The 72,089-nt window shown below is 38.8% G+C and overlaps 1 protein-coding gene and 1 long non-coding RNA gene across 3 annotated transcripts; one reads left to right on the top strand and one right to left on the bottom strand.

The window, feature by feature from the left end:
- Positions 1-32,823: 32,823 nt before the first annotated feature.
- Positions 32,824-35,777, bottom strand: LOC118497142. Of its 2 annotated transcripts, XR_004899684.1 has the most exons (4): positions 35,693-35,777; positions 35,555-35,607; positions 33,683-33,779; positions 32,824-33,004 (listed from the first exon to the last, which is right to left on the bottom strand). It is a non-coding gene; the product is annotated as an uncharacterized LOC118497142 (long non-coding RNA). The 2 variants fall into 2 exon arrangements; XR_004899683.1 differs by lacking the exon at positions 32,824-33,004 and having other exon boundaries at positions 33,516-33,779.
- On the top strand, positions 33,431-37,175 carry GPR85 (G protein-coupled receptor 85). The gene is given in 5 exon segments (XM_028525778.2): positions 33,431-33,518; positions 34,624-35,107; positions 35,109-35,556; positions 35,559-35,738; positions 35,741-37,175. Coding segments are annotated over 4 exon segments (1,107 nt in total). The 5' UTR covers positions 33,431-33,518; positions 34,624-34,789; the 3' UTR covers positions 35,902-37,175.
- The last annotated feature ends 34,914 nt before the right edge of the window (positions 37,176-72,089 follow it).

Below are 72,089 nucleotides of genomic sequence, written 5' to 3'. Positions count from 1 at the left end.
TAATTTTTTGTTTTCAGAATACATCACCTTTTGACTACTGAAAAATTAATAGTCAGCCCTGGCCAAGTTGCTCAGTTGGTTAGAGCATCATCATGCTGAGATGCCAAGGATGCAGGTTTGATCACTGGTCAGGATATATACAAGAATCAGCCAATGAATGCATAAATAAGGGGAACAACAAAAAGATGCCTCTCTTTCTCTCTGTCTAACCCTTCATCTCTCTTTTTCTAAAATCAACAAATAAAATTTTAAAAAATTTAAAAATTACCTTTAAAAATTAATAGTCATAAGTCCAAAGCCAGATAAACTCTGCAGATATTTTGTCATATATTTGAGCACCAGAGGTTAGGATCTCAAAGAATAAAATATCAACTCTTGGGAGCTCTGGCCACAGCCTGTGTCTAGGAAGGGAGACCAAGTCACAAGCTCAGGAGAAGGAAACTGCAGTAGTGGTGGTGACAGGAGGGTGTCAGGTGAGGATGAGCAGTAGGAACAAACTATCACCAAAGGCTTGGTCATCACCAAATGTAACATGGGGGCAGCATCACCAACTGGGAACTTCAGTCTTTGGTGGAAGCATCCTGCTTAATGTGTTGGTACTGAGCCTGCGTAAGAAGGTGAAGCCATGGAGAAAACCACAGGCCATTATCCCTGATGAACATAAATGTTAAAAACCTCAACAAATATTGTCAATCCAAATCCAGCAATACATTAAAAAGATCATATGCCATGATCAAGTAAGATGCATCCCAGGGATGCAATGATTATATGATATTCACAAATAAATAAACATAATACATCACATAAACTAAATGAAGGACAAAAATAACATGATCATATCAATAGATGTTGAGAAGCATTTGATAAAATCCAACACCTATTTATGATAAAAATACTCAGCAAAGTGGAAACAGAAGGAACATACCTCAATATAATAAAAGCCATATGCAAGAAACCTATAGCCAACATTATACTCAATGGGCAAAAACTAAAAATTTCCCATTAAGATCAGGAACAAGACAAGGGTATCTGCTTTCACCACTCTTATTCAGCATAATACTGGAAGTTCTAGCCACAGTGATCAGAAAAGAAAACAGAATAAAAGGCATCCAAACTGGAAAGGAGGAAGTAAAACTCATTATTCACAGACAACATGATAGTGTACATAGAAAACCCTATAGACTCCACCAAAAAACTACTTGACCTAATAGGTGAATTTGGCAAAATAGAGAGATATATAGTTAATATTCAGAAATCAATTACATTTTTGTATATCAAAATGAAATATCAGAAAAAGAAACTAGGGGAAAAGTCTTATTTATTATAGCAGCAAGAAAAATAAAGTACCTAGGAATAAGTTTAACCAAGGAGGTCAATAGAACAGAATAGAGAATACAGAAATACAATGTCTCAATGGTCAATTATCATTTGAAAAAGAGGCACTAGCATATAATGGAGTAAAAAGAGCCTCTTTAATAAATGGTGTTGGAAGAACTGGACTGGTACATGCAAAAAGTAAAAATAAACTAGACTACCAACTTACACCATACACCAGAATAAACTCAAAATGGATAAAAGACTTACATATAAGAAATGACACTATAAAAGTCCTAGATGAAAACATAGGTAGGAAAATTTCAGATATCCTATGCAGCAATATTTTCACTGATACATCCCCTAGGGCAAGGGAAAAAGAGGAAATAATAAACAAATGGCACTATATCAAATTTAAAAGTTTCTTCATGGCTAAAGAAACTGTCATCAAAATGCAAAGAAAACAGACCACATGGGACAAAATATTTGCCAATGATACCATATAACTTAATACCAGGAAGACAAACTATCCAATTAAAAAATGGGCAAAGGACCTGAGTAGATATTTCTGTAAGGAGGACATAGAAATGGCCCATAGACATATGAAAAGATGCTCAGCATCACTTATCATCAGAGAGATGTAAATTAAACTCACAATAAGATATCATCTCATACCCATTAAAATGGCCATCATTAATAAATCAGCAAAAAAGTGCTGGGGCAGATACAGAAGAAGGGAACCCTAGTACATATTGGGGGAATGTGGACTGGTACAACCACTATGAAAAACAGTGTGGAATTTCCTAAAAAAACTAAAAAATGGAACTGCCTTTTGACCCAGGGATTCCACTACTGGGATCATTCTCTAAGAATCCTGAAACACAATTCGAAAACGTATGTACTACTATGTTTACAGCAGCGCTATATACAAAAGCCAAGGGCAGTAAATAGCCCAAGTGCTCATCAGTAAAGAGTGGATCAAAAAACTGTGGTACATTTACATAATGGAATAACACAATGTGTGTTACTGTGTACAATGTATGGTACATTTACACAATGTAGTAACATAGCAAAAAGAAGGAGCTCCTACTTGTTGTTACAGCATGATGAAACTGGAGAATATTATGCTAAGTGAAATAAGCCAGGCAGTAGAAGACAAATATCATATGATCTCACCTATAAGTGGAATCTAATGAGGAAAAATAAAGTAACAGACAAAATAGAACCACAGGCATGGAAACATGGAACAGACTGACAGTGTCCAGAGAGGAGGAGGGTGGGGGATCATGATGGAAAGAAGGGAAGGATCTAGTCAAAAACACATATGAATGATCCACAGACACGGACAACAGTGTGGGAATATACTGTGGGAGTGGAGTGGGGAAGGGTGGAGGGCAAAGGAGAAAAAAAATTGAGACAACTGTAATAGAGTAACATTAAAAATTATTTTAAAAAAAGAACTCAAAGTAAAATAAAATATTGGTTCTTGGCTCCTAACCTGCATGAGTTATTAGAAAATGGTTTGAGGGGACTTCTGGCAAGATGGAGGAATAGGTGGACGCACCGTGCCTCCTCGCACAACCAAGATTAGAAAACCAATAATTTACAACAATAATTTACTATCAGAATAACACCCAGATCCGGCAGAGGATTTATCTGAATGGAAGTCAGGCAGCCAAGAAGTTGAAGTAGACGCGTTCATCCGGACTGGTAGGAGAAGACGAGCCGGCGGGCGCGGGGCTGGCTCGGGTCGGCGGCGCGCGGAGGTCGGGGGAAGGTTTGGCGCGAAATCGGCGCAAAAGCCATCCGGCGCGCAAGAAGGCAGCGGTGATCCCTGAGTACGCAAGCTGCGGCTGGCAGACCCAGAGGGGTAGCGATTGTGGATCAGGGCAGAACTCGCGGCCCAGAAGCCCAGACAAGGGTCTGAGTCCAGGGGAACGGAACTACCGCCATTGTTTTCCCCCGCCCACCCCGCCCCCACATATAACATCACAATCTAGCGACTGGGGTGCCCAGCCCCGGTGAGCACCTAAGGCTCTGCCCCCCACAGTAACAAGAGCAACCAGACCGGAAAAAAAAAAAAAAAGGAGAGACAGGGGGAAAAAAACAAAAAACAAAAAACAAAAAACTATGTTTTCAACAGAGCAGATCAGTCCCCCAGGACTCATCCTTTTGAGCGACCAAGAACTAGCCAATCTATCAGATGCGCAGTTCAAAACACTGGTGATCAGAAAGCTCACGGAACTGATTGATTTTGGACGAAATTTAGATGAAAGAATGCAGATTACCATAAAACAGATGCAGGAAGACACGCGGAGGAGAGCCAATAGTGAAAGGAAGGAATATGAGTCTCAAAACAATACAGTGGACCAGAAGGAAGATAGAATCAACCAAGCAGGAAAGCATGATGAAATAAGAATTCAAAAAATTGAGGAAAAGATTAAGAGCATCCAAGACACCTTTAAACGTTCCAATATCCGAATTATAGGGGTACCAGAATCGGAAGGGGAAAAGCAACAGATTGAACATGTATTTGAACAAATAATAAAGGAAAACTTCCCCAATCTGGCAAAGGGAACAGTCTTCCAAGAAATCCAAGAAGCTCAGAGAGCCCCAAAGAAGTTGGACCCAAGAAGAAACACACCAAGGCACATCATAATTACATTAGCCAAGGTAAAAATGAAGGAGAGAATCCTAGAAGCAGCAAGAGGTAAGGGGACAGTAACCTACAAAGGAGTTCCCATCAGACTGTCAGCTGATTTCTCCAAAGAGACCTTACAGGCAAGAAGGGGCTGGAAAGAAATATTCCAAGTCATGAAAGACAAGGACCTACAACCCAGATTGCTCTATCCAGCAAAGCTTTCATTTAGAATGGAAGGGCAGATAAAGTGCTTCTCAGATAAGGTCAAGTTAAAGGAGTTCATCATCACCAAGCCCTTATTTTATGAAATGCTAAAGGGACTTATCTAAGAAAAGAAGATAAAGAAAAAACATGTATAGTAAAAGGACAGCAAACTCACAAATATTAACAACCACACCTAAAGCAAAACCAAAAGAAACTAAGTAAACAATTAGAACAGGAACAGAACCACAGAAATGAAGGGTACATGGAGGGTTAGCAGCAGGGGGGTGGGAGGAGGAGAGGGGGGAAAAGGTATAGAGAATAAGTAGCATAGAATGTAGGTTGAAAATAGATAGGGGGAGGGCAAGAATAGTATGGGAAATGTAGAAACTAAAGAACTCATAAGTATGACACATGGACATGAACTAAAGGGGGAAATGTGGGTGGGAGGGGGGTACAAGGTGGAGGGGAGAGAAGGGGGGAAATGGGACAACTGTAATAGCATAATCAATAAAATATATTAAAAAAAAAGAAAATGGTTTGAAATTACTGAGTGCTAAGGCAAGTAAAGAATCATATAAATGTTAATAAGGCTAAGAAGCTAACAAAGTCCACAAATCCAGAGTAAAGCCTTATCCAAGAAAACTTTTTGCTTATAATACAAATAATTATACTAATCTTATTAAATTAAGAAAAGCATAGAGTTCATTTGGGGATGTGTTACTGCTTCTTTTTTTCTTCCGTCTCTTTTCTCTTTTAAATTTTCTTCACAGTGCCTAGTAAGATACCCTTTTCATAAAAAAATGTGTGGAGCACCCTCTATGTGCCAAGTTCTGTTTTGGCATCAGGGAAGAACAAGGCAAAAGAAGAGTGTCTGAACTCTTACAGGATTCACACTGTAGTGGAGACCACCACATTTCCTGAATGAAAAACATAATGCCATTCCAGGGCTTACTTTTAAATTTTTTAAACAAAATTGGAAAGATATTATCACATTGTTATTTTAATCAAATGTCTATCAAATTAAAGTAGTAATTATATTACGAGGTATGGGAATTTTGTTTTTGTCTTTGTTTTTCAGAGGTATTACTCTGTAAAGAGAAAATTATAACATTTAAAAATTAAAAGAAATATAAGTGGAAGAACTAATCAGACAATCAGAATGTAATACTAGACATTTATGGGAATCTCTTTAATTAGTGTCTAAGGTAAGATTCTTTACTTTCAACCGTGTTTTAATTATGCCCATTTATCAAAAAGCTAAACACCACAAAAGCTTAAATAACCATAATCTGCTCGTATTATCATATAAATAGTGTTTAAAACAATGGCCTTAGTGCATGTAAGATTTAGGTAACCTCTGAATAATCAAAGAAAAATGCTTTATACTTCTTTTTAATCCTTACCTGAAGATATGTTTTCATTGATTTTTAGAGAGAGTAGAAGGGAGCACCCCAACCATGAATTGAACCTACAATTTAGGTATGCTGCCTGATTAGGAATTGAACCCTTTGGTGCACAGAACAATACTCCAACCTACTGAGACACCTTGCCAAAATGCCTTGTAGCTCTTGAGTTTAAAAAATTATACTGCAATTTTATTCTATGAAAATTTATGATTCATTTATCTATGGATCCTTCATGTAGCCTGAATACTAAATTAAACTTCCCACTTCTTAATTACTTTACCAACACTTGCTTTGCCTCCTCACTATCTCCCAATACAAACACACACACATGCACACATACAATTCACTGTCATGTTACACTCACATGGGTCACTTTTTTGTCTTGATTGAGTCTAATTTCATCTGAAAAAAGAACAGGCAAAAAGGGAAATTCAACAACTTGGAATATTTCAATAAATCAAGGACTTTCTATCAAACTCTTAACTTTAGCAGGCATTAGTAGGGAAACTTGCATTTGTTCTCTTCATTCAAAGGATCACATTTAAATAATGTTTAATAGAAGTGTTTCAAAGACTTCCAGAAAAAGATAGCATGCTGTCTTTATTTAAAACTATCACTTTGTTCATGCAACATTTAAGTGCTGTTATTAATAACACAATAGTTTCTTACCATGACCTTATAAGCCTTTAAGCCTGTGTCTCTCATTTGTTAATCCCTTGGGGTCTGACTTGCTCTTCTGTAACTGCTCTCCCAAAGGTTGCTAAGGATTTCCTCAGCACCAGATTCAAGGATATCTTCTCATTCCTCATCCTTTTTACCTCCTAGATACAAACTACATTGATGACTACTCCCTCCTTTAAATTCTCTCTGGCCTCAGGGTGTAGATGGCAGGCCCTGTGGTGGTCCTCCTTCTTTCAGTTTGTTCAAGCTAATCCTTCTATGTTTTGTTGTTGTTGTTAAATGCAAATACTCTCTTAATTTTAAATGCAAATATTCTTGCATCTAAGGGGAAGGATCTAGTCAAAGAACATATATGAATGACCCACAGACATGGACAACAGTGTGGAAATATACTGTGAGAGCGGAGTGAGGAAGGGTAGAGAGCAAAGGAGGAAAAATTAGGACAACTGTAGTAGAATGACATTAAAAATGATAAAGAACTCAGAAAAAGTAAAATAAAATATTGGCTCTTGGTTCTTAATAACCTGCATGAGTTATTAAAAAATGGTTTGAAATTACTGAGTGCTTAGGCAAGTAAAGAATCATATAAATGTTAATATAATAAGGCTAATATTTTTAAATGCAAATATTTTCTTTGTTTTTCAGTTTGTTTTTAGGGGAATGGGCATGTTTATTTACCTTAACCTTCTTCTATCTAAATAATCAGTACCTTAGTAATGTTACCCAATAGTTACCCTAGTTTCATCATCATCAATAGGTAATTCTTGAATTTGGGATTTTCAATTCCAAATCCATATAAGATATCAACATAGGAATGTTCCACCAGCATTTCAAATTCACTATGTCTAAAATTAACCCCCTGGCTGGTGTAGCTCAGTGGATTGACTGTGGGCCTGTGAACCAAAGGGTCACTGGTTCAATTTCCATTCAGGGCACATGCCTGGATTGCAGGCCACGTCCCCAATAGGGGGTACACCAGAGACAACCACACATTGATGTTTCTATCCCTCTCTTTCTCCCTTCCTTCCCACTCTCTAAAAATAAATAAAAGTAAAATCTTTAAAAATAAATTAACTCATTACCTTTCTCACCAAACCAACTCCCTCTTTTTTCAACTTTGGCTATCCCTGGGTAAGGGTCTCCTACCTCCCAGTTACCAGGCTCCAGACCTTAGAGTCAATTCTTATTCCTCAGTCTCCTTTGCTTCTCTTAACTAATCACTTGATTTAAAAAATATGGCTGTTATGTCTTCTTACAAGTTGAATTTATTCCTTTGTTTTGGTTCATTCCGCCCCCTCCACTTCTACCAGTTTAGGCTATTCCTACTTTGTAACAATAGCTTGTACACTGGTCCTATCTTTTGATTTTTCACATTCTGCAAGATATAGGACAGTGATTCCTACTGAATAGGACCTTAACAAATGTTTGTTGAGTGAATTAAATAAAGGAATAAGATTTAAAGTTTTCCAAAAAAGGAAATTGTCAACATAAAGATCAGAGAAGATAATTAGCTAAGTTTTTAAAAGCCTGGATCTTAAACTGAGAAGGAAGGTCTTAGAGATTCTAGCTTTAAAATTAAAAATGACTATACTATACTTTGGAAACTGCTTTAATAGACTAAAGAGAAAATTCTGACAAATGAATATTTTAGCATTTTGTAAAGAAACATGCCAGATTCTTAGATTCTTAAACTTTTAAAACTCATTACAATTCTGAAGAAATGTCACTGTTAGAGGTGTTCACAATTATAGTTATTCTAAACCCCTCAGGCATGATTTTTAAAATCTAGTGGTAGTTTTTTTAGGTCTAGTGTATTCTTTTACCATTCTGTTCCTCAAGCAGATAAAGTACAAGGCCCGGGAAATTTTCAGTTATTTAGATGTTAATGTGAAAAAGGTCACCTTTTGCCACAGAGTAGGAGCTGGAAAACATTATCACCATATAAATGCATAATCTCCTTTTCTGTTGGCTAGTGAATTTTTAAAAATAATCTATCAGGAAATGTTTCTTTGGAGGCTCCAAGATGGTGGTGGCCTAAGTGGATGTTACACTCACCTCTTCCCAAAAATAAGTTGGAATTACAACTAAAATATAAAACAATCAACCTGGATAACCAACTGAAGACTAGCTGAATAGAAGTCTTATAATAAAGGATTTACAGAAGAAACCACAAGACTGATAAGAAGGGCACAGATGCAAAAAAGTGCTGGCCCCACATCCATGGGCAGTGACTGAGATTCCAGAGGGATATCTCAGCAGCAGAGCTTCCCCGGAGAAGCATAGCCTAGAAGAATGATATAGTCCTATACTCTGGACTCTCTGTTGCCCCATCCTGTGGAGATCACACCCTACTGAGGAGTCAGCTTCCAGAGTGTTGAGGTCTGGGAAACCTCAGGGAGTGTCACTGACTGAGTGGTGTGGCTTTGGTGTAGGAGCCATTCCCCCCACTATCCCATGAACCTGACCGGGGCCTTTCCCTCATGGGAGATCCTCTGTCCCCACCCTCTGAACTCCAGGTGTTCCTAGTCTTCTGGGGTCTGGGAAGAATCTGGGACAGAATGAATGGTATGGTTCTGGGCAAGGGCCACTCCTTCCACCTTACCACAAGCCTGGCCAGTACCTCTTCCTCATGGGAGATCCACTAGCCCCACCCTCCCTGGCAGAATCGTGAACAGACTAAGTTGTGTGGCTTTAGAGCAGGGCCCATTTCTCCCTCACATTCATGACCAGTGCAGAGACTTCCCTTTAGTTGGCCAAATCTTGCTTTGTTTGGGTCTGACAAACTACGCTGGCCTTGTTACAGAACAGACCTGGGGGGAGGGAATAAATGATGTACTATTACCAAATGGACCCATCCTTGTGCTCCAGAGGTCCCCTCCCCATCCTGGGTTCCCCTCCCCATCCTGGGTTCACCTTGCCCACCACCAGGGAGGACATCTCTCAAGCCAGAGATTGGTGAAAAGAAAAGGGATTATTTATTTAAAAAGTTATACAGACTTAGAGTAATGGCTTAATGTCTTCATTAAAATACTAAAGTCCTTTAGAATACCCACAAACTCACAGTCCTTCCTTCTCCCCTTTTCCAAGTCTGGGGTACTGCATCTCAGGAAAAGCACTAGAAGTACGTGGTTCAGGCAGCCCCTCAGTTCTGGCACCATCTGCTGTGTCACCGTGGGGATCTCTAGGTAATCCAAAACCATGTGGCACCTCCTCATGGCCCACCAGCAAGAATCCTTTCACCCCTTTTCTTCCAGGCAAAGTCTCTCCTGCTTCCTAAGCCATGTGGCAAAAAGGGCACACCCTAAAGCTATATGGCCCCAAAAAGCCCCAGCAAGGCTGCCACACCTGGGTTTAAATTGCAGTGCCAATCTTCCTCTGCAGCAACATTTCTGACTCCTCCCACAACCAGTTACACCTGCCAGCATTCCCATATCCTTCCAGCTTAACTGGGCTGCCAAAGTGAGTCTGGGCAGGCATGGCCGCATGGCATGGAGCCAATCATCTCCAAGCCCTCATGTGGGTGCTACAACTAAGGAGAGTTGCCTCCCAGTTACAGACTGGGTTGAAGTCACTCCCATCCCCCTGGCTCAAAGCATGGTCACAGCTATTTAACATATCCATGAAACCAGTTAAAGGTTATATACATATGTTAAATGACCATTCTACAGGTTATCTGCAAAACTGTTTCTATTCAAAACAACTCTCAATGGCCCTGCTCCAGGTGTCCCATCCCCCAGCTCAGACTTGTGGGGGTGAAGACATCCTATATAAATATCTTTCTAATATTTCCTGGACACCCTGAGTTCTGGGCCCCATTTGCCCCCCCCCTTGGCTGCACCCTGTTACAGCCTCACACTGATGACTCCCTGTGACCCCACCCCACCACAAAGGTTTGCAAGCACCTGACAGGTGGTAGTTAGACTCGATATACCTGTGTCACAGGTGGGCACAGGTAACCAGGTTCTTAGTGATCAGGACAAAGAATTTAACTGAACACCCAGAGTTTATAGCAGAGAACATGGGAGCAGGCCAACTCCAAGCAGAGATTGACTTCATGGGCTTAAGGGACTCTATTCTTATAGGGCGGATCCTTCCTGGCTAGTTTTGGTGGGCTTTTACTGCACATGTACAAGTAGTTGTATTACTTTAAAGCTACTGCACATGTGGTCTCCCATGATTTTCCCTGAGTGGCCACCAGGGAAGAGGGTCCCACAGTGCTACCGAATTGACCCCCGTTTCTCCTTGGGTCCCCCTGTACTAAGTTCACCTTTCGCTTTGCCAGAGAATTATAGCTTTCCATGTTAAAGACTGGTGAAAAGGAAAGGACCTATTTATTCAAGTTATACAGACTTAAGAGTAATGACTTAATGTCTTCATCAAAATCCCAAAGTCTCTTAAAACACCCACAAACACACACAGTCCTTCCTTCCCCCCTTTGCCCAGTCTGGGGTACCGTATCTCAGGGAAAGAAATAGAAGTCCACAGCTCAGGCAGCTTCCAGTTCCTGCCAGTAATCCGTGCTCAGCTGGTAGGTATTCCTTGGTTCCTAGCACCATCAGCTGTGTTGCCGGGATCTCCAGCTAAAGCCGCATGGTGGTTCTTCTCATGGCTGCTGGGGGTGGGGGGGGGGGGTGCTGGGGCACACTCTGGCCAAAGGCATGTGGTCCTCCTTACATGGCCACAGCCGCATGGCTCCCTTTCCTTACATGGCTGCAGGAGTCTTCACTCAGCCAAAACCACATGGTTCTCTCTCCAGTGGCCACCAAGCCTGGGTTTAAATATCCTTCTAGCTTTACTGGGCTGCCATCCATGAGTCTGCGCAGGGGTGGCCCCATGTTGTGGAGCCAATCATCTCCAAGTTCTCATGCAGGCGCTGTAACTAGGGGGAGTTGCCTCCTAGTTACATCTTGGGGAGAAATTCCCCAAGCTCAGAGCTTCCATTCCCCTGGCTCAGAGCATGGCCACAGCTATTTAACATATCTATGAAACCAGTTAAAGGTTATAGATATGTTAAATGACCATGCCAGAGGTTAGCTGCAAAGGTTAGTTGCTATGCAAAATAGCTCTGAATGGCCCTGCTCCATGTGTCCCTTCCCCCAACTCACACCTGTGGTAGAGGGTGAGGACATCCTATATATATATCTTTCTAATATTTCCTGGACACTTTGAGTTCTGAGTTACACTACAAATCCTTCTTTTGGGGACTCTCTGGTTGCATTCTCCTACACCTGGAGACATTTACTGAGTGGCATCAGACCCAATATGGACATTGCATTTGAACCTGAATCATCTGGTGAACACCTCTGGCCCCTATCTGGTGACTCATTAAGAACCTACCTCTTGCAATTCAAATTCCACCAGAGGCTCTTTCAGAGACTAAGCATATCAGGGAGGCAGTTGGATGTGAATCTTGGGTGCCTTGGGACTTTTGCTGGCATGCTTGTGGGCCCAGTGCCTTAAAACAGCCTTGGTAAAATCCAGCCTTGGTACATATCTTGGTCCATCCTGTGCATAATCAGGACCAGCAGAAGCATCCAAAAACAGTGGATCATTTGGTAGGCCCAAACAGGTTGCCCCAGGCCAGTCACAAACAGCATCCATTATTGGTCTGCTCCCGAGGAAACCCCAGAAACAACACACCCAGTGGCCAGCTTCATACAACATCAGAGCAGAATACAATTAGCTTCACATGTGGCATATACAAAATAAAATCTTGGCAGGCACCAGATCCTGCTGAGGCAAATTCTGCTTTGTATAGTCAGCATCTGCACAGCAGCTTGTACAGTATGGTTGGGGTCAATCTTCACAGTCAGCCAACCATGACCCCACACACCAATGGGTGAATAGTAATTAAGATTCAGTTACAACAGGAGGGCCATATAAAGCACACACAGGACATTCCTGGAGCCCCCATATCTGGTGATCAAGGCAACTGTATCACTGGGTTCCATAGGACACCTACTGCATAAGGCCACCCTACTAAGACTAGAGGTCATAGAAGATCTACATAACACATAGAAACAAATACAAAGAGGCAGCAAAACTGATGAGACTAAGAAACATGCCCCAAATGAGAGAATAGGAGAAATCTCCAGGAAAAAAGCTAAAAGAAATGGAGGTAAGCAATCTATTAGACATAGCATTCAAGACAAAAATTATAGTGAGGACTTCAAAGAGCTGTAAGAAAGAAAGAAACCATAAAGCACTGGCATCCAGCAACATATTTTGGAAATCTTGGGGATCAAAACTGTGTCCTAGAATTTGAGCCCATGATTGCTAACAGTCTTGCCAAGCTGTAAACTCATGGACAGGAAGGAAGAGAGCCTAGACTCTTTACAGGTTCAGGGATCCCTAGCACTTGGCAGAGGCCTTGGGTGGACCTGGTAAGTGTCCCAGGTTCCACACAAGGTGAATGGTAATCTGGACAGCATAGTGACACTTGTGGGTAATCAAATAGTTGGAAACTTGGAGCAGAAATCCATATGAAATTTCTTGCTATATGGCACATGAACGGGAGCACATATCTTTAGATAAGCTTACTTAACTTTAAGCCACTTAGAATAATACTGAACTTATGCCTTTGTCTTAGTTCCTGTCATGTGACAGAACCCACCACTTCTTTTAATGAAAAACCAGACTCAGGAGTCTCCAGAAGAGGTAAGAGGGCAACCTGCCTATGAGCCTGCAGGCAGGCAACTTCATGAGTACATGGAGTCCAGAGCCCAAGCCTGGGTGCCCACCTAGTATGTAACTGCTCAGCTAGTTTCCTAATGGAAGTTCAGCCATGGAGACCTTGCAGTTCTGTTCCCATTAGCATATGCAAGTGAAACTAACATTCTTTCACTCTGGCACAACTACTCAAAAAGTTTTATATTCATGTTCCAGCCCATCAGCACAATGTGCAATAGAGTATGATTCCAGAACTGTGGCAGATCTATGTTTTTGTTCCAGACATGTGTTGTGCATGCCAAATGTGTAGTCTTTTTTATTCTCCAATGTTGTGTAATATACATTTTGACTAAAAACATTTTTTACAACACTCCAATAAACATTTTGATTTTAAAAAAGGAAGCCATAAAAAAGAAACAGTCAGAAAATAAGACTACAATATCTGAAATAAAGAATACATGAGAAGGAATAAAGAACAGGCTGGATAAATCAGAGGATAGAATCAGTGATTGGAAAGACAAGATTAGAATAGCTGAAAACAAACAATCAGAGCAGCAAAATTCAAAAAGAATTTTAAAAGTGAGGATAGTTTAAAAGACCTTTGGAACAACATGAACATAACAACATACATATCATAGGGGTAGAGAAAGAGAAAAAGGAGAGCAAGAGATTGAGAATTTATTTGGATAAACAGTAAATGAAAACTTCGTAAACCTAGTGAAGGAAAAACACACTAGTCCAGGAAACACAGAGTCTCAAATCAGATAAACCCAAAAAGGCCCAAATCAAGACATATCATGATTAAATTATACAATTAAAGACAAGGAGAGAATCTTAAAAGCAACAAGAGAAAGCAGTTAGTTATCTACAAGAGAGTTAACTAACTGACTTCTCAATAGAAACATTTCAGGCCGGGGGGATTGGCATGAAATAGTAAAAGTGATGAGAACCAAGGACATACAACCAAGACTACTTTACCAAGCAAAGTTATCATTTAAAATTGAAATAAAAAGAGTTTTCCAAACAAAAAAAAAGCTGAAGGAGTTTGTGACCACCAAATTGGTTTTACAAGAAATCCTAAAGGATTTTCTTGTAGAAGAAGAAGAAGAAGAAGAAGAGAGGAGGAACATAATTAGAAGAGTAAAATGGCAATAAATATATACTTACTATTAATCATATTAAATGGTTTAAATGCGCCAATCAAATATCCATAGGGTAGCCAAATGGATAAGAAAACAAGACCCATATATGTGTTGTCTACGACAGAACCATTTCTAAATTAAAGATACACACAGACAATAATTAAAGGATAGAAATATATTTATTCAAAAGATCATTTTTTAAAAGTTGGGGTGGCAATAATTATATCTGAAATATAGACTTTAAAACATAGCCTACATAGTAAGACACAAAGGACACTACAACAGAATATAACCATTGTAAACATTTCTGCACCCAACATAGGAGCACCTAAATATATAAAGCAAGTTTGATGAACATACAAGAAAATATCAACAGTAATACAGTCATAGTAGGGGATATTAAAATTCCATTGACATAGTAGATAGATCATTCAGACAGGAAATCTACCAGGCAAGAGTGGCCTTAAATGAAACACTAGATCAGATTAATTTAATTGATATTTTCAGAGCAAATCCGTCCAAATAGGCAGAATATACATTTTTTTCAAGAGCACATGGTACATTTCCATGGATGGATCACATATTAGGACATAAAACCAGTCTCAATAAATTTAAGCAGATTGAAATAATATCAAGCACCTTCTCTATTCATAATGGTATGAAACTAGAAATCAATCATAGAAAAAAAAATGATGAGCCACAAAGACATGAAGATTAAATAACATGTTACTAAACAATGAATGGATTAATAATGAGATCAAGGAAGAAATCAAAACATACCTTGAAACAAAAAAAAAATAGAATACAACAACCCAAAATCTAGGGAAACATTGAAAGCTATCATAAGTAGGAAGTACATAGCATTACAGTCCTACCCAAGGCATAAGAAATATCTCAAATAAACAGTCCAACTTTACATTTAAAGGAACTGGAGAAAAGCAACTAACAAAGCCCTGAGTAGAAGAAATGAAATAAAATATATCAGAAAGAAATTAAACAGAGTCTAAAAATACAAAAGATCGATGTTGTTTCAAACAAAGAATTGTTTTTTTGAAAAGATAAATAAGATTGACAAACCTTTATCCAGACTCATTAAGAAAAAAAGAGAGAGGACCCAAATAAATAAAATTAGAAAAAAGACAGAGACTTGACTTCAGGTGGTAAACACCCAAGACAGTATAGAAAAGATGTGTTTTAGCATTGTGCACCTGAAACCTGTATAATTTAGTTAACCAATGTCACCCCCTCTGAATTCAATAAAAATAAAAATAACTAACTAACTAAGTAACAACCTCCCCACAAAAAAACTAAATGAAATAGAAGTAACAACTTAGTCCACAGAAATAGGTGTAAGAAAATAATATGAACAACTATATGCTAACTAATTCAACAAACTAGACATACTGTATTAATTCCCAGACATATACTATCTTCCAAAACTGTATCAGGAAGAATCAGAAAATCTGAATAGACAGATTACAACTAATGAAACTAAAGCAGTAATAAAAAGCATGCCAACAAACAAAAATCCCGGACTATATGACTTCACAAGTGAATTTTACCAAACATTCAAAGAAGAACTAACACCTATCCTTCTCAAACTATTCCAAAGAATTGAAGAAGTGGAAAGAGTCCAAATGCCATTTTATAAAGCCAGTATTGTCCTAATTCCAAAACCAGATAAAGACACAACAAGTAAAAGAAAATTAAAGGTCATAATCATTGATGAACATAAATGCTAAAATCCTCAACAAAGTACAAGCAAACTAGATATAGCAATGCATTAGAAGTATCATACACCGTGTTCAAATTGACTTTATTCCTGGGATACAAAGTTGGTATAGTATCAGCAAATTAATGTACATAATGGGGTCTGTTTACAAGATGGCAGCCAAGTAGTTGGGAGCCAAGTCCACTTGCTCTTGCACCCAATTCTAACACTTAAGTGATCTTCCAAAAAATAAAGTGAACAGTCAACAGAATCTTTGCTGATATGAAGTTTGGAAACCAAAGAATACAGAAGATGCTTCAAAATGGACAGTGAGGAGCCTTTATAGGTAGATGGGGAAAATCCCTAGGTTGTGGTGCCAGCAGGCAAAGTGCCAGCAGCCTCAGTGCCTGCAGCTCTAACACCTACTTCTGTGGAGAGCCTGGTCAGAGGTAGCAGCTTAGCAGTGCCCTCCCCTCTCAGGGCAGGGAATCCCCATACCTGGGCCAAGAGCAACTTAGATATACAAAGTCATCAGGGAGAACCAGGCACAGCTAGTGGCATACCTTTAGCTATTGGTCCAAATGCCAGCCAGAAAAGTGCCAGAAAATGAGAAGCTATTTGCGCCTGCATCTGGTGGATGAGGGTGGATGCCCCTAGCCATAACTGGGACAGACTCTCATATTTTTGGAGAGGTGGTGTGTAGGTAAAGACAGACAGGGACTCAGCGCTGCAATGGGAATGCCTAGAAAGACCTTTTAAAATGGAAGCTGAGGTATGCTTGACAGAGACCCTGCATGTGCAGCTGTCTTACCAATAAGGAAAAAGGATTGTGGATGTGATATGTTCCCACTCAGTATAGCAGGACAGATTGATCAAAAAGGTGCAAAAAGAGGTGATTTCTCAACCCAGGCCCAGTGCAGCTGCACATAGTAGAGAGTGCAGGTTGCTGTATGCTGTGAGGTCAGTGGCCTGGGAACTATGCACCTGAGATTATTTAAAGCCAGACTGAGCCACTTACCTTGGTGGAACTGCTGAGAAGGAAAGGTTGTACCCAGCCCCCACCTCCTGCAGGAGCAGGGGTAGAGTCGGGGAAGATCTGTAAAACCAGCTGGGTAGGCTTAACAGTCCTGCAGGGGGCATTTCCTCCATAAGAGAAAGACACCAAGGGGAACACCTTAAAGGGACCATTGTGAACTCCTTACAGGGAGACAAAATATGCTGGGTCCTAAGGCCCTATTTCACTGAGGCCATCAAAGCAAGATCAGAAAGTGGTGCAACAAGGGGGATTCAGGGCTCCGCCCAGCCTTGGCTTACACACAGAGCTTCCCTGTATACCAAGCAGGAGACAGCTGATATTCTAACACAAATTACCCCTCTCCCATGTGAAACAGACAGCAATTTAATTAGGAAATTATTGGAAATAAGCTGGGACAGACCAAGACAGGAGGTGTAGGAGCAGGAGGAACACACCAATAATTTTCCCAGAAGACTCAACAGTGACTGCCAGGGGAGACCCAGAGACCCCACCCCCCCAATCACAACAGAAGTTCCCTCTAGAGGCAGGTGAAGGAGATACAAGCAGTGTTGCCAAAAGCTAGACAAATCACCTGGGACCTTGAGCTGATAAAAAATCAAACAGCAGCCCAGGCTGCTATAGCTCAGTGGATTGAGTATGGACTGTGAACCAAAGGGTGGCCAGTTCAGTTCCCAGTCAGAGCACATGCCTGGGTTGTGGCCCAGGTCCCCAGCAGGGGGCACGGGAGAGGCAACCACACATTGATATTTCTCTCCCTCTTTCTCTTTCCCTTCGCCTCTCTCTAAAAATAAATAAATAAAATCTTTTAAAAATACCAGATATAGATCCAGAAAGAAGTCAGAAGGCAAACAGGAATAGATGAGACAAATTTCACATCGCTCTTCCTCGGGACCTGCATTTTTTTTTATTTCTTTCTTCTTTTTTTCCTTTCACATAGCCTTTTAATATTTCTTCCTTTGCTTCAATTGTATTCCAACTAACTCACTACTCTTGGTCTTTTATTTTTATTGCTTTTATTCAGATTATATATATTTTTTCATATCACTGTTATTTCAAATCTCACATAGCACCATTCCATGGTCTTACTCCATTTTGCCTTCTTCCTGACCATTCCTTATGTTGTAGACTTTATTTTCTCCCATGGTATGCCATGTTCTTATTCCTTATTCTTACTATTTCTCCTCCAAGACCGCAGTTATTGTGTAACAGTGTACAGCCAAGAGGAGGGCCCCAAATAGGGATTTGGAATAGGGTCCAGAACTCAAGGTGTCCAGGAAATACTAGAAAGATATATAGGATGTCTCCACCCCTTCCCCACACAGGTATGAGTTGGGGGAAGGGACACATGGAGCAGGAACATGCATAGCTGTTTTGTACAGCAGCAGCTTTGCAGCTAACCTCTGGCATGGTCATTTAACATATCTATAACCTTTAACTGGTTTCATAGAGATGTTAAATAGCTGTGGCCATGCTTTGAGACAGGATGATGGGAGTGACTTCCACCCAAGATGTAACTGGGGGGCAGCTCCCCATGGTTACAGCGCCTGCATGAGAGCTTAGAGAAGACCGGCTCCATGCCATGGGGCCACACCTGCCCAGACTCACTATGGCAGCCAGTAAAGCTGGAAGGATACAGGAATGCTAGCAGGTGTAACTGATTCTAGGAGGAGTTGGAAATGGGGCTGCAGAGCAAGAATGGTGCAGGGATTTAAACCCAGATGCAGCAGCCATTGGGGGGAGAACCACTCAGCTTTGGCAGAGTAGGGACCCCTGCAACTTTGGCAAGTGAGGACTATGTGGCTTTGGGGTGCTCCCTTTTGCCACGAGACTTAGAAAGCAGGAGAGACTTTGTCTGGAAGAAAAGGGGTGAAAGAACTCTTGCTGGAAGGCCATGAGAATGTGCCACATGCCTTTGGATTAGCTGGATATCCTGGCAGTGACACAGCTGATGGTGCTGGGAGCCTGAATCACAGACTTCTGCTTCTTTTCCCGAGGTACAGTACCCCAGCTTAGGGCAGAGGGAGAAGGAAGGACTTTTTGTCTGTGGGTATCCTAAAGGACTTTAATATTTTAATGAAGACATTAGGTCACTACTCTAAGTCTGTATAGCTTTAAATAAATAATTCATTTACTTTACACAAATCTCTGGCATTGAGAGACGTCTTTCCTCTGGTGGCGGGCATAGTGAACCTAGTGGGGGATCCTTTTGGTAATAGTATATCATACCCCCCTTTGGCTCTGTTCTGTAACAATTGCTGTTCATCTCCAACAGTATTCCTATTTAATCACTTTTTGCTTGTACTTCCAATCCCAGAGGATACTCTTCCCTATCATTGTATTTTGCCTTCCTCCTGCCTTTAACCAGTTGAGTTAGGAATTTTATTTTATTTTATTTATTTTTTCCCTTTCTTAGATTGGGTTCTATTCCTTACTCTTATTAGTTTTCCTCCCCCATCTTCTCAAAATCACTTTTCTTTACCATAGACATCTCATATTCACTGTTCTCTTCTGTATAATTTTCTCATTCCCTTTCCAGCTTTATTAATCTTTGTTCTTCTGGTATTGTTATTAACCCTGCAGTGGTTTTTCTGCAATTTTGTTCCCACTGGTTCAATAAAATTTTAATTTTATATTAAATCTCATAATACTCTTCCCTTTTCTTACACCACTTATGCCATTGCTCTTCACTGTTTTATTTACATGTTAAATGTTATTCTCTCCTTTCTTCACCTCACTTCTACTCCCTACTCTTATTTCTCCAACTTCTTTTCAATCAAAAAAAATTGCCTTCTTTTAGTCATCTCACATTGCCTTTTTCCTTTTATAATATTCTTGGTCTTTCTCCACCTTTATTAAACTTAGCTCAATTGCTGTTGATATTGATGATGTGGTAGGGATTTTTTCTGGCATAGGTTTGGTTTTCTAGCAACATTGTTTTGTTAACCAGCACCTGTAAAACAGATACAACATGTGTCAGGAGTTGTAACTACCAGTCAGCCAACTGGACAGGAGAATTCACCAGTGAATGAGCCACCAAAAAGCAAAGCCTGAATACAAGAGAACTCAAATAAACTAAATAAAGAGCAATCCTACAGCATCCAGATCAGGAGATAAAAAGAGACAACACTGCTGAGTCCCATAGAACTCCTACTTACAGAAGTCCTCCCCACAAAGACAGACAAGCAAAAAGCAGAGCATACTGAGATTCGGCGGGAGTGGGGGCAGGGGAAGAGCCACCAAAAATGGAGATACAAAGAAAGAGTCCCCAATTGAAAGAAAGAAAGAAAGGAGTCCCAGAAAAAGAGCTAAATGAAATTTAGGCAAGCAATCTATCAGACATAGAATTCAAAAATAAATGGTTATATGGATGCTCAAGGAACTCCATGATAACTACAAGAAACTGAGTGTGAACTATAGCAGCATGGAAAAGGAAATAGAAACTATGAACAAGAAACAGTAAGAAATGGAGAACATAATATCTGAAATGAAAAAAATACACTTGAAGGAATTAAAAGCAGGTTGGATGAAGCAGAGGCCATATCAGAAAGGTGGAAGACAAGGTAGAAAGAAATACCCAGGGAGAGTAACAAAATGAAAAAGACTCAAAAAGAAAGAGGATAGCTTAAGGGAACTTCAGGATAATAGGAAATGTAACAACATTCACAGAAGAAGAAAAGGAGAAAGGGATAGAAAACCCATTTGAAAAAATAATGACAGAAAACTACCCTAACTTGGAGAGAGGAAAGCCATGCAAGTTCAGGAAGCACAAAGGGTCCCCATCAAGAGGAATCCAAAGAGATCTCCTCCAAGTCATATTATAATTAAAATGTCAAATGTTGTACACAAAAAGATAATCTTAAATGCAGCAAAGAGAAACAGCAAGTAACATACAAGGGAGCTCCAATAATACTATCCGCTGATTTCTAAAAAGGAACACTACAAGCCAGAAAGGATTGGGATGGAATATTCCATATAATGAAAAACAAGGACCTACAATCAAGAGTACTCTGTCCAACAAGGCTCTCAATAAAAGTGGTGAAATAAAGAGCTTCTCTGGCAAATGAAGGCTAAAAGAGTATGTCTGCACCAATGACTACTGCAAGAGATGCTAAAAGGCCTGCTATTAAAAAAGAAGAAAAAGATAGAGGGTCAGAAAGAAAGAGAGAGCAAGAGAAAAAGAGAAACATAGGTACATAAAAATGACAATGAATCAATATCTATCAAAAATAATTTTAAATGTAAAAGGATTAAATGCTGTATCAAAAGACATAGGGTACTTATGAATGGATAAGAAAACATGACCCACACATATGCTCTCTACAAGAGAGGCTCACCTCAGAGAAAAAGAATCTACATAGACTAAAAGTAAAGAGAAGGAAAAATTATTCCAAACAAATGGACAAAAAAAAAAAAGCAAGGGTAGTAATACTTACATCACACAAAATAGATGTCAAAACAAAGGCCATAAAAAGAAGCAGAGAAGGATACTTTAATAATAAAGGGAAGCATCCATGAAGAAGGTATAAACTATTACAAACATATATGCACTCAACATAAGATCACCCAAATATATAAGGAAAATATTGAAGGACCTCAAAAAGGATATAGACAGCAAAAAACTTACACTAGGTGATTTCAACACCCCACTGTCAATGATAGATCTTCCAAACAAAGAATCAGCTAAGATATTGTGGCAAGAAAACACACTCTAGATCAAATGAACTTAATTGAAACATGTTGGGAGCCATCCTGCCTGGTTTCAGGGACAGAAGCCTCAATGATGTACAAAAAGAGTCTCACAGCTAGGGCTGAGTGAAAAGGCCTTAGGGACATAAGCCATTAAGAGACAAAAACCTATCCTCTCTCTCATATCCCCCTGCTAAACTCCAGTGGATGACTGGTTAGCCAATGATGGGTAAGATTCCTCAAGAGAGGAACAACCTAAGACAGGCACAGTCACAAAGGTACCATCAGGGAAGAACTTAAGGGACTATAGAGAAGGGGCAGAATAACCCTCACCCCTCAGGTTTGTCATAGCCTGAGTCCTCATTCTATCTGTAGTCTCCTATTAAGAAGTCTCCTAATATCTTGGCTGCTTTGCTCCCCCAGCCTGACTCAGCCTGAAAACTATGTCAGAGGCAGCTGTGGCCTTGTGCTAGGGCAGACAGCTCCTAGGAGCAAATCTGGCCTGAGAAAGAATGTACATTGTTTTCTTTGAAGCTTGCTCTGCCATGTTGGTAGGAACTAGACATTTGAGCTCAAAGCATAAGGAGTGAAACTTCCTACTTCATGATATATACTCCACCAACCCTGACCAGAAATATTTCCTGTGTTTCTTCAATTATTATCTGTAAATGATGTCAGTTTTTCATGACCATAGCTCTTTGGACATTGATTGATGAGCTTCACATGCATACTATGTATCTCTGTGTGATCTGAAATCAATAAATATGCAAGGGAAAAGGTGATGATCAAGGCCCCTCTCCTCTGAGAAATTGGCCACCTTTCCTCCCAAGCAGATCATGTCTTGGTAGACTTATGCTCATCTGAAACTGCTGGGGGAGCTTTGCTGGATGAAGCTCCCCCATAGATATATACAAATCCTTTCACCCAAAAGAAACAAAATATACATTATTTTCTAATGCACATTGGACATTTTCAAAATAGACCACATGGCAGGACACAAGACAAGCCTCATCAAATACAAGAAAATTGAAACCTTGTCAAGATTTTTTCAGATCACAAATGCTTAAAACTAGAAATCAACCTCAAGGAATAAAACTCAAAAACATTAAATTCATGGAGACTGAATAACATGCAATTAAACAATGAATGGGTGAAGAATGAGATCAAAAAAGAAATAAAAAAGTTTTTGAAAACAAATTAAAAATGAACAAACAGCAGTCCAAAACTTATGGAACACGGTGAAGACAGTCCTAAGGAGGAAGTTCATAGCAATACAGGCATACCTAAAAAAAGAATTAAAAAATTCATATAAACAACCTAACTCTACATGTACAAGAACTAGAGAAACAACAACAAACAAATCCCAGGGCAAGTAGAGGAAGGTAATAAACAAGATCAGTGCAGAATCAAATGACATAAAGACTAAAATAACAATTCTGAGGATCAATAAATCCAGGAGATGGTTATTTGAAAGATAAATGAAATTGATAAGCCTTTAACCTTTAAGCCTTTAAGCCTTTTTCTTGATAAGACTTAATAAGATTCATCAGGGAAAAAAGAGAAAGGACAAAAATAAATAAAATCAGAAATGAAAGAAGAGAAATCACAACCAACAGCAAAGAAATACAGAGGATGAAAGAAAGGCAAGGGTCAAGTCAAGGAGTGTTTATAAAAGACCCATGGACAAAGACAACTGTCAGTCTGTGGTGGGGGGAGACTGAATGTAAGAGATGGGAGGTAGGTAAGACAGAGTAATTTAATGCGGGGGGAATGAAAACAATTGCAATTTAACATCAATATAAAAGACTAAAAAATAAAAAATACAAAGGATTGAAAGAAGTTATTATGAACAAATATGACAACCAGAGTGGAATGGACAAATTTCTGGAAAAATACAATCTTCTAAAACTGAGTCAAGAAGAAGCAGAAGCCTGAATAGATTGATAACAGCTAGTGAAATTGAAGCAGTAATCAAAAAAACTCCTGGCACACAAGAGCCCTGGACTAGATGGCTTCAGAGGCAAATTTTACCACATATCTAGGAAAGAGCTAATTCCTATCCTTCTCAAACTATACCACAAAATTCAGGGGGAGTGAAAACTCCCTAACTCTTTTTATGAGGCCACTGTGATTGTAATTCCAAAACCAGGTAAAGCCACAACACAGAAAGAAAACTACAGGCCAATACTGGTGATGAACACAGATGCTAAAATCCTCAACAATATATTGGCAAACCATATCCAGCAACATTAAAAACATGATATACCAAGATCAAGTGGGATTTATCCCAGAGATGTAAGGATGGTATAATATACACAAATCAATAAACACAACACATAACATAAACAAAATGAAAGATACAAATCACATGATCATATCAAGAGAAAGTGAAAAAGCATTTTATAAAGTACAACACCCATTTATGATAAAAACACTCAGCAAAGTGGGAGTACAGGGAGCATATCTCACCATAATAGAGGCCACATATGAGAAAGAAATCTACAGCTAACATCATACTCAATAGACAAAAATTAAAGCTTTGCTTCTAAGATTAGGCACTAAACAAGGATGTCTGCGTTCACCACTTCTATTCAACATAGTTTTGAAAGTTCTAACCATAGTGATCAGACAAGAAAAAGAAATAAAAGGTGTGTAAATTGGAAAGGAGGAAGTAAAGCTGTCATTGTTTACAGATGACATGACAGTGTGCATAGGAACCCCTATAGACTCCACCAAAAACTACTCAACCTAATAAGTAACTTTGGCAAAAACAGCAGGATACAAAGACAATATTCAGAAATTGATGGCATTTTTATACATCAACAATGAAATATTAGATACAGACTAGGAAAAATTCCATTTACTATAGCAACAGAAAAATAAAGTACCTTGGAATAAACTTAACCAAGGAGGTAAAATATACTCAGAATACTATGAAACACTGAAGAAAGAAATTAAGGAAAACACAAATAAATTAGAGAATATACTGCATTCAAAGATTGGAAAAGTAATAACATTGAAATGTTCATACTATACAAAGGAATCTATAGATTCAATGAAGTCCCTATAAAAAAATACCAATGACATATTTTACAGATATAAAACAGTATTTCAAAAGTTTATATTGAACCATACACAATCCCAAATAGTCTCAGCAATTTTGAGAAAGAACAAAATAGGAGGAATCACAGTACCTGAAATGACACTACATTGTAAGGCCACTGTAATCAAAACAGTCTAGTACTGGCATAAGAACAGACACATAGATCAGGGAAACAGAACAGAGAGCCCCAGAATAAACCCATGTCTCCATGTCAATTAATATTTCACAAAGGAGTCAGGAGCATGAAATGGAATAAAAATAGCCTCTTCAATAAATGCTGCTGGTACATCTGGACAGGTACATGAAAAAAAATGAAATTAAACCACCAATTTACACAATACACTGAATAACTTAAGATGGATAGAAGACTTAAATAGAAGCCATGACACAATGGAAATCCTAGAGGAGAACATAGGCAGGAAAATGCCAGATATCCCATGCAGCAGTATCTTCTTCAATATATCTCCTATGGTAAGGGATATAAAGGAAATAATAAACAAATGGGACCACATGAAACTAAGTACTTCTGCATGGCTAAAGAAAACATCTACAAAATGAAAAGGGAACTGACTACATGGGAAAACACATTTGCCAATAATATCTTGGACAAGGGTTTGATCTACAAAATATACAAAAAACTCATATGAATCAACACAAGGATGACAATCCAATTAAACAACAGGCACAGAACTGAAAGTGATACTTCTCCAAGGAGGACATATGGAGGGCCCATAGACATATGAAAGAATGCTCAGCATCACTAGCCATCACAGAGATGCAAATTAAAGCCACAATGAAATACCATCTCACACTGCTCAGTATGGGCATCATTAACAAATCAACAAACAATTGCTTGCAAAGATGTGGAGAAAAGGAAACCCTGGTGTACTGTTGGCAATGCAAACTGGTGCAGCCACTGTGGAAAACAGTATGGAATTTCCTCAAAAACTAACGATTGACCTGCCTTTTTATCCAGTGAGCCCACTGCTGAGATACCCTAAGAATACCCTAGGAATATTGAAACACCAATTCAAAAGAACCTAAACACACCAATGTTCATAACAGCATTATTTACAATATCTGAGTGTTGGAAACAGCCTAAGTGCCCATCAATGAATGACTGGATCAAAAAAATGTGCTCCATTTATACAATCAAATACCACACAACAGGAGGAAAGACAGAACTCCTACCTTTCATGTCAGCATAGATGGAACTGGAGAATATTATGATAAGTGAAATAAGCTAGGCAGCAAAAGATAATTACAACATGATATCACTTATAAGTGGAACCTAATTAACTAAACAACCAAGTGAGCAAAATGGAACCAGATATTTGAAATAAGGAACAAACTGATAGTGACCAGAAGGGAGAGGAGAGATGGATTGTGGGGAATGAAGGGGAAGAGTCTAGTCAAAGAACATGTATAAAGGACATGGTAATGGAGAACAGGGTGGGGACTGACTGAGTGAGCCAGAGTGGGAGGGGCAGTGGAAAGCAACAAGGGAAAAAGGTACAACTGTAATTGAACAACAATAAAAGAATAAAAATAAAAATAATTTTAAAAATTAAACATGATGTATCACATAAACAAAGCAATGGAAAAGGTCACATGATCATATTAATATATGCAGAAAAAGCATTTGATAAAATTCATATTTATTTATGATAAAAACTCTCAGCAAAGTGAGAATAGAGGGAACATTCTTCAACATAATAAACTAGGAGCCTACATCATCCTCAATAGGCAAAAACTAAGTGTTTTCCTTAAGATCAGGAACAAGATAAGGGTGTCCACTTTCACCACTGTTATACAAGATGGTACTGGAAATCCTAGTCACAGCAATCAGTCAAGAAAAGAAAATAAAATGCATACATATTGGAAAGAAAGAAGTAAAACTGTCATTATTTGCACATGACATGATACTATATACAGAGATCCCTAATTATTTCACTGAGAAACTACTAGAACTGATAAATGAATTCAGTAAAGTAGCAGGACACAAAATATGTATCCAGAAATGAGTTGCATTTTTGTATACCAATAATAAAATATCAGAAATAGAAATTAAGAAAACAACACCATATACTATTGCAACAAAAAATAAGGTACCTAAGAATCAATTTAACCAAGGATATAAAAGACCTGTACTCCAAAAAATATAGAACACTAAAGAGTCTATGGCCATACCACCCTGAACGCGCCCAATCTCGTCTAATCTCAGATGCTAAGCAGGGTCGGGCCTGGTTAGTACTTGGATGGGAGAACACTGAAGAAAGAAATTGAAGAAGATACAGATAAGTGAAAGTACATACCATGTTGATGTATAGGAAAACTAACCTCATTAAAATGTCTGTAGGGTCCCAAAGTAATCTGTGAATTCAACCCAATTCTTAGAAAACAATCAATGATATTTTTCACAGAACTAAAACAAATATTCCAAAAATTTGTATGGAACTAACAAAAGGCCCTGAGCTGCCACAGCAATCTTGGGGAAGAATAACAAAGTTGTAGGAAGAAGGCTACCTGATATCAAACTATACTATAAGGCCATAGTAATCAAAACAGCAAGATATTTGCACAAAAAAAATAGACATATGAATCAATGGAACAAAATAGGAAGGCCAGAAACAAACCCATATTTTTATGGTGAGTTAATAATTGACGAAGAAAGCACAAACATATAATGGTGTAGAGATAGTCTATTAAACATATGGGTTGGGAAAATTGGACAGATACATGAAAAAAAAGAAAACTGAACTATCTTCTTGTTCCACACAAAGGAAATAAACCTTAAGTGGATAAAAGACCTAAATGTTAGACTTGAAACCAAAAAATTTTGGAAGAAAATATGGGCAGTAAAATGTTGGACATTTATCTTAGCCATATTTTTTATGATATGTCTACTGAGTCAGGGAAACAAAAGAAAATATAAACAAAAGGGACTACATCAGACTAAAAAGGTTTTGCACAGCAAAAGAATCCATCAACAAAATGAAAAGACAACCCACTGAATAGGAGAACATATTTGCCAAAGATACATCTGATAAAGGGTTATATTCAAAATTTATAAACAACATATAAAATTCAACACCATAAAGAAAAGTCCACTTTAAAAACTGCCAAAGGCCTGCTGAATAGAACTTCTCCAAAGTGGACATAAAGATGGCCAATAAACATATGAAAAAATGATCAACATAACTAATCATCAGAGAGATAAGAATAAAACCACAATGAGATATCATCTCATACTTATCATAATGGCTGTCATTAATAAATCAACAAATAAGTGTTGGTGAAGATGTGGAGAAAAAGAAGCCCTTGTGTACCGTTGGTGGTAATGCATTGGTGCAGCCAATGTGGAAGACAGTATGGAGTTTCCTCAAGAAATTAAAGAACCTATGCACCCCAATATTCATAGCAACACAATTTACAATAGCCAAGTGCGAGAAGCAACTTAGGTGCCCATTAGTAAATGAATGGATCAAAAAACTATGGTACATTTACACAATGAAATTCTATGCAGCAGAAAGAAAGAAGGAGCTCCTATCCTTTGGGACAGCATGGATGGAACTGGAAAGCATTATGCTAAGCAAAATAAGCCAGGCGGTAAAAGACAAATACCATATGATCTCACCTTTAACAGGAATCTAATCAACAAAACAAACAAGAAATATATAACCAAAGACACTGAAATTTATAACAGGCTGACAGTGACCAGAGGGGAGAGGGGAGGGAATTTCAGGGGAAAAGGGAAAGGGTTTGCACAAAGAAGTGTAAAGGACACATGGACAGTAACAAGGTGGGGTGGAAATGGGAGAGACGGGGGAGGGTTAGGGGGTGGGCTGGGATGGAGGTAAAAGGCAGAAAACTGTACTTGAACAACAAATTAAATTATTAAATTAAATTAAAATAAATTTTAAAAATGAAACTATTATGACTAAGGGATATCACTTTTGGAAACTATATCTGATATAACCCAAAACTTTGATTCGAAGGAATATATGCATACCTGTGTCCATTGGACCATCATTTACAACAGTTAAGATTTGGAAGCTGCCCAAATGTCCATCAGTAAATGAGTGAATAAAAATGCTGTGGTACATTTACACAATAAAATACTACTTGGCCATAAAAAAGGAATCTTACCTTTGCAATAGCATAGATGGACCTGGGGAGTATTCCACTAAGTGAAATAAGTCAGTGAGAATAAGACAAGTACTATATGATTTCACTTATATGTGGAATCAAATGCATAAAATAAACTAACAAAATAGAAACAAGCTTATAGATACAGAAAACAGACTGACAGCTGTCAGAGGGAAGGTGGTTGAGGGGCTGGGTGAAAAGATAAAGGGATTAAGCAAAGAAAAAAAAAAACCTCTTTGATGTAGACAACTGTATGATTACCAGAGGAAAATATGGGGTAGGGATAGAGGTTGAAGAGGTTAAAGGTGGGGAGGTGAAGGGTTAAAGGGACTTTGAGAATCCTCCCTGTTTACACCTGAGCTGTGTACCTTCATTGGAAAAGCAAAATATAGTGCTCTCTCCCAGGGAGAACTGGCCCTTCTTGCCAGGACATTAGTACCTTTGATCTTTAGCTGTTCCCTAGGAGAATTGGCCCTTCTCCCAGAGGGAACAGTTAGTCAAAATCATACAGGGCTCTTGGCATGTCGCCACTTTTGTCTAAAACATATTTAATCATAGCCCCCAAAGTGAGGCTTTGGAATCCTACCTGAAGGAAGGATGTTTCGCTCAGAACTTTCCCAGACAAACCCCGAATGCTACTGTCTCCAAGAGTCCTTAGCATCTGTGTTCCAGTGTGGTGATTTCCCGTCTGGTGATATATGCTCTTGATTCTTGCTTTTCTCTTTGCTCTCTCTTACTAAAGTTCTCAACTATTCGCTTTTGAATCGGGGGTCTTAGTTGTCTGTGAATCCAAACCTCCAAATTAAGTGGCCATGATCTCATACATGTCCCTTAACGGCACAGGAAGGTAAATGGAGAAGCAAGGAGGTTTGACTTTGGGTTGTCAAAGAACAAACAATACAATATACAGATGATGTATTATAGAATTGTACACCTGGAACTTATACAATTTTATCAACCAATGTCTCTCCAATAAATTCAATTAAAAAAATGTTTCTCTGAAAAAATTCCTGATGGGAATCTTTCTTAGCAAGATAGTTTCCAGAAAATTTACAAAAATTTTCTTTTCATACACAAGTTTAGATTTCAGTAAGAGTTAAGAATACCAAAGGCATGTGTACTTAAAGATTTAATGATAAGCTTTAAGCTGGAGAAATAGCACTTTAAATAAAAGATTAAAAAGTATTTTCTTAGAACTTTTATCCTGGCTAATTAATCTCTGTATTCACCAAGAATTGTTACATGCTGACACATATTTTCACATGAACAATACGTTACAACTAAAATACTTCATTTGACCATCATGAAACTGTGCATCACTTGGGGGAAAAAATGAAATATCCTATTAATTTTGAAAAGAAGAAAATTGCTATTTTAAAAAATTACATATATTTATTATAAGAAGCAAATTACATTAGACTTCCTAATCCACTGATCAATATAATAAATGTAACATTCCAAGAACTTGAAAACCTTTGGAGTCCTTCCAACCCAGGGTGGATAGAGTATTTTCCTGTTGTTGGCTTAGTTCCTCTACTCTTAATTTTCTATGTTTGGTGATATAAGGAATCAAAAAGAAATTAGCTAAGATCAAACAAGGTTATGATCTGATCACTTTGAAGCAATACATTTACATTTGATAACTTGTAGATTATATGAAATTTTTCTCAGTTGTTCAATACTTTTTTAATCCCTGTTGATGTAAGATGCAGACTTTACAGGGTGTCCAACCTTTTGGCATCTCTGGGCCACACTGGAAGAAGAAGAGTTGTCTTGGCCACACATTAAACACACAAACACTAGTGAAAACTGATGAGGAAATAAAAAGGTTTTAAGTAAATTCACAGTTTTGTGTTGGACCACATCCATTGCCATCCTGGGTAGCATGTGGCTGGCAGGCCACAAGTCAGGCATACCTGCTCCAGTACAGTTAATGGACTAAGTGGCAACTACCTTATTAATTTCTTGAGCCCCCTTGTGAAGCAAGAAAAGGACATATCATTTCCCAGCTGAAAAAAATCAAGAACTAGTAGATATAACCATACTCATTTGCAAAGGAAAAGTATAGCCTTAATATACCCTGAGATGTGGAAATGTAAGAATATTGCATATGCATTCCCCCCTATTTTTAAGGAAGCCCATACCTGTTTCTTAAAGTATATTTAAATCTTTGGATCTTGGTCCTATACATTTGGCAGAATAAATTTTTGGTTCATGGCCTGGCAGGACAGTCACCCTTTTAATTTACTTTTAAATAACTATTCCCTATTCCATACAACCAAATATCTGTGAAATCACGAGTACTCAGCAAATTTGTTTTCTATTTTACAGATATTTTTAAAATATGAAACTGATGAAATAACTCTTTGCCAAGTACACCAAGGCACTAATTGAGAAGTAAAAAAAGAACAAATTGAAAATATTTGACATTCCATAAAAATGAATTTGACATTTCACTTAGAAATTATAATACATCATATAGTTTTGATTTCTTCTGAATTTGGCAGAAAAGAGGAGTGTTTCACTTGAATAGAAATGTTGTTACTGCAGTACTACTGTAAGATTGATTTTTCTAGATTAAAGGAATGCCAGAGTTAGGTGCTTTATATATTTTTCTAACAATAAAAAAAATTAAAAATAAGAAACAAGAAAAAAAGAAAACAAATTGATATCTATATTTTAGTGGATTTAGGGACATCCCAAAACAAATTAGGAAAATTTAACATCATTTCAGTATTACCAACATAGGACTTTGTGTTGACATCATGACATTGAAGTTATCATTTTTAAGCTTTAAACAGAAAGCTGTACTTTGGTATAACCAATAGAAATACAATATGGAAATTAATCCATATTATCTGTATGTGATTGGCTGAAGTTCCCAGAGTGTCACATTCTCACTAACAGTGAGGTATTTACCACTGTTCAAAGATCAAATTATTACTGTGAAGATCTTTATTTTTTTCTGTTTCATTAACAGATTATTATAAAGCAGCAAGCATGTGTGAGGAGAAGTAGATGTTTTAAACTGGGAATTAATGGAAGCAAGTCTGCTAGTTTTGGGGAGGTGGGAGTTGTTTAAATGTTATATTACCCCTACAAACAATATTGTTCCAAAATGGTGAAATAAGGAAACGCATGATTCCAGAGTTATCCATAAGCACCCAGATGTCAGACTGCATGGTGTGCTGTGGTAGCATTGGACATTTTGGGCGGTGTAAACCTTTTTTTTTTTTTTAATTTCAGAGACAGAGAATGAGAGAAACATATTTGTTGCTCCACCCATCCATTCTTTGGTTAATTCCTGTATGCTCCCATACCAAGGGTCCACACCTGAAACCCTGGCTCATCAGTACAAGCTCCAACTAAACTACCCCACCAAGTCAAGTTTTATTAATTCCTTGTATTCTTAGTATTTTTCTTTGGTAATAACAAAGGGGAAAAAGGGAAAACACATACACAACTGCTTTGACATTACCAATCTACTGGTAAGTCTTAGATGCAAGAAGGAAAAAGAAAAGCTATCGCTCAGTGAGTTGAAATACGAGGAATCGTCATTTATAATTGGATATTTTTAAGTCATATTTATTAAGATAGACGGAGCTAAATCATTTTGCAGTTGTCTGAATTTAGCTTCTCCCTACTTAATACATATTTGTGTCATTTAAGAATAGATGACTTAAAAACAGGGCTGCTTTGTTCCCCATTGACAAGGTTTTTCTTAACTGTTCCTTAAAAATTTCTCTCTCCTGCTCACCCTCCCCTCTCTAATTTCTTTCTCTCCCCGCCCCCAGCTAACCGGCAAATTAAAGGTCAGCAGGGGAGATCATTTTAAAAAGAAACCTCACAAAGATTCCAGTGCTTCTGACCACTCTTAAAGAGTAAGGGAAAAATGTTCAGGGAATGCGAGGGCTCGGGCACTCCCGGAAAGGTGGCTTTTTCGTGAGCAGAGCTAAGTGTAGGCCTGAGTTCCTGAGCGAGTCTTTCCAGTCCCCACTTCCCAGGCGGGTAGGGGTAAGTTCAGATGCACTCACAATATTGCATATTCAACAGGATGGGGCATTCAGTAAATTCCGTCAGTTCTGGAAACAGGTCTGGGCTTCAGTTAGCTCCACCAAGTGTTGCGGTCCTGCCCGACCTAGCTGCTACCTCTTCTTTACTGCGGGAGACCTGCCGCTGCGACAGAAGAGGACTTGGCTGGAGCTCAAGGAGGTTCCAGCGCGCAGGCGCTGCCCAGCCTTGCCTGTCTGCTAGTGAAAGCACTAAGGCAGAAAAAAAAAAAAAAGAAAAAAAAAAAAAAAAAAAAAAAAAAAAAGAAAAGAAAAGAAAAGGAAGAAGAAAAAAAGAAAAAAAGGAAAGGAAAAGCCAAAAAAAAAAAAAAGAAAGAAAAGAAAAAATATCAGCAATTCATAGAAACAAGCTATAGTCTGTCGAGATATCCAATATCAACAGGTAGGAGGACCTACTCTCGGTTAACTTTGGTGGGGGGGGGGGGGGGGGGAGTGCTCACATTGTTCATAAAACTGCAGGTTTGCCGGGAAAGAGCTCCCTCCCACCCCCCACGCAGGTGGTGTTTTAGTGTGTGTGTGTGTGTGTGTGTGTGTGTGGTTAAACAATAAACTGCATAATGGAAGTACATCAGACAATGCATCTTCAGTAGGGTTTATTCAAAGCTCCATTTATGGAAAGCTTTACAAGGCTGAGGAATATCAGACTGAGAATCGCTGGGAACAGTTCCCTTGCAGCACAGAAGCAATCTTCTCTCCCCATCTTCGCGTATGTAATGCATGTCTCTCTCCCCTCTCCTCCTCCACCCCCCATTATAAATCCAGGGGGGCGGATTTCAGGTTTCATAATGTTGCATGATGAAATCAGTATTTACCAGGGGATGTACCAAAGGGGAAATTAAAATCATAGAACGCAGTTTTGCCTGGGCTTACCACCAGCATATTCTTGGCAAGTGAAAAAGTGGTAAAGGAAACATGTTTAGTAGGAATAACAGAAGAAGCTGATTTCCCTCATGTGGTCCCCAGACACCTGGGAGAAAATGTACATTTTCTTTTAAATGAAACCACTTAGATTTGCAACACAGATTATCAAAGTAAATGGAAGGCTTAATTGCCCAAGAAATACAAGGTAATGTTAAATTTATTTGAATCCAAGCATCCAAAATTTAAAAATAAAAGTGTATTATTTCTCTGGTGTATCCTCCTGGCCAATCTTTACATTAACCATTTTTAATAATCATGTGTGCTTAAAGAGAGGTGATTCGCCAAAACTGAGGTGGGGTGAGCTGGGGGTGGGAAGACAAAAAAATTAAATCACGTCAAATTCTGGGACAAGTTCCTATTAATTTAGAAGTCTAGTGTTTATGCTTTAAATTATGATTTAAGTTAACAAATGCTCTTACAATATGCAGCATGAATAGTGACACGAGTTAAAAGACAAATATTTTGCAAGGGTTCTTTGGATCTAAATCAGCAGAGACACTACCTATAAATACTGACAGATTCTAATAGACCTAAAATAAATGTAGGTAGTCTCCTTTCTGTCTCCTATTATCAATCGTGTAGATTCTTTTGCAATCACTGACTAATTCCTGGACTGGCATATTTTATGATTGTGGAACAGTATTCCTTTTGTCCTAAAGGTACCTAATAAAATGTATGTTCTCCAAAATAGGAACATTCTTCAATTTACCTAGCTCAAAAAATTAAGCAAGCTAATTCTCTGGATTCTCAAGCAAAATACTAAAGCAAATAATATTATTCAAAATTAAAACTTTATTTTACTTCCCCATAAATCAACAGCTTTATGTTAGCACTGCCTGATACCATTGCTTGTTAACTTAAGAACTGATAGCTCTTTTTTTCCCCCCTAGATATTCTGAGGCAAATCAAATGGAAGAAAAGAGAAGCATTACCACAGATTGGATCAGTTCTCTTTAGAGATTACATTTTCAGCAAAAAATGTATGGATCTATCTTTCCTGTTTTATCTAGATCATGAGACTTGACTGAGGCTGTAATCTTGATCTTCCATCCATCTATGGCGAACTATAGCCATGCAGCTGACAACATTTTACAAAATCTCTCTCCTCTAACAGCCTTTCTGAAACTGACTTCCCTGGGTTTCATAATAGGAGTCAGCTTGGTGGGCAACCTTTTGATCTCCATTTTGCTAGTGAAAGATAAGACTTTGCATAGAGCACCATACTACTTCCTCTTGGACCTTTGCTGTTCTGATATCGTCAGGTCTGCAATTTGTTTTCCATTTGTATTCAACTCTGTTAAAAATGGCTCTACCTGGACTTATGGGACTTTGACCTGCAAAGTGATTGCCTTTCTGGGGGTTTTGTCCTGTTTCCCACACTGCTTTCATGCTCTTCTGCATCAGTGTCACCAGATATTTAGCCATCGCCCATCACCGTTTCTATACAAAGAGGCTGACGTTTTGGACGTGCCTAGCTGTGATCTGCATGGTGTGGACTTTATCTGTGGCCATGGCATTTCCCCCGGTTTTAGATGTGGGCACTTACTCATTCATTAGGGAAGAAGATCAATGCACCTTCCAACACCGCTCCTTCAGGGCCAATGATTCCTTAGGATTTATGCTGCTCCTTGCTCTCATCCTCCTAGCCACACAGCTTGTCTACCTCAAGCTGATATTTTTTGTTTACGATCGAAGGAAAATGAAGCCAGTCCAGTTTGTAGCAGCAATCAGCCAGAACTGGACTTTTCATGGCCCAGGAGCCAGTGGCCAGGCAGCTGCCAATTGGCTAGCGGGATTTGGAAGGGGTCCCACACCACCTACCTTGTGGGCATCAGGCAAAATGCAAACACTATGGGCAGAAGAAGGCTATTGGTCTTAGATGAATTCAAAATGGAAAAAAGAATTAGCAGAATGTTCTATATAATGACTTTTCTCTTCCTAACCTTGTGGGGCCCTTACCTGGTAGCCTGTTATTGGAGAGTTTTTGCAGGAGGACCTGTAGTACCAGGGGATTTCTAACAGCTGCTGTCTGGATGAGTTTTGCTCAAGCAGGAATCAGTCCTTTTGTCTGCATTTTCTCCAATAGGGAGCTGAGGCGCTGTTTCAGCACAACCCTTCTTTACTGCAGAAAATCCAGGTTACCAAGGGAACCTTACTGTGTTATATGAAGGAACATTTATAAATCTTTAACCTTGTGAAACACTGACCCTCTCTATTAAGCAACTGTGGCCTGTAGCCACATCTTGAGAAGAAAGTAAAGAATGAGATTAGTGGTTATAATAATTTGGGCCACATTCAGCAGTCTTTGTAATCATTCAACTGTAATCTTATTTTAAAACTCAGAGTGATCTTGCTGACTGCCCATGAAGGTTTGCAATTAAGAAAGGACTGAACCTCTGCCCTAAGTTTCTTTATGTAGTTGAAAACTAGATAATATAATTAACAGGTGCTAAATATCAGTGCTAAATCACTACTTATGAAAAATATAAAAAAATTAGTATTGGACATCTTAATAAATCAAGTTGACGTGAAGTAAATATAGTAATAAAAACTAATTCTAGAAGTTTGAAGTTTTTAAACATTTCATACTATTATTGTTTTCATGAAGTCTAAAATATTTGAGGACTTAAAGTAATGTAATCCACTAAAGATATACCATGAATTGTTGGATTATCACACTTTTAAAAATCACCTTATAAATTTAGACGAACATTCCAAAGCAGTGTATTGGTTCCAATTAGAGTTTATTTCTTAAATTAATACCTTACTATTTCTAATTATCACTTTCCTTATCTACTTGTTAAATTGCTAGATTTGAACTATATTATGTTATTCTTCTTGATTGGGTATAAAATTTTTTCAATTCGTTTTATTTTGCAAATGCTAGATATTGGTCTGGAAGGCAACATTAATCACAGCAACCAATCACAATGAGCAGTTCTAATAATTTAGAATAAACACACATTGCCTTAAAGAGTTATCTAGTATATTTCATCTTATTTAGCACTGAAGCAAATAATCAAGGAAAATCAAATCAGTAACTGGTCATGGTCATGTATCTGGAAGTACATGGAAGATCATTAATTCTCTTTTTCCTTGTTCCTCACCTGGTTTAAAAATTAAGGTCTACATCATTGGGATAATGGGAGTTTTCTTCTGAGGTGTGCTACCCATTCTGGTGTGTTCTAAGAATGAGGCAGTTGATATATGTTTATATTTTTAAGTCAGTTGTTAAAGGGAGACCACAGCCTTAGTATGACATCCTGCACAATTTGTGAAGTGTTTATTCTACAGAAGGCACAGTCCTGTTTATACTTTCTGCACATTCAGTGTATTGGTCACTTAAATTATTTCAGATTTAACTTGTGAAAGCTTGTAATATGATTTCTGGTAGTTTAAAAATATATTGGAGTCTGAATCTCATTCTTTAAGATACAGATGTGTGAATTTCAATATAAAATTGCATTTGCCAAAACTTACCTGTGTGGCCTGTTACTTTTCTTGGAATATATTGTACAGTTTTTTTACAATAATTTTTTTAACCTAGAAAGCAGGCACAAACTAGGAAAACTAGCTTTATTATGGTTTTGCTTTTTGTTGTTTACTGTACTCTAGAAATGGAAATGCATTAATGATAGGGGGTATAAAGCTGATAAACTGACAAATTATATTATCACTAAAAGCATTATTTGATAGTTTGTCATAATTATCCTTATATTTATTCTTATAAGCCAATAATATAGAGACTTTTATACCTGCTTGTTGGTTCAGAATTTAATATAAATATCATGTTTTAATTTGTGGCAGAGTAGAAATGTTAGGTTCTGTATATTTAGCTTGTAAGAAGAGTGGTTTACAATAATGTTACTTATTGTTGTAACAATAAGAGTTGTTATTGTTTTTCATTGTTTTAATTTCTTTGGGGTATTTTGTACTTGAAAAATGAGTTTAGGAGTGATGAAACAGAAATTTTTATTGTTATAGTATATCTGTAAAGAGAATATAAATATAAATAAGGGAAAATAACAAATGTCTCGGTGATATATACAGTTATTCAGTTTTTTTCATATATAGACAGCTCAAGCTGTGATTTAGTGAGGACTCAGTTTGGCCTCATTTTTACTTTATACCAAAGTTGATTGGATATGAGACAAACTTTAATGTTCAACATTGGGTTGAATCTAGCAATAAGGTCCCCTTGGTGGTACTAAAATCATTATCCAATATACTACAACAAAAGAAATGATGATCAAAAGTTATTCTGGTAATATTATATGTCAAACTCAAAAAAATTATAGTAGATATAATTTCAGTGATCATATTTATAGAGAGTTTTGCTTAGAGGTTCAAATACCACCAGCAATCAGGAAAAAAATCAGCAATGATCTTGAGGACAAAGAGAAACCAGGTTTTATCAATTCTTGATTTAGCTTAGTCACCATGATCTTTGTATATTTGAATCCTAAGTTCCAACATTGATAATACTATACACAAAATCACAACAAAAAATGGGTGTTAAAGTTCTCCTCAGGTCCTGACTGCACAGTTACACAAGAGAGATATTTCAGTTCCTTCAAGAGACCTAGAGGTCTTTTTTTTCTTATGCTTATACCTACCTGCAAGTTAGCATGAGCACACCTGGGTAAAGGAAGGCATTAAGATGCCCGCTCCCATGGCACTCAAGCAAAGATGGGAATAACCTGTGAAACAGGATACATATCTCTTATTATTAAAATATGTCACTCCCTCAATATTTTTATTGGCCCTTATTGGAGATAAACAAACAAAACTCGCTAATCTATCAGCTGAAAAATTTACTTCTGTTGCAAATACAATTGAACATATTTACTATTGTAGATACACATTCCTTTTTGGCCGTGTAATAGTGAGTTGTGTTGCAACAGGTGTTGATATAGTTGAACACTTACATGTATTCCCCATTAAATTTACCTTGTTCCTTTATTTTATTCCACCAGTACTATAAACTGTATTGTTATTAAGACAAACAAAAAGACCCAACTCATATTAGTTTCATATAAAAAAAGATAAGATGACATATGGTAATGTTTCAAATTCTATTTAAACACATTAAAGTAGATGGTTATCAGAACTGTGGGTTATTTACAATTCCAAAATCTTGTGAGTTTGGTTTTTCTATGCAAAATACATCACTTTCATGTTTGATAATATTCTCTTATAAATGTTTTGAATGGAAACTGAAGGGACTACTAAGGTCATTGTTTATTGCTGACTCTTGTTCTCAGGGAATGCTAGTATTCTGTGACTTTCTCTGTTCTCTCAGAAACTTTTTTACATTGTATTGAAATGATAGAATTACTTAATTTGAAGGATAAATTCAAAGATAGTCTATGTAGTGGTCAAAATGAAGATGTCCTTTGTAAATGACAGGATTGTTTCTTGACATCAGCCAAAACAGTCAAATAAATTAAAGGGATATTGAATACTGGAGCAATGGAGAAAATATTTGGGGGGACTAATTCTTTTTTTGCCTTATAGTTCAATATAACAGGGTCTAAAATGTGTTAAAATTGTGTGGCTTTAACTTTATAAAAGAATTGTATAAATAAGGTCTGCTTTTTAGAATAGAGAAGGGGCTTTTTAAAACATTTTTTTTATTGTTCAAATACAGTTTTCTGCCTTTTACCCCCACTGCTCCCCCACCACCTCAGCACTCCTCACCTCCCTCCTGTTTCCAACCCCCCTCATTATTGTCCATATGTCCTTTATAACTGTTCCTGCAAACCAAGAAGGGGCTTTTATATTATCTCCTTTTGCCAAAGAGAGGATGTCCATTAGCTGCTCAAGCCCTTTTGATTAAAAGGAATTTAGAGCCAGTTTTCCTCCCACCAGATCAGGCACTTAATACAAGGACTGGAACTTTAAAAGCCGTGGAGGAAAGCAGAGAATGGTTTCCCTATGAGTGATAGAGAAAAAGGCTACAAGAAGCCACGGATGATTTGGGGTTTGGAAATACTCACACCAAGCATCCATAGCCACCCACCCCCACACTCAACCTCCCTCCTTGTGGTACCTTGAGACAACATCATCTTCAGAAAGACAATTTTTCGAGTTTGGTTTGGAGACAGAGCACAGTTCCTATTTTTCTCTGTGTGTGTTTGTAAAATAATAGATTCTTGACACAATATTAAAATTGACATTGTAATACATGTCCTGGTTAATGTATTTTGAATAGAAATAAATAATATTTAACTTACACATATATTCAAGATCACCAGGTGAAAAAGTAAGTCATTTGTTTTCTCCTCCATGAGAAAAAGAATGTTGAGAGAGTTAATTTCATCCAGAAAGGAAAAATACATTGTAGTCATTTTCAGTAAGCATTTTACCTAGCCATCATTCAGTTCAACAGTTATTTACTGCATGTATGAACTTGGGAAAATTACTTAACCCTACATGCCTCATCAATAAAAAGGGGGCTACATACCTTCTGGTGTTATTGAGAGAAGTCGGTGATTCTATCCTTGTGAAGCCCTTAGAAGAGAGTCTGACATTTTAAATAAATACTACTTTTTACTGACTCTCATAGTGCACCATCTAGCAGCAGAAATACAAATTATGAGACACATGTGATAAGTGCTATAAGGTACATATGTGAGATAAGTGTTAAAGAAACACAGACAAAACATTAACTTGAAGATGGGAGAAGGCAGGTGAGATAAAAAAGGTGGCGACTTAATTCAGTACTGAAGGATAATATTAATTGCATCTGCTTGACAAGTTAGGGCAATTTCAAATGGGGGAAATAAAGTGAACAAATGGCAAAGAGAATTGAAAGCTCAGGGCATATTCAACATAGAGATCCACTAATCAGATATATAATGTAGTGTGGCTGTAGCTTTGGTACCTGGAAGGGGAGGGCCAACATGGCATAGAGATTAAAAAACAAGACTTGGAAGTTTTCATATTCATTCTGTTTCCACTAGCTTTATGATCTTAAACAAATTAATTCAACCCTTTGAGTCTCAATTTGCTTATCTGTAAAATGGGGAGTTGCAACCACTATTTTATATTTTTGCTTTGATTAGATGATAAATAATAATGGTTATTAAGTACTTACTATGGACCGAAGATTGTTCAATTTTTTTCATTTACTAGCCCATTTGAATATCACTATAAGTACATACTATTATTTCCTTACTTTATAAATAAATAAACTGGAGCCCAGAGAAGTTAAGTAACTCAACACAAGTTATAAGTAAGCAAAACATGGATATAAAGCACTTAGTATGGTACCCAGCGCAGAGTGAACATTTGGTAAATGTTGGCTATTGTTGCTGTTGTTTTGCTGCTGTTGTGATTTTAACAAAATAACTGAACAAGGTTAGAGACTAATGGGAGCTGAAGTGATTGAGCAGAAACAGAACTCCAGCCTTCAGACTTTGGCTTCACCTGCTGTTCTCCCTCTTTTCCCATTGAGAACATAATGGAAAAAAAGAATAGTAGTTTGTTACCCAATGCCCCTCTATGCTTTCACATGGTATCATATTCAACAAATCAGGGGAATTCACCTGCTCTTTAAAAAATTTATATGGAACCGTAAATGGCCCCAAATAACCCCAGCAATATTGAGAAAGAAGAACAAGTAGGAGGGATCACCACACCTGACATCAAACAATATTACAAGTCAACAATAAAAAATAACCTGGTAATGGCAAAAGAACAGACACATAGATCAATGGAACAATAGAGATCAATACAGAGCCCAGAAATAAACCCAAGTCTCTATGGTCCATTAATATTTGACAAAGGGGACAGTTCCATAAAATAGAGTATAAGTACCTCTTCAACATATGGTGTTGGGACATCAGGACAGCTACATGCAAAAAAATGAAACTCAACTACCAACTTACACCATACAAAAAAAAATAAAATCAAGATGTACAAAAGACAAATGTAAGTCAGGACACCATAAAGGTCCTAGAGGAAAAGATAAGCAGGAATATCTTAGATATTCCACACAACAATATTTTACCAATATGTCCCCTAGATCAATGAATATAAAAGAAAGGATAAAAAATGATGCTTCATCAAAATAAAAAGATTCTGCATGGCTAAAGAAAATATCAGCAAAATGAGAAGGGAACCAACTGTATTGGAAAGTATACTTGCCATTGAAATCTCAGACAAGGGTTTGATCTCAAAATATACAAAGAACTCACATGACTACATTCCAGGAAGACAATCAACCCAATTAAAAATTGTAAAAAGGACCTAAAAAGACACTTCTCCAAAGAGGACATACAGAGAGCCCACAGACATATGAAAAGATGCTCAGCATCACTAGCCATCAAAGAGATGCAAATTAAAACCACAATGAGATACCACTTCACAGTAGTTATAATGGCCATTATAAACAAATCAACAAACAATAGTGCTGGCAAGTTTAAGAAGAAAAAGGAACCCTAGTACATTGTTGGTGGGAATGCAGACTGGGGAAGTCACTGTGGAAAACAGTATGGAATTTCCTCAAGAACTAAAAACTACTTTTCACTCAGCATTTCACTATTGGGATTATACCCTAAGAATCCTGAAATACTAATTGAAAATAACCTATGCACACCAATATTCATAGCAGCACAATTTAGAATAGCCAACTGCTGAAAGCAACCTAGGTGCCCATCAGTAATTGAGTGGATCAAAGAACTGTGGTACATTTACACAATGGAATACTATGCAGCAAAAAAAAAAAAAAGGAGCTCCTACTCTTGCAACAGCATAGACGGAACTGGAGAGCATTATGCTAAGTGAAGTAAGCCAGGCAGTGAAAAACAAATACCGTATGATCTCTCCTATAGGTGGAACCTAATGGACAAACAATCAAGAAAGCAAAATATATCAGAGACTTTGAATAAAGAACAAACTGTCAGTAACCAGAGTGAAAGAAAGAGAAGGATAATGAGGGAAAATAGTGGAAGGGCAGTCAAGGAACATGTATAAAGGACACATGGACAAAGCCAAAGGGGATAGGTTTGAGGGTGGGAGGAGGGGATGGGTAGGGTGGGGGGGATATAGAGACAATTGTATTTGAACAACAATAAAAAATCTCCATTTTATACAGGATATGATGAAACTGATATAGAACTGAAGAATATGAGACAAATCTAGGTAAAACTCTCCATGTGGTATTTGATGTATAGATTACTTTTATATTTTGAGTGATGTAATTTGAGCAATGTTTGTTCCTTATCTATGGAATATGTCATTGCTATTTTTATAGTGATTGCGTTGAATGTATAAATTGCTTTGGGTAGTGTGGGCATTTTCATGGTGTTAATTCCTCCAATCTATGATCACGGTATATGCTTCCATTTATATGTGTCTTCCTTAATTTCTTTCTTCAGTGTTGCGTTGCCTTCTTAGTACAGGTCTTTTAACTCCTTCATTAGGTTTATTACTATATATTTTATTATTGTTGTTTCAATAGCACATTGGAATTTTTCCCTGATTTCTGTTCTGATATCTCATTGTTGGTGGACAAAAATGCCTTTGATTTCTGAATATTGACTTTGTATCCTACTGTTTATCCAAATTCACTATTAATTCAAGCACACTTTTGGTGGAGTCTATGTGGTTTTCTATATACATTGTCATATAATATCCACAGTGACAGTTTTATCACCTCTGTTCCAATTTGGATGCCTTTTAGCACTTTTCTTTTCTGATTGCTGTGGCTAGGACTTCCAATAATATGTTGAAAAGAAGTGGTGAAAGTAGACATCCTGCTCTTAATCCTGACCTCAGTGGGAAAGCTTTTAGTTTTTGCACATTGAGTATGATGTTGGCTATAGGTTTCTGATATATGGATTCTTTTTTTATATAATTTTATTTTAATCATTGTTCAAGTACAGTTTTCTGTGCTTTACTCCCATCCCAGCCCACCCACCCCTCCCTCCCATTTCCACTGCCCCTTCCCCAGTTTTTGTCCATGTGTCCTTTATATTTGTTCCTGTAAACCCTTCGCATTATCCCCTGAAATTCCCCTGAAATTCCCTCCCCTCTCCCCTCTGGTCACTGTCAGCCTGTTCTCTGTTTCAGTGTCTTTGGTTATATTTTGCTTGTTTCTTTGTTTTGTTGTTTAGGTTCCTGTTAAAAGTGAGATCATATGGTATTTGTCTTTCACTGCCTGGCTTATTTCACTTAGCTTAATGCTTTCCAGCTCCATCCATGCTGTTGCAAAGGGTAAGAGTTCCTTCATTTCTTTCTGATGCATAGAATTCCATTGTGTAAATGTATCATACTTTTTTGATCCATTCATTTACTGATGGGCACCTAGGTTGTTTCCAACACTTGGCTATTGTAAATTGTGCTGCTATGAACATTGGGGTGCATAGATTCTTTTGGATTGGTGTTTCAGGGTTCTTAGGATATAAACCCAGCAGTGGAATTGCTGGGTCAAAAGGCAGATCCATTTTTAGTTTTCTGAGAAAATTTCATACTGTTTTCCATAGTGGCTGTACCAGTCTGCAATCCCACCAACAGTGCACTAGGGCCCCCTTTTCTCCACAACCTCTCCAACACTTGTTGTTTGTTGCTTTGTTCATAATGGCCATTCTGATTAGAGTGAAATGGTATCTCAATATGGTTTTAATTTGCATCTCTCTGATAGCTAGCAATACTGAGCATCTTTTCATGTGTCTCTGGATCCTCTGTATGTCCTCATTAGAGAACTGTCTGTTCAAGTCCTTTGCCAACTTTTTACTTGGATTGTTTGTCTTCTTAGAGTGGAGTCGTATAAGTTCTTTATATATTTGGGAGATTAAAACTTTGCTGAGGTATCATTCACAAGTATGTTTTCCCATACAGTTGGTTCTCTTTTTATTTTAATTCTGTTTTCTTTAGCTGTGCAGAAGCTTTTTATTTTGATGAGATCTCATTGGTTTATTCTTCCCTTTGTTTATGTCCCTTGCTCTAGGGGACATGTCAGTAAAGATGTTGCTGAGTGAAATATCTGAGATTTTCCTGCCTATGTTCTCCTCTACAACTTTAATGGTGTCATGGTTTATATTTAAATCTTTTATCCACCTTGAATTTATTTTTGTGTATGGTATAAGTTGGTGCTAGAGTTTCTTTTTTTTTTTTTTTTTGCACGAAGCTGTTCAGTTCTCCCAACACCATTTGTTGAAGAGGCTATCTTTACTCCATTTGATGTTGCTGTCCCCTTTATCAAATATTAAGTGACCATAGAGGCTTGGATTTATTTCTGGGCTGCCTGGCCTGTTCCATTGCTCCATATTCCTGTTTTTATACCAATATTAGGCCGTTTTGATTACAGTGGCCTTGTAATACAGATTGGATCAGGTATTGTGATCCCTCCCACTTTACTCTTCCTTCTCAAAATTGCAGCAGGTATTTGGGGTCATTTATGGTTCCATATAAATTTTTGAAGTGTTTGTTCTATGTCCCTGAAACATGCCATTGGAACTTTAACAGGTATTGCGTTGAATGTGTAAATTGCTTTTGGTAGAATGGACATTTTGATGATGTTAATTCTTCCAATCCGTGAACACAGTATATGTCTCCATTTGTTTGTGTCTTCCTTGATTTCTTTCTTCAGTCTTATGTAGTTTTCTGAATACGGGTCTTTTACCTATTTGGTTAAGTTTATTCCAAAGTACTTTATTTTTCTTTTTGCTATTTCAAATGGGATTTTTTTCTTGATTTCTGCTTCTGCTGTTTTATTGTTGGTATATAAAAATGCCTTTGATTTCTGGATATTGACTTTGTATCCTGCTGTTTTTCCAAATTCATTTATTAGGGCAAGCAGTTTTTGGCCGAGTCTACAGGATTTTCTATGTATACCATCATGTCATCTGCAAACAATGACAGTTTTGTTTTGTCCTTTCATATCTGGATACCTTTTATTTCCTTTTCTTGTCTGATCACTGAGGCTAAATCTTCCAATACTATATTGAGTAGAAGTGGTGAGAAAGGATAGCCTTGTCTAGTTCCTCATCTGAGTGGAAAAGATTTTAGCTTTTGCCCATTGAGTATGATGTTGGCTATAGGTCTCTCATATATGGCCTTTATTATGTTGAGGAATGGTCCCTTTATTCCCACTTAGCTGAGTGTTTTTGTCATAAATGGGCGCTCTACCTTATGAAATGCTTTTTCTGCATCTATTGATATGATCATGTGATTTTTGTCTTTGATTTTATTTATGTGATGTATTACATTTACTCATTTGTGAATATTGTACCATCCTTGTATCCCTGGGATGAATCCCACTTGGTCATGGTGTATGGTCTTTTTAATGTATTGTTGGATGCGGTTTGCCAATATTTTGTTGAGGATTTTAGCGTCTATGTTCATCAGTGATATTGGCCTGAAGCTTTCTTTCTTTGTTGTGTCTTTATCTGGTTTGGGGATTAGGGTGATGCTGGCCTCATAAAAAGAGTTTCAGAGTCTCCCAACATTTTGAATTTTCTGGAATAGTCTGTGAAGGACAGGGGTTAGCTCTTCCTTAAATGTTTTGTAGAATTCTCTTGTGAAAGCATCTGGTTCAGGGCTTTTGTGTGTTGGAGTTTTTGGATTACTGCTTCAGTTTTGTCTGCTGTGATTGTTGTGTTCAGGCTTTCTGCTTCATCTTCATTGAGTTTTGGAAGATTATATTTTTCTAGAAATTTATCCAATTCACCTAGGTTTTCAAATGTCTTGGCATACAATTCTCCATAGTAATTTCTTACAATCCTTTGTATTTCTGTGTTATCAGTTATAATCTCTCCTCTTTCATTTCTGATTGTGCTTATTTGAGTCTTCTCTCTGTTTTTACTGATGGGTCTGTTTAATGCTTGTCAATTTTGTTTATCTTTTCAAAGAACCATCTCTTGGATTCATTGATCCTTAGAATTGTACTTTTAGTCTCTATGTCATTTAATTCTTCCCTGATCTTGGTTATTTCCTTCCTTCTACTTGCTCTAGGCTGTCTTTGTTGTCCCTCTAGTTCTTGTAGACGTAGGGTTAGGTTGTTTGTTTGAAATGTTCCTATCTTTTTTAGGTAGGCTTATATCACTGTGAAGATTTCTCTCAGGACTTCCTTTGCTGTGTCCCATAAGTTCTGGGTTGTTGTGAATTCATTTTCATTTCTTTCGAGAAACATTTTGATTTCTTCCCTAATGTCATTCTTGACCCATTCATTGTTTAATATCATGCTATTAAATCTCCATGGTTATGAGTATTTTGGGTTTTTTTTTTCCTTGGGTTTGGTTTGTAGTTTTCATTTCCTTCTGATTCGAGAAGATCCTTGGTATAATTTCAATTTTTCTGGAATTTGTTGAAGCTTGCTTGTGTCCTATCACATGGTCTATCTTTGAAAATGTTCCAGGTACATTTGAAAAGAATGTGTATTTAGCTTCTTTGGGGTGTAGGGCTCTATATATATCAGTTAAGTCTATTTCATCTAGGGCATTGTTCAATGCCATAATATCTGTTGATATTTTGTTTGGAAGATCAGTCCATTTTTGACAATGGGGTGTTAAAATCCCCTACTGTAATTGTGTTGCTGTCAATATCTTTCTTGATGCCCTCTAAGATTTTCTTTATGTATTTGGGTGCTCCTATGTGGGTGCATTCATATTTGCAGTGTTTACGTCTTCTTGATATATTCTTCCCTTGAGTATTATGTAGTGACCTTCTGTGTGTCACTTTATGGCCCTTTTTGGAAGTCTATTTTGTCTGATATGAGTATTGCTACCCCAGCTATTTTTTTTCCTGCCCATTTGCTTGGAAAATTTGTTTCCAGCCCTTTACTTTTTGCCTGTGTATATCTTTTGCCCTGATGTGGGGTCTCTTATAGGCAGCATATGTGTGGGCCATGCTTTCTTATCCATCAGCTATTCTATATGTTTTCATTGGAGCATTTAATCCATTTATATTTAAGGTTATTATTGATAGGTACTTATCCATTGCCATTTACGTACCTGTGTCCCTCTTTCTCTCTCTCCCTCTCCCTTTCCCTCTGTCTCTCTCTCTCTCTTCCTTCCTTTCTTTAAAGCAGGCCCTTTAGCATCTCTTGCCAAGCTGGTTTGGTGGAGGTGTATTCTTTGAGACTTCTTTTGTCTGGGAAGCTTCTTATCTGTCACTCTGTCTTGATTGAGAGTCTTGCTGGGTAAAGTAGCCTTGGTTGCAGACCTCTGGTTCTCATTACTCGGAATATTTCTTGCCATTCTCTTCTGGCTTGGAGTGTTTCCATTGAGAAGTCAGCCGCTAGCCTTATTGGGGCTCCCTTGTATGTTACTTCCTGTTTCTCCCTTGCTGCCTTTAAGATTCTCTCTTTGTCTTGAAATTTTGCCATTTTAATTATGATATGTCTTGAGGTGGGCCTCTTTGGGTTCCTCTTGGTTGGGACTCTCTGTGTTTCCAGGATTTGTGTGGCTTTTTCTCTCATCAAATTAGGGAACTTTTCCATCATTATTTTTTCAAATAGGTTTTCTATCCCTTGTTGTTCTTCTTCTCCTTCTGGTATTTCTAGTATATGGATATTATTATGTTTCGTATTGTCTTGCATTTCTCTTAATCCCTCTTCACTCTTTCTGAGCCTCTTTTCCTTTTCTTGCTCTTTCTCGGTTTTTTTTTTCTACTTTGTCCTACAATTCACTGATCTGATCTTCTGATTTTTCGATCCTGCTTTGAAACCTTCTACTGTGTTCTTCAGTTTAGAAATTGTATTCTTCATTTACTCTTGGCCTTTCTTGATAGTTTCTATTTCCTTTTTCATGTTGATACTGTTTGCAGTGAGTTTGTTGTAGTTTTCCTGTAGTTTCTGGTAGCTCATTGTGAGCTCTCTGAGCTTCCTGATAATCATTTCTTTGAACTCAATATCTGATAGTTGAGTTGCCTCTATTTCATTTAGCATTCTTCCTGAGGCTTCCTCCATTCCCTTCATTTGGGGATTGTTTCTTTGTCTTCCCATTGTTTGTGAGACTCTTCTTGTTAGCCTCTGCTTCTTAAATTGATCTGTTCTTGTTCCCTGAGTTTATGGTGTGAACTTCTGTCGTAAAATACCTGTGAGATTCAGTGGTGCAGTCTCCTTCAGGTATCCTGGTGTTCACAGCTTGCCCCTACTTTTTTTGTGATCAGTTGGAGGGGGAAGGCAAAAGGGTTTAAGACAGCAAGAGAGTATTCTATAATGTTTACAATAGCAGCCAGTAGAGGAGAGATAGCAGATCCTTTGGCTATGTATAGTGTTAACTGTGATCTTCCACCCCACTAGCCACTTTTAGAAAGGACGGAAAGAAGATAAGAGTCTTGTTGGGGAGGGAAGGATTGTGAGTTGGACCTCGAAAGCAATGAGGTTGTGGGAGGTCAGATTCTAAGGTAATGTGACAGTAAAGAATAATAAATAGGTGTAGTGTGTGAGAGAATAGAGTTAACCACTACAGTAATAGAGTTTGGGAAACTATGAAGTGGGTTTATATCTGGGAGGGGTGTTGTGTAGTATTTACAATTGTAAGAAATAGCTATTATTTATAATATTATTAGAGCAACAATCGTATGACAGAATCTATGAGATCTAGATAACAAAAATAGGGAGTATAGAACTTTGAGTAGTGTACTAAGGGAACACAAATGAAGGACAGTAAATTAGCAATACACTCTGAATGAGATAACAGGGGAAACCTGTCAAATGATGCAATATAAGCACCCAAGCAAAGAAGACTATACAGAGAGAAGAGGAATACCAAAATGCTATTAAAATAAAAAATGTAAGAATAATGAAAAAATGATAATACAGATATGCAATAACTTGCCAGTTCAAAAAAAAAAAAAGAAAAGATAAAGAAGGAAAAAAAGCAAAAGATAAAATGAAGACGAGATAAATTTGGAAAGAAAGGAATAAGTAATAACACTAGAAAGAAATAAAGAGAAGCATAAGTAATTGAGAGGTATAAAAATAATAAGAACTAAAAAAACAAAAAGTTACTTAAAAAAGACAAAAATAACAAAAAAAGTCTTGTTGGTTTCCAACTGGCCAAACCATTTTTTCTGGTCTTGCTGGCTTCAGCAGGCTGAGGGACTATTGGTTTCTCTTTTCTCCCTTCCCATTCAACACTCAGTCAGCCTCTCACATAATCTCCCCAGGGCTGGCCGTGCGTTCTCCTGAGAGCCAATCTGGTGCCTCTCCACAGGGCCCTGGGTGTGGGGATATATGGATTTCATTCTGTTGTGGTATGCTCTCTGTACTCCTACTTTGATGAGTTATTTTTATTATAAATGAGTGTTATAACTTATCAAATGCTTTTCCCACATCTATTGATATGATCATATGATTTTTTCTTTCCTTTTTTTTTTATGCGATATATTACATTTAATGGTTTGTGAATACTGCATCATCCTTGCATCTTGGGGTGAATACCACTGGTTGTTTTGTATGATCTTCTTAGTAGATTGCAAGATGTAGTTTCCCAATATTTTGTTCAGGATTTTAGCATCTATGTTCATCACAACATTGGCCTGTCTTCTTTTTTCTTTGTTGTGTCTTTATCTGGTTATGGGATTAGGATGATGTTGGCTTCATAAAAAGAGTTTGGGAGTCTTCCTCCTTCTCAGATTTTTTTGGAATAGTCTGTGAAGGATAGGAGTTAGCTCTTCCTTAAATGTTTTGTGGAATTCTCCTGTGAAGCCATCAGTCCAGAGTTTGTGTGCACCAGGAGTTTTTTGATTATTGCTTCAATTTCATTTGCTGTTATTGGTCTGTTCAGACTTTCTGCTTCATCTTCATTCAGTTTTAGAAGATTTCATTTTCTAGAAATTTGCCCATTTTACCCAGGTTTTTAAAATTTCTTGGCATATAGTTGTTGGTAATAATTTCTTACAATCCTTTGTATTTCTGCAGTATCAGTTGTAATCTCTCCTCTTTCATTCTGATTTTATTATTTTGGTCCTTTCTCTATATTTATTGATGAGTCTGCTTAAAGGTTTGTCTATTGTGTTTATCTTTTCAAAGAAATGTCTCCTGGATTTATTGATCTTCTGAATTGTTCTTTTAGTCTCTAATTCTGCTCTGATCTGATTATTTCTTTCCTTCACTCACTCTGGGCTTTGTTTGGTATTTTTCTTTTAGTTCTTGTAATGTGGGTTTAGTTTGATTACTTGAAATATTTCTTTTTTACCTTTTTATTACCTATCTTTTTTAGGTAGGTCTGTATCACCATGAACTTCCCTCTCAGAGCTTCCTTTGCTGTGTCACATAAGTTTCGGATTGTTGTGAATTCGTTTTCATTTGTTTCCAGAAAACTTTTCATTTCTTGCTTGATCTCATTCTTAACCCATTCATTGTTTAATAGCATGCTATTGAGTCTCCTTGACTTTGAATATTTTTGAATTTTTTCTTAAAGGCAGTTTCTAGTTTGTGGCCCTTGTGATCAAAGAAGGTGCTTGATATGATTTCAGATTTTTTGAATTTGTTGAGGTTTGTTTTGTGACTTATCATGTGGTCTATCTTTGAAAATACTCCATGTGCATTTGAAAAGAATGTGTATTTTGCTTCTTTGGGATGAAAGGTTCTATGTATATATCAGTTAAGTCCATTTGATCTAGGGCATTGTTCAATACTGCAATATCCTTGTTGATATTTTGTTTGGAAAATCTATCCTTTGTTGACAGTGGGGTGTTTAAAATCCCTTAGAATAAGTGTGTTTCTATCTATATTTTTCCTGAAGTCTTCCAAGATTTTCCTTATACATATATGAATGTTTCTATGTTGGGTGCATATATATTTACATTTATGTCTTTTTGATGGATTCTTCCCTTGAGTGCTATGAAGTACCCTTTATTGTCTATTTCTATGGCCTTTGTTTTGAAGTCTTTTTTGTCCAATATAAGTATTTCTACCCCAACATTTTTCTCCTGTCTATTGCTTGGGATACTATTTCCAACTCTTTACTTTTAGTCTGTGGGCATCTTTTTTTCTGAGGTGGCTGTCTTGTAGGCAGCATATGCAAGGGTCATATTTTATTATCCATTCAGCTACCCTTTGTATTTGATGGGAGCATTTAACCATTAACATTTAAGGTAATTATTGATACATACTTATTCATTTTCCCCCTTTGTACCTGTGTGCCTCTCTCTTACTCTTTTTCTTCCTTTTCTCATTACAGTCCCTTTAGTGTATCTTGCAATGCTGGTTTGGTGGAGGTGTGTTCTTTCAGCCTTGCTGGGTAGACTAGTGGTGTTGCATGCCTTTGCTTTTCATCACTTGGAATATTTCTCGCCATTCCTTTCTGTCTTGTAGTGTTTGCATTAAGAAATCAGCGGCTAGCTCTATTGGACTTCCTTGAATGTTACTTTTTGTTTCTCCCTTTCTGCTTTTAAGATTCTCTTTGTCTTTAAGCTGGGCATTTTAATTATGATGTGTCTTGGGGTAGCCCTCTTTGGGTTCATCTTGATTTGGATCCTCTGTGCTTCCTGAACTTGCTTGGCTTCTCCCCTCTCCATGTTCAGGAAGTTTTCTGTCATTATTTTTGAAACAGGGTTTCTACTCCTTGCTCCTTTTCTTCTCTTTGTGGTATTCTTATGATTTGAATGTTGTTGTGTTTCATATTGTCTTTCAGTTCCCTTAAGCTGTCTTTGTAATTTTTTAGTCTTTTTTTCATGCAGCTGCTCTACCTGGGTATTTCCTTCTAGTTTGTTTTCCAGCTCACTAATTCAGTCCTCTGCTTCATCCAGCTTGCTTGTAATCCCATCTTATGTGTTTTTTATTTCTTCATTTTTCCTGGTTCTTATTCATAGTTTCTGTTTCATTTTTCATTCTGTTGTAGCTCCTACTCATTTCCTTGCAGTCATCTATAAGTTCTTTAAGCATCCTTATAACCATTCCTTTGAATTCTATATCTGATATGCTTGCTTCCATTTCATTTACTTCTTTTAGTGGGGAGCCTTCCATTCTTTTCAATTACAGGTTCTTTGTCTCCTCATGTTAGGTGACTCTTCTTGTTTGTTTCTGAGATTCCCAATGCTTTACTTTGCTAGCTGTCTTTGTAGGGTGGAAGTCTATGGTAGGAGTTCTTTGGGACTCAGTTGTGTGGTCTTTTTGATCTGCTTGTCTGGGTGCTATAGGGTTTCCCTTTCTTTCATTTGTGTGGGCTCTTTTGTTGTACTTGGGCTTCACCTGTTGGTGGCTCCTTTTTGGTGGGTTGTACTCTCTACTGTATTTACTGGCACTCACAACTCTGACCTTATCTTGTATGTGATCAGGGGCAGGGCAAAGATGAAATGGATTAAGTCAGCAGGAGAGTATTCTATGAGCTTTAAAGTACCCATTAGTAGAAAACAAATAGGAAATCCTTTGGAGAAGTATAGCAATAACTGTGATATTTCACACAACCAAGAACTTTTTATAAAAGATGAAAAAGAGATAAGATTCTTATTAGAAGGAGAAAAGAATGTTAGCTGACTCCAGAAAGCAGAGTGCTTATGCAAGGTTAGATGGTGAGATATAGTGAGAGTAAGTGATAGAAACTTGACATGGTGTATGATAGAATAAAGTTACCCATGACAGTAATAAAGTTCAGGAAGATAGTGAAATGGACCAAGACCAGGGGACGGTGTTGTGTGGAATTTGTAACAACAGTAATATGACAAGAAATATATGATATTAATAAAAAGAATAAAAAGTAAAAGACCAAGAATATTGTGTTATTGGAATATGAGCAAAGTGAAAGAAGAAAGATTAAAATGCAATATGAAAGGGAGAACATAGGAAACCAGCCAAACAATGAAATCAAACAAACAAAACAAAGAAAACTAAATGGAAAGAAGAGAAATAAAAATAGAAAACACAAACAACAAAAGTAGATAAAATATAAGTTCTGTAGGATAGCAAAGTGAAATTTGTCTCAGTTGCTGGTGTTAGCCTTCTGGTATCTCTCTGAATCTGTCTTTGGTTCTTTCACCAGTCCAGGTGTTATTGTCTTACAGTCATGGGGAGAAAAAGCTTCTGGCTGACTTTAAACCCACCAAGGGGATTCTGCTGGTCTTCCTGGATGCTTTAGGCAGAGCGGGTCTGGGCTTGTTTTTTTTCCTTTTCTGTGGTTTTGGGAGGATGGGAGCTCAGTCTGGGCTACAATATTCACAGGTTCCCAACCTATAGCCTAAGTCCTCAGAGTATTCTGTAGCCCTCACTGTCCATATGCATCAGGCTGGCACCTTTCATCTATCTTGTTGTACAAACCTTTGATTAGTCTGTGAGGTACACCTAGTGGGAGCAAGTGGCATTGCTCCTCTTCCCTTTGTGCTGGCCTGGGCACTGCATGTATACAAAGTTCCATCAGGGCAGTATAGTTCCCTTATTAAATTAAGTCTCTCTGGGGACTACTACCTCTCTGAGTCCCTGCTACCCCATTTTGATTAGCCTGTAAGGAGCCCTGAATTGGAGCAAATCATGCCCTTCCCCCCGTCTTTGCTGGCCTAGCCCGCTGTGCTAGAGGTCCTTTCACAGCAACTGAGAGCCTTTTTTTGAGTGAATTCCCCTTTGTTGCAGGTGGCCATATCTAACAAGTGCTGGGCTTTCCACACTGCCCAACTCTCTGACTAGTCCAGAGACTATCTGAGTCATAGTTGTTGTTCAACTCTTCTCCTATCTCCAAGTGTCACCAGGTTCCCCAATTTGTCTGGTACTGTTTCAGCCAGTGACCACAGTCCCAGCCCAGGAATACCACCTGCTGTGTGTCTCCTACTGCATCTTTATCCCCCTAGAGACTTTCAAGCATCCAGGTATCTTCTAGTGTGGCCCTGGCTTCCCTGCTCTAGGAGGGGAGGGAGCTGTGAAGTTACAGTCGCTGACCTGGCTCTCCTCCAAAGCTCCTGCAGCAGCCGAGGCCCCTGGCACACTTCCCAGGGACATTCCCATTGGATGACAAAATCTCCTTGCCATCTGTTTTTAAATGTCCTCTGAAATTTTTTGGCTTCCAAATTTCGTATAAGCTGGGATTCCATTGGCTGTTCACTCTGTTCTTCAGAGGATTGGCTGTGTCCCAGTTAGGTGCACAAGCAAGTGGATTCAGCTCTCCCCTACCTCGCTGACATCGTCAAGCTGACATCGTCACATACCAAAATGGAGATATTAAATGGATGATTACCATACTTTAAGTACAGTCTTTTCACGGAATTTGCTGCCAAGTTTCTCTTTAAAGGTTCATCTTTCAGTATGACCGTTCCCAGACGTATCCCAATGACACTTATTACACTACTCTGAAATCTCTCCAAAGCCTTCTGGGACTGTATAGTGAAGGGATTATTAATGGAGAATGTAATAATAGAATTATTTCATGAATCCTGTTTGCTTGGTATTCACGCATTATCTTGGTCGACACATTGTTCTAATTATTGATTCATAGTCAGTTGTTTACACACCATGGCCATCCTTTACTGAATTTTTTAAAGCTAATATTTTGCCTATTTGAACCCCCATACATTCTTCCCAACTGAGCTCCATTCTTTCTATTTGACCTCTTATTTTTTAAACTATATTTTATTGATTATGCTATTAAAGTTTTCCCAATTTTTTCCCCTTCATACCTCCTTTGTCCTGCACTGCGCAGCCGTCTAGCATTCCCTGCCCCCTTAGTACATGTCCATGGGTTGTACATATAAGATCTTGGGCTTCTCAGTTTCCTTTACCATTATTAACCTTTCACCATCTATTTTATGCCTACCAATTATAATTCTTATTCCCTATACCCACCCCATTCTTCCAGTCCACCTCTCAATGGAACCTTCCATGTGATGTCCAATTCTGATTCTTTTTCGTTCTAGTTGTTTGCTTAGTGTTTTTTAACATTTTTTATTGCTGTTCAAGTACAGTTTTCTGCATTTCCACCCCCACCCCCCACCACCCCAACCTTCCCCACCTCCCTCCCTTGTTTCCACTCCCCCTTGTTATTGTTCATGTGTCCTTTATAACTGCTCCTGCAAACCCTTCACCCTTTAGCCCTATAATCCCCTCCCTTCTCCCCTCTGGTCACTGTCAGCCTGTTATCAATTTCAATGTCTTTGGTTACATTTTGCTTGCTTGTTTGTTTTTTTGATTAAGTTGCTGTTAAAGGTGAAATTATATGGTATTTGTCTTTCACTTCCTGGCTTATTTCACTTAGCATAATGCTTTCCAGTTCCATTAATGCTGTTGCAAAGGGTCAGAACCACTTCTTTCTTACTGCTGCATAGTATTCCATTGTGTAAATGTACCACAGTTTTTGATCCATTGATTTACTGATGGGCATTTAGGTTGCTTCTAGCACTTGGCTATTGTAAATTGTTCTGCTATGAACAATGGGGTGCATAGGTTCTTTTGGATTGGTGTTTCAGAGTTCTTAGGATATAATCCTAGCAGAGGAATTGCTGAGTCAAAATGTCGTTCTGTTTTTTGAGGAAATTCCATAGTGTTTTCCATAGTGGTTGTACCAGTCTGCAATCCCACCAACAGTGCACTAGGGTTCTCTTTTCATCACAACCTCTCCAACACTTGTTGTTTGTTGCTTTGTTTATGATGGCCATTTTGACCTGTGTGAAGTGGTATCTTATTATGGTTCTAATTTGCATCTCTCTAATGGCTAGCGATACTGAGCATCTTTTCTTATGTCTCTGGACCTTCTGTATGTCCTCCTTGGAGAAGAGTCTGTTCAAGTCCTTTGCCCATTTTTTAATTGAATTGCTTGTCTTCTCAGAGTGGAATTGTGTGAATTCTTTATATATTTTGGAGATCAAACTCTTGTCTGAGGTTTCATTGGCAAATACATTTTCCCATACAGTTGGTTCTCTTTTCATTTAAATACTGATTTTTTTAGCCATAAAGAAGCTTTTTACTTTGATGAATTCCCATTTTATGATGGATATCGGCCAGCAGTATCCATCACTGCTGCAGATGCTCAAAACATGAAAAAACATACAAATGGACGACGAGTCCTGTAGAGGAATAGGGACGAAACGGCCACTCCCTTTAGTGGAGAACGCCTTGTTCTCCAGCCCCAGCAGGCTTTTATTAAGAATACAGATACAGTTTGTGAATTACAGTCTGACAAGGAAGATAAAACAAGAAGTTAGCTTTGAAAGGGGTGGCACATCTCCTGCTGGGATTCTGGGCTGAGATTTTGCAGTTTTATCATTTAAAAAGAGTACAGGACCTAAAAGCTTAGTTTCATTTCCTGCCTGTGCCTTCATATTACAATTAAAGAGCATCCTCCAGCAAGCAGATCTTACAGGATCTTTCATATTCTATGTCCCAGGTCTGATTACCTTGGGGGTCCCCCAACTCTGGTCTGGACTGCACCACCCCTGTTGTTTCCGCAGACCTGAGTTGGGCAGAGGAGACAAAGGCAGCTGGGAGACTTGGATTTCTCACAATTAAGAACAAGGACTCAGGCTTTGACAAAGCTGAGGGGGCAGGGGTTGATGTCAATCACCCCTTCATTTCCATAGCCTCCCAAGTCCTTCCCTGAGGCCTCCACATGATCATGCCTGTCTTATGCGATCTTCCCCACAGGAACTCTTACCCATCATTGGCTAACTGATCAAGTACTGGGGGCCAGGCACAGAACAGGCAGCATTCATGCCAGGAAAATAAATTTTGTATCCTTAGTGTCTGCTGGCTTGGAGGCCTCTTACTCAGTCTTAGCCATGGGCACAGTTTCCTGAGACCAGGCAGGGTGGACCTCAACAACATTTGTTTATTTTTTCCTTTATGGTCCTTGCTGTAGGGAATATATCAGTGAAAATATTGCTGTGTGGAACATCTGAGATTTTCCTGCTTATATTCTCCTCTAGGACTATAAAGGAAACTATAAAGTGTCACAATTTATATTTAAATCATTTACCCACCTTGAATTTATTTTTGTGTATGGTGTAAGTTGGTGCTCGAGTTTCATTTTTTTGCATGTAGCTGTCCAGTTCTCCCAACACCATTTGTTGAAGAGGCTACTTTTACTCCATTTTATGTTGCTGCCCTCTTTGTAATATATTAATTTACCACAGAGACTTTGGTTTATTTCTGGACTCTCTGTTCTGTTCCATTGATCAATGTGTCTGTTTTATGCTGGTACCAGGCTGTTTTGGTTACAGTGGTAACCAAAATACAGTTTGATATCAGGTGTTTGTGATCCCTCCTACTTTGCTCTTGTTTCTCAAAATTGCTGCAGTGATTCGGCATCATTTAGATTCCATATAAATTTTTGAAGTGTTTGATCTATATCTATGAAATATGCCATTGGTACTTTAATAGGTTTTGTGTTGAATCTATAAATTGTTTTGAGTAATATGGACATTTTGATGATGTTAATTCTTCCAATCCATGAACACAGCATATTTGTTTGTGTCTCCCTCCCTTGATTTCTTTCTTCAGTATTATGTAGTTTTCTGAGTTCAGGTCTTTTACCTCCTTGGTTACTTTTATTTCTAAGTACTTTATTTTTCTTTTTGCTATAGCAAATGGGATTTTTTTTCTTTATCTCCGTTTCTGATGCTTCATTGTTGATATACAAAAATGCCTTTGATTTCTGAATATTGACTTTGTATCCTGCTGTTTTTCCAAATTCATTTATTAGATCAAGCAGTTTTTGGTAGAGTCTATAGGATTTTCTATGTACGTTAACATGTCATCTGCAAACAATGAGTTTGTTTCCTCTTTTCCAGTTTGGATGCCTTTTATTTCCTTTTCTTGTTTGATTGCTATGGCTAGGACTTACAATACTATGTTGAATAGAAGTGGTGAAAGTAGAAACCTTGTCTTGTTCCTGATCTTAGTGGAAAAGCTTTTAGCTCTCATATATGACCTTTATATGTTGAGGAATGCTCCCTCTATTCCCACTTCGCTGAGTGTTTTTATTGTAAATGAGTGCTGTGCTTTATCAAATGCTTTTTCTCCATCTATTGATATGATTATGTGATTTTTGTTTTTCCTTTTGTTTGTGTGATGTATTATGTTTATTGATTTGCCAGTATTGTACCATCCTTGTGTCCTCGGATGAATCCCACTTGGTCATAGTGTATGATCTTTTTAATGTGTTTCTGGATGCAGTTTACCAATATTTGTTGAGGATTTTGGCTTGTATGTTCATCGGTGATATCGGCCTGTAGATTTCTTTCTTTGTTGTGTCTTTATCTGGTTTTGGGTTTAGGATGATGCTGGCTTCTAAAAAAGTTGGGGAGTCTTCCATCTTCTTGGATTTTTTGGAATAGTCTGTGAAGGATAGGGGTTAGCTCTTCCTTAAATGCTTTTTAGAATTCTCCTGTGAAACCATCCTGTCCAGGGCCTTTGTGTGTTAGGAGTTTTTGGATTACTGCTTCAATTTTGTCTGCTGTGATTGTTCTGTTCAGGCTTTCTGCTTCATCTTCATTGAGTTTTGGAAGATTATATTTTTCTAGAACTTTGACCATTTCCCCTAGGTTTTGAAATTTCTTTGCATATGGTTCTTTGTAGTAATTTCTTACAATCCTTTGTATTTGTGTGGTATAAGTTGCAATCCCTCCTCTTTCATTTCTTATTGTGTTTATTTGGGTCCTTTCTTTTTTTCTCGATGATCCTGCTTAAAAGCTTGTTGATTTAGTTTACCTTTTCAAAGAACCAGCTCCTGGTTCCATTGATCCTTAGAATTATCCTTTTAGTTTCTGTGTCATTTAACTGCTCTGATCGTGGTTATTTCCTTCCTTCTTCTGGCTCTGAGCTGTCTTTGTTGTTGTTTTTCAAGTTCTTGTAGGTGTAGGGTTACATTGTTTATTTGAAATGTCTTTTTCTTTTCTTTTTCTTTTTTAGGCAGGCCTATATCACTATCAACATTTCTTTTAGAACTTCCTTTGATGTGTCCCAAAAGTTTTGGATTGTTGTGAATTCATTTTTATTTGTTTCTAGAAACTTTTGATTTCTTCACTAATGTCATTCTTTATCCATTCATTGTTTAATAACATGCTATTTAATCTCCATGAGCTTGAGTGATTTTGAGTTTTCCTTGAGGTTCATTTCCAGTTTTAGCCCTTTGTGGTCAGAGAAAATGCTTGATGTGATGTCAATTTTGTTAAATTTGTTGAGACTTGTTTTGTGTCCTATCATGTGGTCCATCTTTGAAAATGTTCCATGTGCATTTAAAAAGAATATGTATTTTGCTTCTTTGAGATGAAAGGCTGTATATATATATATATATATATATATATATATATATATATATAAAATCAGTTAAGTCTATTTCATCTAGGGTATTATTCAATGCCACAATATCTTTGTTGATATTTTGTTTGGAAGATCTATTTATTGTTGACAGTGGAGTGTTAAAATCCCCTACTAATTGTGTTGCTGCCTATATCTTCCTTGAAGTCCTCTAAGATTTTCTTTATGTATTTGGGTTCTCCTATGTTGGGTGCATATATATTTACAATATTTATGTCTTCTTGATGGATTCTTCCCTTGAGTATAATGAAGTGACCTTCTGAATCTTTTTATGGCCCTTTTTAAAATCTATTTTGTCTGATATGAGTATTGCTACCCAAGCTTCTTTTTTTCCTGTCCATTTGCTTGGAATATTCATTTCCAGCCCTTCACTTTCAGTCTGTGTAGGTGTTTTGTCCTGAGGTGGGTCTCTTGTAGGCAGCATACTTGTGGGTCATGTTTTCATATCCATTCAGCTGTTCTATGTCTTTTTATTGGGGCAATTAGTCCATTTACCTTTAAGGTTATTATTGATAGGTACTTGTTCATTGCCATTTTTTTACCTGTGTATCACTCTCTCTCACTGTTTTTCTTCCTTTTCTTAAAGCAGACCCATTAGCATCTCTTGCAGTGCTTGTTTGGAGGAGATATATTTCTGAGGCTTCTTTGTCCAGGAAGCTCCTTATTTGGCCTTCCATTTTAATTGAGGCATTGCTTGGTAAATTATTCTTGGTTGCAGACCTTTGTTTTTCATTGCTTGGCACATTCCTTGCCGTTCCCTTCTGACTTGGAGCGTTTCCATTGAGATGTCAGTTGCTAGTCTTATCGGGGCTCCCTTGAATGTTACTTTCTTTTTTTCCCTTGCTGCCTTTAATATTCCCTTTGTCTTGGAATTTTGCCATTTTAATTATGATGTGTCTTGAGGTGGGCCTCTTTGGGTTCCTCTTGATAGAGACTCTCTTGTTTCCCAGATTTGTGACTTTTTCTCTCATCAAATTAGGGAAGTTTTTGATTATTACTTTTTTCAAACAGGTTTTCTATCCCTTGTTTTCTTCTCCTTCTGGTATCCCTATTATATTGATATTATGTTTCATGTTGACCTGCATTTCCCTTAACTCCTCTCTTTCCTTTCTGAGCCTTTTTCCTTTTCTTGCTCTTTCTTGGATTTGTTTTCTACTTCTTCCTCTAGCTCACTGATCCAATCCTCTGCTTCCTCTAGCCTGTTTTTGATTCCTTCTACTGTGTTCTTCAATTCAGAGATTGTATTCTTCATTTCCTCTTGGCCCTTGTTGATAGTTTCCATTTCCTTTTTCATGTTGGTATAATTTGCAATGAGTTCATTGTAGTTTCCCTGTAGTTTTTGGTAATATTCTGTGAGCTCATCGAGCTTCCTGATAACCATTGCTTTGAATTCAATATCTGATAGTTGAGTTGCTCTATTTCATTTAGCATTCTTTCTGAGACTTCTTCAATAATGATACAAATAAACAATGACTTGCAAGTTCTCTGGAATAGCAAAGTGAAATTTGTCTGTTTCTCAGTTGTTGGGATAATCCTTGTATGGGCCTGACTCTGGTCCTTCACAGCTCTAGGTCTTTTTGCCTCACTTGTGGGGAAAAAGAAAAAAGAAAGAAAATCCTCCTGCTGGCTCTAAACTGGAGATGTGAATTCTGCTGGTTTTCTGGACTGCAGCAGCCTAAGGGGGATTAGGTTTAGCTTTTCTTCCTTTATATGATTTTGCCAGAATAGGGGCCAGATCTGGTCCTCACTCTTCATAGTTGCCCAGACTCCAGCCCAGTTCCTCAGTTTTCTGAGGCCTTCAGTGTCCTTTTGCTCCAGGTCTATGCCTTCCATCCACCAGTTGTGCTGTCTGTGAGGTGCACCAGTTAGTGTCAATTCACATACCACCTTCTCCCTCTTTGCTGTCCCAGGTCCTAGGGACTCTCAAAGTCTCTTCAGGATAGCTCAACTCCCACACTGAGTTCATTCTGTCTGAGGGTTGCTGACTCCCTGAGCCCTGCTGCTCTCCTCTAGAGGGGGGTGACTCCTCCCTCCTCTAAGGGAGCCAATGTGGCCCTGCAGGGCAGGAGCGCCACTGTGGCTGTGGTGGAGGCAAGTGCAGGTGCATACCTCTGGGGCTGCAGGCCTGGGTGCACAGTTTCCAGTGCTTCTGTAACTGGGGCAGAGGCACAGCCATGGGAGTGGTGAGGTCGATGCCAGCCACAGAGGAGGCAGGTGTGGGCATGCAACTTGCACTGCTGTGGGGATGGCAGGGGGGGGCACAGCCATGATTGTGGCTGCAAGGGTGGGCCTGTGGCTGAGGCTGTGGTGGCTGCATGGGTTCAGCGGGGAAGGTGGGGGCAGCTGCTGTGGGAGAATTCCCTAAACAGCCACTGAGAGCTTTTCTTTCTTTCTTTTTTTTTTTTTTAACAAATTCCTCTTGTTCAAGCCTGCTGTTTCTAACAAGCGCCCGGCTTCTCATGTGGCCAAACTTTCCAGCCTGAGCAGAGACTATTCAGGTCAGGGTCTGTCATGGCCCAACTCTTCTCCCTTCTCCAGCATCACCCAGCTCTCCAATTTCTCTGGTGATGACCTAGCCAGTATCTACAGTCTCAGTGGGTGAACCCCACCTGTGTGCATTTGCCACTTCACCTTTGTTTCCCCTAATGACTTTAAGCATCTGGGTCCATCCTGGTGCTTCTCACAGGTCCCTGTTTGGTAGGGGAGGGAGCCGCTGACCTGGTTCTCTTCCAAGAAACCTGCAGCAGCTGCCCTGGTCCCTGAAACGGTCCTTTATCATCCCAAAGCAATCTCCTTGCCATCTTATTTTTTACTGTCCTCTACAATTTTGGCCTCCAACCTTCATATATTCTGGGATACCGTTGGCTCTTCACTCTGTTCCTCAGAAGATCAGCCATGTGTTTCACCTGTGCACAGGAGGAAGTAGGCTCCACTCCCACCTTTCTCACTGCCATCACATGGAATGAATTGTAACTATTTTTATTCAACCCTTTATAATATGTTTCAAATCCTATTAGGATGTGCTTTGCACACATTTTGCTTTTTTATTGTTGTCCAAGTACAGTTGTCTCCATTTTCCCCCCTCCACTGTCTTACACCCCACCTGCCACCCTCAATCCTACCCTTCCTCATTGTCTCTGTCCATGGTCTTTTATACATGTTACTTGATCTTTCCCCTTTTTTATACCCCTGCCCTGCCCCTCTGGTTACTGTCAGTTTGTTCTTTATTTCAATGTCAGTTATATTTTTCTTGCATACTGACAAATTCTTTTTTGACATCTCTGTGGTACTTCAGACTCAGCATGTACAAAATTGAGCTTGTCATTTTTAACACAAACCTGTTTCTTCTCCTGAATTCTCTAGATGTTGGTCTTTCTTTCCCTTTTTCACCTTCATTGTCAATCTATCCTATAAAAATCTCTATTTGTACCCATATATTAGTGTCCTACTAATAACCCTAAATCAGAAGACTGGAAAAGAAACACTTTGAAATAGAATAGAAGCCCCATGCCTAAAGAACTTTTTTTTTCACTGCTGTATCCTCTATGACAAAAAGAGTTTTGGCACACAAGAAATAGTTCATAATTATTTGTGAAATAACGATTCACATCTAAGTTTGCCTTTTACTTTAATTTGTCTTTCAGTTGACCCTTCCAAGTTCCAGACAGATGTCAGCCCTGTGGTATATCAGCAAACTGTCCTAGCACTGTTCACAACCAGTGAGAATCCCCCTCCAGAGACTGGGGCTGTGTCTTTTGCTTTCACCATTTAATCCCTAAAACCCAGAATAGTGCCTGGCACATTCAATAAATATTTGTTGAACTAATAAATATATAAATTGATGCATGAATGATTGCAGATTTTTTATACTTTTCTGGCTCAAAAATCCTCATTGTTCATCTGAGTCAATGCTGCAGAATCCTTCCACTTGGATGGACTATTTCCAGAATTATCCTCCTTCCAGGCCATTTTGAATACTTCAGCTAAAACCAGATTTCTAAAATCACACTCGACAGTGTCTCTGCCCTATTTAAGACACTTGAATGGTTCCCTAATACTCCTTGGATAAAGTCTAAACTCTTTTGTGCAGTTTACAAAGCCACTTGTAACCTGAGTTCTGTGTACTTGTATCACCTAATCTGTTCTAATCTCTGCTGACACTCCATTCTCCACTCATGCTGAATGATATCTGTTACTATGAACAGATCACTCCCTGTCCTTACAGATTTTGTACTTTCTTTGGTCTGAAACAATGACTTCCAGCCATTCTTTCCTCTTAATTAAGACTCTTATCCTTTCAGGAAGCTATCCCTGACCATGCAAGTCTGCATTAGGTACATATCCCATGTGCTTCTCCTATGTCAGAAATTTTCAGTACATAGTTGGAATTGTCTTTTTACTTCTTCATATTCACCTTTGACTGTAAGATCTATGGAAACAAGTATTGGATTTATCTAACTAATGACTTCTGCAAAAGCTACTATAGTGCCTGGTACTTGGCAGGTGCACAGAATACATTACTAGTTGGATAAATAATATCCCCTAAATTTTCCCTATTAGCTCAACTAGATAATCATATTAGTTCATTGTCATGTTGGATGGCACAAGAACCTAGACCTGAAGGAAATAAATAAGAGAGAAATAGGTTTCAGTGGAAAAAAGTTTTATAATTAGTTTAAAAGCAAAAATTTCTGGATTAAAAGGAGGGTCAAAGAAGCACAATTGGAAAAGATAAGCTGAGAGAGTTAGTAGTTATGGGATATTGCTTCAGTAAGCACAGAAAGACAAAGAAGATAGAGTTGCTGGGGACTTGAAATTAAACTCACCTAATGTAAGGTGAGAGACATTGGGGAAAGACCTAGCTTTCAGTTCTGGGAGGAAGTCCAATACAAGGGTGAAAGAAAGGATGGCAATATCCAATAAAAGACATTCCTTGAATGAATAAATAAATGGATGAATGAATGAGCATAGACTTTCTCCAGTTCCCTGGGAGGCCCACAAGAAAGTAACAATGGAAAAGGTAGAAAAGGTGACCATGGCAGTGAGAAAGTCAGAGGGTAGCAATATAGTAAAATGAAAACTTGCTTTCTTGCATCCTCTTTCCATGTATGCTATGGTGTACCAAGTGATTTAGAGCTATTATCTTACTAAATCTTCTGTGAAATAGACATTGTTACTCCTCCAGTTTACAGATGAGAAAATTGAAGCCCTGCAAAGAAAATAACTTAGTGATGGATGGTGTCAAGATTCAAATATACTTAATATATATCTACTGAAGCAGAAGACAGCATAGGAAGAACTCTGAGACTGTAATACTGTCACTGGCCAGAATTTAGCCCCCTGGTTGCCAGGAAATGCCTTTTACCAATTGGGTAGAAAAAATAGTAAACCAAGGCAGGGAAGAGGAAAGAGACAAGTCTCACATGCTAACTCAGCAGTCGTGAGCCTGGTCTGATAGTATTGCCAGGTGTTCCAACATCACCGGACACACTATGTTAGCAAGAAAAAAGGAAAGTCTTTGAAATTCTATGTAACATTTCCACTATCTGGGAAAGAAAGCCTTGAAACTGTGCTTTCATCCCAAGGCCTGGATGTGGGAGAGGGTCCCTAGTGCCCAAAGAAAGAGCCCATAAAACATCTTTGGTTAATTGCCTACCTCTGGTCACTATCTGTTTTATGAGGGAGTCCCGAGTACTTACAGAAAGAGCCCATAAATAACTCTGGAAAGTGTCCCAATTTTAATTAACTGCCTCCTGTCATGTATTTGTTTCACAACCAGATGACCAAATGGAGTCTGAAGCAAGATAAGAATTCAAGCTGGCAGACCCCCCATTCATCCCTAAGTTTAGGTAATCATATTTCCCCAGGAAAACTGGCACCACATTTACCTATTAATCAATATGTAATTTTTCCCTCCTATCCCACCAACTATGTAAGTCCTCAGAACAAAGGACTCACTCTCTCTCGGGGGCTATTGGCTCTGGCCACCCAGCCTCAGACTGCCCAGGGGCTTGCCACCCTGGTCTCTAGCCTCTCCAGCTTTTCTCACCCTGCTTTGCCCTGAAACTTTCTCTTTCACCTCCTACTCTACCAAGTCCTATTCTCTTCCATGGAAACAGGCCACTAATAAACTGATTACATACTACTAGATTTGCTGATATGTAATTCTTTACATGCATCAGCAAGAAGAACCAGGTCTTTCCCATCAACACTACCTCCCAAGTTCTTATTCTCCATGCTCTCTTGCCTTACATGATAATGCATACTGTATAGTATATTGGTGCTTACTTTCTGCCAGATTAATGGCATTAATTCTCTCATGTAGGCCTTCTTACATTTTTAAGAGATAGGAACAGACTTGGAAAAGTATTTGCCTAATGTCAATCAGGTAATAAGTTAGAGTTGAATTTTATTTACTTTTATTTTCTTAAGATTTTCTTTATTTATTTTTAGACACAGGGAAGGGAGGAAGGAAGAGGGGGAGAGAAACATTATTGTGAGACACAAACATTGATGAATTGCTCTTCTTACATGTCCTGACTGGGGATGAAAACTACAACCCAAGCATGTGTCCCAACAAGGAATCAAACTGGCAACCTTTCACTTTGCAGGATGATGCCTAACCAAATGAGCCACATTGTTAAGGAAAAGAAGTCTTAGATGGCCTGCAAATTTACAAAGTGGGGTTCATTCATGCATGTGGACCCAGAGGAGATAAAATCCAAATTCTGGGCAATAAGCTCAAGCTGGAAGCTTCTTTATATGCTTTTTACATAGGCAGAAGGAAGAGGGGAAGGAGTACAACTGCTAAAACGGGGGTTAGTGTACGACCTTGAGATAACTGCTTATCTGGGAATGGCTGCTGTCTGCGAACGGCTGCTGGTCAGCTCCTACCTAAGAATAGCTACTGCTCAGCTATGTCCTGTCACAATCCCCCCTTTGATGCTATAAAGTGCTTTTATCCCTTTAGCATCACTATATACCTGGCTATATGGCTGAGGTCCTTGGGAAGGTTGCAACTGCTGATACTGGTGTTGGTGCCACTGGAGGGCTAACACTTTGGTGGCTGCCCTACGAGTCACTGTGGCCCCAGGTGCTGGAACAAGGTCCGGAGGATGCAGGGTCCCATATGCCTGACACCTCTGGGTCTGGTATCCTATGGTCCTGGATATCATTCCAGTCCCATACACCTTCCCTCCCCAAGTGCAGAGGGATTGCTGTGGCTGAACGCAACCTGATGGCATGCCAGTGAAGGAGCTGAAAGCTGACCCTGGGAGATAGTAAGAGACCACTCTACTGCTGAGCATAATCCTATGCCCAGGGGTATTACATTTGCAGGCTGGGGCTGAGACAGGGGCCGCATTTGTTAAGTGAAGCATACAATAAACCCAAATGCAGAGGCCAAAAAGAGATAAACTATTACTAGGGTGATCCGCTCCATAGGATTCCATTCTGCAGGGGTCACAGTAACTAGTCAAATTCCCAATGCTCCTGTGAAGGTGCCAGTTAAAGTCAGGTACCCTGTGGAACAATGGTCCATTCCTTGGTGTCTTCTTTAGTGGCTGGCATCCTCCGGTGCCTCAGTGTGGGTATTCTAGGTGCAAGCCTAGTCCTCAGGTCCTCAGGATCTGCTGCTGTTTTGGCCCAGCTGTAGTGGATCCAAGGGGTGACTCCTGCAACCTAGGCAATGCTAGCAGCAGCAAGTCTGTCCAGGGCAGTCCAGTTTCCTAGCAGAATTTAGCTAAGGTTCCATTTTCTGTCCGCATCCCTGATCATACCGCGAGTACTTCCGACAAGCCTGGTTGCTGAGTGTTGCACTGGGTGACACACCAGAACCCCGAGGGAGCTTGTAGGCTGCTGGGGCAGGTGAACCCGATGGAACACCGTGAAGGGCTGTGACAGAGGACTGCAAGGATGGCTGTGGGGGCACTTCAGATACACAGCGCGTGCTCTCTGCAACTCGACATGAAGAGTAGGAGTGTGTTCAGGATGTGCTTCTGGTCTTCTTTCCTTAATTTAGCCAGGAACTTTAGCAGCATGTGCATTCCCTCCCAGCACTGTTTCTGGGATGGGCCATCAAGAGGAAGTCATCCATGTACTGCAGAATTGTCAGGTCCAGCCCCCCTTAGTGAGGGGTCTCAGGTCTCCTGCTAGGGCTTCCCCAAATAAGGTTGAGGAGTTCTTAAACCCCTAGGGCAGTTTAGTCCAGGTCAACTGAGCCTTGACCGCTGTGTGTGGATTTTTCCATTTAAAGGGAAAAATGGGTTGGCTGGAAGGTGCCACAGGAATGCAGGAGAAGGCATCCTTTAGATCAAGGCAGGTAAACCACGTTGCTGTCAGGGGAAGCTGGCTCAGGAAGGTGTATGAGTTCGGGACGACTGGTGGAGGGTGAAGGCTGCTTCATTGTCAGCCTGCAGATCCTGGACAGCCGGTACCCACTCCTGTCCGGCTGCCATCATGGGTCTGGGCAGCTGTGGCCCCATGTCATGGAGCCAATCTTCTCTGAGCTCCCACGCAGGTGGTGTAACTCGGGGGACCTGCCTCCCAGTCACATCTTGGGCGGGGCGAGTCTTTCTTTATCTCCCTGGCCCAGAGCATGGCCACAGCTATTCAGCATATCTAAGTGACCAGCCAAAGGCTATAGGTATGTCAAATGACTATGCCATGGATTAGCTGTAAAGCTGTTGCTGTACAAAACAGCCCTGCATGTTCTTGCTCTATGTCCCTCCACCAACTCATACCTGTTGGGGAAGGGGTGAAGACATCTTAAAATTTCCAGGACACCTTGATTTCTGGACCATTTTAAATGCCCATTTGGGGTCCCCTCTCTTGGCTGCACCCTGTAACAATCTCCCATTTCAGATATACACCCACTTTAAATTCTTTTAAAGGACAATGGATGAAGGTCTTATCTTCTTGTAACTACTTCTGGCTGGAAATGGACGTTGTCCTACCTACCCATGGGTCAGGGGTGTCCTGAAGGGGAGGGTGCAGCACGGAGGGAGTCCTTCCTGTAAGGGGAAAGACATTACAGAATCTTGGTCAGTTGGCTGTCACCAGAAAGTCACAGGCTTGGTGTCCAAAGACTGGCATTACTTGACCGTTGGCATCCTGGTCATATTCTGGAGATGACAGATTTGGAAAGAGTTGGAAGGCACAATTAAATCATAATCACTAAATGACAAAGGCAGGAACTTAAGTAAAGAATTGCTTATCTGGAGGAAGGTGTACAAGGCATGCTACACCTATCCAAAACTCTTGTGGCCCATTATACTTCACTTGAGCTGAGGGGAATATATTAGGATTTCCCTCCTTTCAGATATCTGAACCCTTCCTGTCCAAGCCATCAAGACAGAAAAAGGAAAATCAGTTCTAAAATGAAGCCCGCAGATCGCTCAAACTGCTCACCAACCTAACCACTCAGTTCAGCCAAACCATTGAGTTTCAGGGGGCGATGATGAAGAATAGGCTTCTTAAGTGAGGCCTATATTGCAACCAATCACTCAGGTAATGAAGTCACAGGCATACATCCTATGAAAACAGAGGAACACACAGGTTAATTCACACAATAGTCCCCAAACCAGTCTCTGTGCCTGTGAGACTGTCTTTTGGGAAGACATTCAGTTGCAAGGTCCTTCCTACAATGACATTTAGCAATGGCAATTTGACAGGTCCTCCATACCTGTAAATTGTACATCTTTGATGATATTACAAAACCAGTTTCAACTTTCAAATGAAAAGACACTTTCAAGACAGTTAGCTGTGTCATTCTGATGTCCAATACTGAGCATTGTGATTTTCCTTGAACCACAATTTTTCTCCTTAAGATCACCCTCACTGTTATTAAAGGGACTACTTTGAGTTCCACTTTTCATTTTGACTGTTCATTTGCATAAACACACCAAGAGCAGCCTGAATCACTTATGATCTTTAAGTCTGCTTTGCTAGAACTCACACAGGGAACCTTTAGATTGACTTCTCAGTGCACCCCTCGGGGCACACAAGCAGAGCCACACATCGGCCATCTGGCTTCACCTGTACCAGTTGTTTCACTCAAATCCTTGAGGTTTCCATTGTGCCCACAGGTTCCTTTTTGGCCATCTTTCATGAAAGCAATCTTCATTCCTTTCCTGGAAAGACTGCCATGAACCACACAACCAACCAACATACCAGGCTTTTCTCGTGGGCTTACACTAGCTTAGCAAGTCAATCCCAGTTCCTCAGGGCTTTCTGGTGATGACCAGAACCCATACATGCCTCCTTCAGACGTGACATTCCAGTCAAAGTCTTGGTTAACAAAACCACTATTAACGACTGGTCTTATTGGTTTTATGCAAAGAAACCTTATGTGTTCACTCACTCCTTCAGAATGCCAAATTCTGGAGGGATCAGGTAGGGAGAAAAATACAAAGCATGAGGGAAAATCCTTTCCCTTCTGATATCCACCAGGCTTCTCAAAACCTTCACTTCCAGACATTCTGCAACACTCACAAACCTTCTATTCTTTCTTTCATACAGTTTCTGATATCCACCAAGATTGCATCTCCATGCCTTATACCTTCTATCATTAACTAACACCACATAATCCCTTCCTAAAACTTTTACTTTTCCATTAATTTTTGCAGTTTCCCACAGACTTTCTTCATTTATATATATATATTTATATATATATTTCCCACAGACTTTCCTACAGAGTGAAGTTTCAACCTTCCCTGGAATCCTCAATTTCCTTTTTAGAGCAGATACAGAGCAAAATCCAAAACACAGAGTTCCAGAACAATACACAGGTAGGGACGTTCTTTTGTACCAATGTGTCCATTGGTGCCTCACAGAGACATGCTCCTTCAGGCCTGGTCTTTTGGCAGAGACAGGCTGCTTTGCCTATGGCTGAAGCACTCATCAGCCCCCAAATGACCCTTCCTGGGTCCCGAGTGGCAAAGGCATTCTCCCCGACCAGTTATAGGTAACCTTTCTTAGGTCTTACAGGTGACCTTAAACAGGTCGTCAAGTACAGAGGGTTTCTGATCAGAAACAACACCAATGTGAGAAATTTTCTCTTTTCCCATAAAACCAGAAAACAAATAGTTGAGGTTTCCTTTACTCCAGGTTTAAAACTTTACATTCTTTATACATAATTTTACTCATTCAGATTTAACCATCATTCCCTTTTAATCCTGGTTCCTTTCCCACTCTGGGAAGGACTTAATGATATTCCCAGACATTGACTCAGCAGGTGGCAGCCGAAAGTCCCTGGCACTGCAGATACCTTCCACTAAAATTCCCTAGATTTGCAGGGACATCCTGCAGTTTTCTGAAGCTCAGACCCTGCAAACACGCTATAGGTCAGATGCTCACCCTTGGACCTCAGTTCATGTCCTTCAGAACCAGAGCCATTCTTATCAGAACGAGTTACACAGAGAACCAGACTGATGCGGTGCCCACACAGCAGCAGCATACAGCCTATAATCTGAAGAGAGTCCTTAGCCTGGCACCTTGCACAGTTCCAAGATGGAGGGGCTCTCATGTGACCTGTCATCCAAGATGGCGATAACCATGCACACTCCAACCTCCCTGGTGGGGCACTCACGTGGTTCATCTTCCATTTTACCCAAAAAGGCGGTGTACCCACATGCCTTGCTGTCCCATCTCCAACATACATGCAATATAATACTGTGACAGTATCCCCCCCCCCACCATGATGAATTCTCCCGATGGGCGCAGACAGACAAGGGAAGGGACTCTCAGGTTGCCGGCCTGGCTTCCCCCCTCTCAGGGCACTTAGGTTCCGTCTTAGCTAAGGCTGCCTTGTAGAATTCAGGTTAAACTCCCAGCCATTATGCCGTATGACAGACCAAGGAACTACAGGTTAGGGCTCACGCTCCATAGGCTTCCACCTGTGGAGCAACAAACACAGTCATTCACACAAACACACCGAGTTTATTGTGTTCCCACCCGCCCGAACTGTGGGAATCCTGTCTGGGCCTCTCGAACATTGGGAGCCCTGCCTGGGTCTTCCGGCCTGAGGGGTGATCAGTCCCTCCTTCCACTCCAAAAGTGGGCCTGGTTTTCGGGCTCCTGGTCCCCGCGGGGCACTTACCAGATTCCAGATTGGCGCCTTCCCAGATACCACCAGTTCACACCCTGCCAGCCTGGGTGGAAGAGCGGTCC

This window comes from Phyllostomus discolor, chromosome 10 (genome assembly GCF_004126475.2).
Source record: "Phyllostomus discolor isolate MPI-MPIP mPhyDis1 chromosome 10, mPhyDis1.pri.v3, whole genome shotgun sequence".
Taxonomy (NCBI): domain Eukaryota; kingdom Metazoa; phylum Chordata; class Mammalia; order Chiroptera; family Phyllostomidae; genus Phyllostomus; species Phyllostomus discolor.
This window is presented reverse-complemented; position numbering and strand designations above follow the sequence as displayed.